Here is a 72,089-nt window from a genome sequence, read left to right as displayed (position 1 = left end):
GGCACATGTGATGCTAGCAAAGGGACCCAGTTTTGGGATTCTGGATGGACATATAGAAGAGAACCTTAAGGGAGGATCCTTCACAGGGTTACAGGTAAAAAGCCTGTGCCTCAGACAAGAATCATGCTGCCACCACCACCTGCCACCTCTTAGCATGTGGAGGGAAAAAAGACACACGCACTCAAGTTGTAATATACCATTGGGTGACCCTGTGTGAGAACACTTATGGTCTGCTGATAAACAATACAGCATAAGCACAGAACACCTACACTAGGCTTGGGTGAAATTGAAATTTTTATTTACGCTGGTGAAATTAGAGAAATGTCCAAAATTCACGTTTCTCAAAATGTCATACTATACAATTCTGTGTTATCTTTGCCCAGAGGAGACCTGTTTGACGTGCTCCTACCACTATACTGCTGATATCTCATGAGACATTTTAAAATGTGTTGAATGCACATATGAAAAAAATCAATGTAATTTCTTTCTGAATGTGTACTTTCATGAAATTTCATGGAATTTAATTAAAACAATTTATGCGGTTGCATACTGGGTTCAGAATGCTGAATTTAATATGGAGTAGGCCATAAAAATGTACATAGCAGAGAGAAACACATTTTCTAAACCTGTCAGATGGAAAGCTCTCGTCAGAATGTATCAACCAAAATTCCTCTACTTGATATAGTAATTCTGAAACTTAAACTTCACTCAGAAGATTGACAAAACAGGATTCGTTGTTACAATCTCCATTTGTATGGTCTCCCTGAAGATCTTGATGAGCCTAATCTCCTCAGATTCTTAAAGAAATTTCTTCCAGAACTGCTTGGACTTCCTACTGAGCCTCCTATCAACTTGCAACAGGCTCATCATCTAAGTAGACTTATTCGTCATACGTCAAAGCATTGAGGCATCATTATGCTGTTCCTTAAATTTACAGACCTTCTTCATATTTTGAAAGCTGCTAAAGATAAGCGGCATCTCGTTTATGGTCTGGTCATAATCTTTTCACATCCCAAGATATTTCTAAAGCAACCAATGTCAGACGTAAGGTTTATCTCACCCTCACACCTCAAATGAAACACTTTAACATACAATATGGAATTCTTCATCTGTGTTTATGCAAGATTATCTACAAAGCGCACTACTAAATCCTTTGATGTTCCCCCAGAGTATCACATCTCATGCAAAGGAGACTGTCGCTCCGAAACCTTAGATGTTTTATGTTTTTGGCTCTACTTACTATGACAAATTTTTCTATTCATTTTATTTGCTTAAGCTTCGCAGTCGATCTTGTTATGATGTGGACACATCTTGTACCCATCTTTACTAGTTGTCTTCTCAGATCAGTATTTCTGTCCTCGTGTATCCACTATGTTTTACTTGGTCTTGTGAAATGTTCGAGGACTTGGACAACAGGTCAAATGACAAAATGTACTATCTCACTTACCTACATTTTATTCTAAAATTGCTTTTTTACACAATACACACTGTAATGATTCTGAATCTGCTAAATTGATGAGACCATCGGTAGGTCAGGTTATTTTCTCTCCGGCAGTTGACCATAAAAGTGGTGTGGCTATTCCTTATCATAAAACAGTGAGATTAAAAGTTGGCTGAATGTGACAGTGATGGAAGATGGGTCTTGGCAAATCTTCTGACCAATAACAAACTTCTCACATTATTTAATGTATATGAACCTGTTAAATCTGACACTGAGTTCTGGAATTCAATTAAGGTGAAGCTAGCTAGCATTTCTAAATTCATTAATCAACGGTTAGACCCTTTTACAGATGGAAAGCCTAAGTGCAAGATCAAACCAGATAACTCACATAAAGCATTTCAATCTGTAATTACATCTAGGCAATTATTTGATGTTTGGAAAACATGTAATCATGCAAATTTGGAATACTGCTTTTTTCCCCAACTTGCATAATACAATATCAAGAACTGACTATATTTTAGTTACTAAAGTGTTACTTCACTCTTTTCAGTCTGCTGAAATTGGTTCCATTTTGATTTCTGATCATGCCCCAATAATGACTCCCTTTGACGTCTCCAATTTTGATTCAAGAACTGGTAGATGGAGATTCAAAAATCTTCTACTGTCAGATGATCAGTTTGTTTCTGAAGCTAATGCTTTTATATAAGAATTCTTTAAATGTAACAACTCTAAAGACACCTCTATTGCTAATAATTAGAATTCATTTAAGGCTTCATTTTGAGCCTTTGCTATTGCTTATTCAGCCAGAAAAAAGGTTTTAATGCTCATTATGTTCTCTTATTATTAAATATCAAGACACTTGAACATGCTTATTTAACTTCTAAATCTTCCACCATGCTCCCTCACTTGAATAAAGCTTAATCAGACCTTAAGAAGCTTGCACTGTGGAAGACTGTAGAATACTGCATAAAATCAAACTAAATGGGCGTGGCCAAGATGGCGGACGAGTAGGAAGTGCCTGCTCGTTGCTTCGTCCTACCGTCTGAGCCCAGCCGCTGTAGCCTTAGGAAGCAAGGCAGGAGGGGTGCCAAAGTTCGGCATCTGGCCCCCTACACCCCGGCGATTAATTGGAGCCCTCGTCGGCAATGACAAACAGTGGAAAGGCCCTGAAATCGGCACCCGTCCGAGTGGTGCGGCTGGCCCGAGTGACGATGTGCCTGGAACCAGCCAGAGGGCGGGGCAGTGCCTGACCAGCTCCCAGGTAGTGAGGGTGATTGCGCCTGATGCCGGCCTCCTGGAATGAGAGGAAACATTTCGGAGAGCTCGTAGAGCTGGGTGGGCACCGTGCGAGCAAGTATCATGACACTTGATTTATTGTCACCAGTACCCGTTGTATCTCTTGATAATGTTTTACACAACCCTATTCCCAAGGCTTCCCTCATTTATAAGACCTTACTGTCTCCAAATTCCACTAGAAATAAAAGTCCTTTGGTACTGTTATGGGGAAATGATTTACATATGTCATTCTCTCTTCAATTGTAGGATAAAATATGGCTTAAACAAATTACAACTTCTAAAGATGCTGGTATTATGCAGTAAACAGGTAGAAAGGTGCCATATGTGATGATTCACTCACACCTTATTCAATCCTGATTCTGACAAACTAAGCTGATTTAAGTATTGAAAAAGTGATAATTAATAAATTTGTAGGTATATAACTGCCCTACCTTTAATTAAGAATCGAAATTATACAAATTATTTACCAAACAAATCCCTTGAAGGCACCTTTCTACCTGTTTATTCATATTTGCCCGAGCCCTCAAGGGTATATTGGGTTGTCCACTGCACTTACCTTGGTATTATGCAGTAACACTTGTTGATCTATTATAGAGCTGCTATAACACTGGAACATGTTGCTAAATTGATCCTTCACTTTCCCCTCAATGCTGGTCATGTTCTTAAAATAATTGCTCTTTAGTTCATATGATGTGCAGTTGTTGCCATGTTAAAGCCTTTAGGACTTTAGCCTGGTCTAAATGTTTAAACCTTTTTTCAATATAATATTCCATTTAAACTACATAATGTTGTCCTAGGTTCCTTATCTCCTAGTTTGGATAACTTGACTACTAGAACTCTTCTGTTAGATCTTTTCACTGCAATTGCTTTTAAAGTTGTGCTTTCATGTTGGAAAGACTTTTCTAAACTATCCATGCTTACAGGGTTCATCGTTATATGCGATGAACATATAGGACATACTATATCTTCTTCTACTTTACATTAAAAGGTTAAATCCAATCTATACTGGCTACCCTTCACTACTTTCTCTCCTTGCACTCATAACTTTCTTAATCTATTTAATTTCTCCTTCTTTCTCTCCTTTTCTTACTTAACGTTTCTATCTATTCTCTTCTTTAATCTTTTTCCTGTCTTTCTTTGTATATAAAACAAAGAATCATTCCCCTAATTATTTATTACGCTCCTTTTTACAATCGTTTTAATATTTATTTACTTCAATGCTTGTCGTTTTGTATTATTATTGCTGTATGAAATTGCAATACAAATCATTTAGCAAAAAAAAATTGCTGTACATATAAAAACATGTGGCAATCTGATGGAGTAGTCACGAAAGGTCTTATGTATAAATTAAACAAACGAGGTGACAAAAGTGAGCCCTAGCCACTGTTACTCAGATTCCTGCTCTCTGAAACAAACAGTGGCTTTGCAATGGTATATATCCTGATAGAAGTAAATTAAGTGATCTGCTGTAGAACTGAAGCAGCCAAACCAAAGATGGAAAGTGATTGTAAATGAATGGTATGATTGATGATAGATTAGAAATCTGCTGATAGATCTAATGCAATCAGCACTCCGACAGCACCTTCTCCTAAAGGTCTCCTTAGATCATGTAGGGCTGAAAGAATGACCGATTCCATACTTCAGCCAAGATGGAAGTCTCTTTGGACTGCATGTGGAATGCCATGTGTCTCAGAATATGTTATAGTATTGAGCAGAAAAATATTGTGCACCAAAAATATTATAGCCAGAAAATTGTCTACAAAAATATCACAAAGGTAAGATTTTTTAGATAAGTATTGATTTACTATTCATAACTCCACATCAGGGCCGGACTGGGAACCAAAAGCAACACTGGGAAAAATGCTAAAACCAGCCCAACTCCCTTCCTCGTCTCTCATCTCTCTCACCTATTTCAATTGCTCTCCTTTTTCTTTCTCTTCTAAAATTCCACTGTGCCACCTGGAGGAGCTTTAGAAAGCAGCAGAGATGCCAGCAGTGGCCTTGGCCTTCGACGGACCACCTCTGCTCCACATCTAACTACCTTATAGATATATCTCATCAAGGAAATGATAGGTGTAATTCAGAATAATGTCTAGATATACTACTCTTCACAAGATTTTGATCATCTTGATATTCTGATAGTACACCACACTAAGGTTGACAGATGTGCAAACAGACCCTGGAAGGGAGGCAGAGAGATGTAGACACTGAAACAGGTGATGGACAAACAGGCACTTTAGGTGGATGAGATTTGTGCAGGGACTCTATTGTAATGCGTGGCAGACAATTGCGCATTGAAACACAAGCAATAAAGCAGGGATTAACAGATGTGTACAGTGGGGGAAGACAATCATATGACCACCCTTTGGCAGAGACTCATTGATAGAGACACTAAGCCAGAGAGAGATAGACACATAGGAGAGGACAAGGCGACACAGAGATTGAGATAAGGTTTCAGGAGCATAGACACTGGGACAGGAATTTATGAAAGTGACCACTGGGTAAGGAGACACTGGGCACGAGATAAAAGCATGGGCAGTTGGGCCAGGAGAACTAAATGTGGGCACTGGGCTTGAAAACCCAAGCTACTGAAAAAACATGCCATTGACCTCAAGTTACCCAGGTGTTGGTGTGTATGCAAGATCACAAGACAGCCTGTGGGGCTCCCACCCAGGGAAAGCCTCAGGCGGCAGACATCACACTGTTAACCTGGCCAGTGGCCACCACAAAAAATGGTGTGCAAAAGAGAGTTGTATTTTTTTTAGCACTTCTATGTTGCTCGAACATGGCCCAGGAGTATTGGAGCGCTGTACATGAACACCTATTACATTTGACGGGTGAGATTATGGGATGTGCCCAGAATCACAGGATGTTGAGACAACCTCAGGGCTCAAACCTAACCTGATTCTCCACTTTCAAAGTTGGCAGCCCTGGCTGTCAGGCCATGTCTTCCTCTCCTTAGTATGAATAAACAATATGACATAAGTAACATAACTGTTAGAACTGGGGGTCTCTAGTTGGTGAGGTAGGTACCTTTGACCAAATAGGGACCCTTGCTTCTTGTCAGGGTAAGGGGGAACACTCCTAAAATAACCCCTGCTCACCCCCTTGGTATCTTGGCACAAGCAGACAGGCTTATCTTAGAGGCAGTGTGTAAAGCATTTGTAAACACATACGGTAATACAGTGACAACACTACAGATGGACACCACACAGGTTGTATTATAAAAATAAGTATTTTTATATAGACTTAACACAAGACCACAAACGACAAAAAAATCCACAATGCTGTACTTTAGAATGGTAAAAATAGCTTAGTTCTCTTTAGATGGTAAATGCGACACTTTACGTTCAATGTACCTTCGGATGCGTAACGCTATACAAACAAAAGAGTTGCAGGGAAGGTGATGCGTCGGTTCCTTACACGCAAGAACGGGGATGCGTCGGTTCCTTACTACGGGGGGGATGATGTGTCGGTTCCCTACTGCTGCGTAGGGGATGGTGATGCATCGGTTCCTTACCGGAGGGGAGGTGATGCGTCGGTTCTTCTCCGCGTGGGGAGGTGATGCGTCGGTTTCTTACTGCGCTTCTGTGGCGATGCGACCAGTAGCGCTGCGATGACGATCCGGTGCAATGAAACAAAATGGCGTCTTCTTGTTGATGCGACAACGATGAGGTGATGCGTGCACGCCCGACGGCCGTGCGGCGACTTGGTGAATCTTCTGAGCCACGACAGGCCCTGCGACACGCTTCTCTGGTGATGCAACGGCTTCTGCTGCGACGGCGACACTCTTCTCCAGTGATGCGAGGCTCTTCGGTGATGCAATGCAACAGGGGCAGCGGCGGCACCCTTACTCAGTGATGCGACGACAGCGGCTGCGGTGGCGACACGCTTCTACGGTGATGCGACGGCGTCTGCTGCGACGGCGACACTCTTCTCCAGTGATGCGAGATGCTTCGGTGATGCGATGCGACAGCGGCGGCACCCTTACTCAGTGATGCGACGACAGCGGATGCGGCGGCGTCACGCTTCTTTTTTTAAAATGTATTTATTTTTATTGATTTTTCGCAACAGTGACATACAATCAAAATCCCAGCGTATACAGCAGATGCTCAATCATATCATAGACAACAAGGCAGGATCGTGAATCAAAAAAGACATCTGGAAAGAGAGGAGAAAAAAGGGACTAGCAACAGCACCCAGTATAGACTAATACACATTGCCAGAGGTCGGTACAGAGGCATATGGAAGAGGAGGGGGAGGGCAGATCGTGGAGTCACCAGGACAGGTGCTATTATACACTATATGCCCGAATAGGAGTAGGTATTGGTCGCCCGGGGGATGGGGGTGGGCAGAGAGGGCACAACCCATATAAATTGCGTAAGCAAGGGCGTCGGCACACGAACATGGGAACAGTCCCAGGGGTCAGTGCGAGTATTTCTCAAGAGTCCTGTACAGTAGTGAGCGGATGTTCTAGTAGGTATGTCTGCAGCGGGCCCCAGATGTCGGGGGGACGTGAAGAGTGAGGGAGCAATTCAGCATATGTACAGAGTTGGTCCTGCGAAAGGATCAGATCCCCCAGCCAGTCCTTAAACTTAGGTGCCCGGCCCCGGCCCCATCTGCAGGCCACTCGGCGCTTGGCCAGCACCAAGCAAAAGGACACGAATTTCCGATGTGGAGCAGGAATGTGTGCAGTGTATCCAAGAAGAGTTATGAGTGGCGATCGGGAGATAGGTGCAGATTTCATAGTATCAAGGGCCGTAAGCACCTGTCTCCAGTAGGTGAGTACTTCAGGGCATCCCCAAGCGAGGTGCAAAAAATCTGCGTGTTCCGCCTTGCATCTGTCACATCTGTGTGTATCCCGAAGGCCTAATTTGTGGAGCCGAACTGGGGTGTAATAACTACGATGTAAGAAGCGATAATGGATAAGACGAAGTCTGCTATTGGAGGAGACCTGCTCCGTCTGCATGCAACAAAATGCCCACTGTTCGTCAGTGAGGTCTTGACCAAGTTCTGACGCCCACTTGGCATGGGCTGCGCATGGGGGGTAGATTGCATCCATGTATAGGGTGTGATAAAGTGTGGACTCTAAGTGCGAGGCGGAGGCTGCGCGCAATGTCTGGTGTAGTGGGGTCAGTGTTGCTGGCTCAGAGGGGTAGACAGGGTAGCTCGCTTGGATGCCATGGCGGAGGCGGGCGTATAAAAAGATTTCCATAGTTGAGGGTGGAGGGTCATGACATAATTGTTGCAGGGTGGAGATTACGGGCACGTGCAACTTTCTTAAAAACTCCCTCTTGTAGCAGCGATATTTCTGGGTGATAAGTGAGTGATAAAAGGGGGGAGTAGAGGCAAAACGCAGGCATGCGGGCCACAATGCGAGACCAAGCCCTAACCGTGCAGTCTACCGAAGTGGGGGACCGTCCGCGGGGCTGAACTTTGGAAAGAAGGACACCATCCAGTGTGATGGGATCTGCAAGCCAGTGTTCCGTGGCGAAATGTGGGGTGTATCGGGGTGGTTTGAACCAAAAATGGGCAAAGTGCGCTTGGGCACTTGAGTAGTATAATTTGAAGTTGGGCACGTCAAAACCTCCGTGCGCATAGGGCCTTACGAGTATGTCCCACTGGATGCGAGGTTGTTTACCGCCCCATACTAGTCTAATCAATTCGGACCGAAGGGTGGTGAAAAAATGCCGCCCGGGGTCATACGGAATATTAAGGAATAGGTATAAGAATTTGGGGAGTATGACCATCTTAATGAGGGAGATCCGACCGGCCATGGTGAGTGGTAGCGTTATCCAACGATTAATGCATCCGGTAACATGTTCCATAGCGCATCCATAATTTAGGCGCATGAGCTCCTCTCTGTCTGCCGTAACTCGGATCCCCAAGTATCGAACCTCGTCATTGCACCACACGATGGGATAGTCCGGCTCAAAGGGAGTGACGGAGCTGGTCAGCAGGAATATTTGGGATTTGGACCAATTGATATGGATGCCTGATTGGCCACCAAATTTAACAAATTCGCGCAGCAATGGATTCAGATTTTGACGGGGTTTTTTATGTAGAGGGTGACGTCATCCGCATATAAGGAAATTAAGACCGGACGCAGAAGACAACGCAGGCCAACATGGGTATAGTGTTGTCGAACATTGGCTGCCAATGGTTCCATAACCAAGGCGAAGAGGATGGGGGAGAGTGGACAGCCCTGGCGGGTGCCGCGAGGGAGAGGGATGGAAGTTGACATATGACCGTTAATCAAAACTTTCGCCACAGGCGAAGTGTAAAGAAGTCGAATCCATTGCAAGAAGCTCGCAGGGAGGCCCATATTTTGTAAGACGGTGAACAGGTAGTCCCACTCCACCGAGTTGAAAGCCTTAGAGGCATCGAGGAATACGGCTACCAGCGCAAGCTCGGTGTCTACCGCCTGTAAGATAGAAAATAACGTCCGGAGGTTATGCGAAGTTGCTCTGCCGGGAATGAACCCTGCTTGGTCTGGAAGGACCAGCTTGTCCATCAGGAGGCTGAGCCGATTCGCGATCAATTTGGCAAGGATTTTGGCGTCCGTGTTTATAAGAGAGAAGGGCCTATAGGATTCACAGCGGTCTGCGGGTTTACCCGGTTTTCATAGGGATGTAATTAGCGCCTCCCTTATTGAGGCAGGTAGGATTTGGGCCTCCCAGGCTTCGAGAAACCCCTCCTGCAGGACGGGGAGTAGCTGATTTATGTAAGTCTTATGGAACTCTATGGGAAGGCCGTCAGGGCCCGGCGCCTTCCTCGACCTCATCTGCATGATTGCCTCTCTCAACTCGTCATTTTCAAATGGCGCGGCCAGGAATTTGCGTTGCGAGTCACCCAGCCACCCTAAAGCTATGTTACCGAAGAATGAGGAGAAATCTGGGGGAGACGTGCGCTGTGTACCGTAGAGGTCCGTGTAGTATGATGTAAAGGTGTTCAGAATATCGCGACTGTCTCTGTGGCGGGCCCCCGCGGCGTCAAGCACCTCCAGCACGTAGTTAGAGAAATGCAGTTGTGTAATAGTACTGGCCGGCGCACGGCCCGGTCTCTCGCCCTCTCCATAGCGCCGAGCGACATAATATTTGCCCCTGAATTTCCACCTTGCGTTCCGTGGTGGTGGTATAGTCCGTGAGCTTTTCACGGAGGGCGGCTCGTTGAGTCCCCGACTCTGCAGACCACATATCCGACTACAATTGTTTAATTTCCACCTCTAGATGGCACAGGGTTCGCCTAATGTCACGGAGTACCTCATAACTTTTGGATATACCCATGCCTCGGACAGTAACCTTGAAGGCCTCCCACAGCGTGCCCACATGGTCCACAGAGCCTTTATTCCGAGCGAAGAAGTCGGCAATCTCCTCCCCAAACTCAGCTTGGAAAACCGCATCTAATAGCGTCTCTGGAACTAGTCGCCAGCAGCATGGGGTGTCAATGGAGTTAGGGGGAAATAGTTCCAGGTAGACCGGGCGTGATCCGAGTATGTGCGGGCTAAATGCTTGACGGAGTGAATCCAGGGGGCCACCCCACACGAGCAGAGCCAATAATCTAATCTAGACCACGTGACGTGGCCTGCAGTGTAAAACGTACCTTCCCTACATGCGGGATAGGCGTATCGCCAGGCATCCACCAGTCCCTGCTCTGTGATCAGGCCGGAAAAGGCCTCTCAAGTGTTAGTGTAATGATGGGGCAGGGGATTGGAGCAGTCGGAGGCAGGGCACAGAGTTGTGTTGAAATCACCCCCCATATGACGTGTGTAGAGCCAATTTTTAGTATTTGTCCCCAGAGTGAGGTGAAGTAGTTGGGATTATCTGTGTTGGGACCATAGCTGCAGACAAGCGAAACAGAGTGAGTGCCCAGCATACCCCAGAGTATGCACCTGCGGCCAGCCATGTCACTGTATGTGCCACCCATCACGAAAGGTGTGTTCTTTTTGATTAGTATGATTGTGCCTCGCGAGTAGAAGGAGAAGGCGCGTGTAGATGCCCATTTACTACCATAGCATGAGGGGCGGCGAGGGTCAATATGAGTTTCCTGTAGAATGGCAATATGGATATTGTGCCTATCTAAATATGCTAGGATTTGCCTCCGTTTTCGCGGGTCCCGGAGACCCCTGATGTTCTACGTCAGCAAGTTGATGCTTGGACGATCAGGTTGTGTGGTCACGTCAGTGGGTAACATCGTAGCTGGCAAAGGTGTCTATTTGAGCAAAGGTCGTGCCTTTTCCCTGACAGTGGGACACGGTGAGCAATAGCTGAATTGATACGTCTGGCTGCAATGAACAAATGTGTAACAGAACATTGTAGAACATCCCCCCCCCCATCTCCTCCCCTCCCAACAAACAAAAAGTAAATGCAACAGTGGTTTAGCATCACAGCATTCATCAAAGACGGATACTACCCCATTCTCCAGTGGCGCCACAAACAGCTGAACAAGCTTGATTGTGGAGAAAAGTGACTTGTGCTGCATAAAAAATGATATAGCAATGCTAAGCAATCTTATAAAAAATGTTTGCTGTCCATGCCATCCGAGCACTCCTAATAGTGCAGGCAAAACATCCCCAACCCACCCCCTCCCACAACAGCACCCCAAACGTGCCGGTATTAGAAAGCCCACCCAGACCCATCAAACAATATCGACAGTCTAACAGAGCCAGTACGGCCAGGTACAGCAGGGCCAATACATGGCCATAGGAAATGAGGAAAACCAAACTATTCGGGGGATCTCCCATATGAGGGGGGGCATCAGTGGGCAGTTAACCTAGAAAGAGAATGCAGTGTAGTTCAGCAGAAGCGTTCAAAGCCCAGCAGGGCACTTAGGTGTCTAGGAGCGTGATGCAGAGGAAGAGTCTCAATGGGGGAGCCAGTCCAAGGTCACAGCATCATAAACGTCCGGGCGATGCCCCGCGCCCCCGCCAGCACTCCCCACAGCAAAGCCCGCGGGGAGAGAAGGGTTCCTAAGGACAGGGCAGGCCAGGTTCACGGGGCCGTCATTTAGTCAGTGGACGGAGAGGGGGGCCGGGAAGCATCTTCACGCCTCGGGATCTTCTCTGGTGGGTCTTCAGAAAATCCTCCGCCTGCTGCAGGTTCGAACAGAAGACATGTTTCCCATTGCTCGAGATCCGTAGACGTGCATGGTACATAAGAGCATATGCTATGTTGGCTTTGTGTAGTTTTTGTTTGCCTGGAAGGAATTTACGGCGTGCCTCTTGCACTGCCACGGTAAAGTCCGGGTAGATACTGAACGTGATGCCGTCAAATTGCAGTGGTTTCTGCTCACGGCCCTTTCATAACGCTGCATCGCGATCACGATAGATCAGTAGTCGGGCCACAATTGGCCTGGGGGTCTCACCTGGCGGCGGTCGAGGGCCAAGGGAGCGATGGACGCGCTCCACCACTAATTGCGGCGAGAAGGATTCAGAACCAAAGGCAGTTGTTAGGAGGCACTCAACATAATCTTCCATACGCCCCGTGTTGGTGCTCTCTGGGATGCTCGTGATGCGGATGTTGTTCCGGCGGCTGCGAGCTTCAATATCTTCAGTTTGTCCATTTGCAACATCTGCTGTTGCATCTGTGAGGTGGTGTCTTCCGTCTCAGAAATACGCCGCTCCGCTTCTTTCAGTTGGCCATCGTTTATCAACCTTTTGGACAAGGAAGTCTAATCGAGTGTTCATTGTGTCCATCTTTCCAGAGAGATCAGAGAGGCTGTGCTGAACAGCCATGATGTGCCTTGACTTCAAAGACTGATCCATACCACCCGAGCCAGAGTCCGCAGAGGTGGATCTGGTGGAGGCTTTTTTATTTTCAAAGGTGAGTCTGGGTTGTCGCCCATCAGGTTTCCCCATCTTGCAGGAGGATGAATGGCTGGCACGACAGTGGAGATGTACAAGTGACTTGAAAACGCTGGCTGATCGGGCAGGGGAAGCGGGGCGCAGACCGAGAACAATCAGGGAGTTCTCCTCGGGAGCGTCGTCAGGTGTTGACAGGCGAGGATGGCAGCGCACCAGGGATCAACACCGTAGGGGCACAGTCGGCTGTTCAGAAAGATTGAGTGAAGTCGTGCAGTCTGCAGGTGCGCGGGGAGAGGCGTGGGGCCGGCAGGAGCCCAAAGCGACCCGGGGCAGCACAGGAAGAGCACCCGATGGGCGTATTAGGACCCTAGCCGAAGTAGACAGACAGCTCCCTTTGGGCGGCGCCACTAGCAGTATGGTGCATCAGGAGGGGGTGTCAGCACAGATCCATCCAGGTGAACTGGGGGGTAGTGGTAGTGCGCTGGCAGCGCTCCGCTGGCCTTGCAGCACCGGTGTCAACAGTTCAGCGGTGTATTGCCCCAAGATGTGAGTGGGTGGGCAAGGCGTCCAACCGGCGAAGGAGGGTTGCACTGGTGTTCTGAATGGAGCAACGATCGGCCTTCAGAGTAGTGTCATCCCACTCCTACCACGCAGTAGGGGCTTTAGTGTCCACGGTGCATGCCAAATCCACCTGCAGGCTTGTCGAGGGTGGGGGGCAGAAAGTCACCCATCAGAGGTTAATCTTAGCGGGGGGAGGGGGAGGAAAAATCTGGACGCAGCCCTTTCAGTCTTAACGGCCCCACCGGCCTGTTGCTTTATCTAAACTCGGGCCCCCGGGCCAAACACAACCAGGGATGCGCGCAGACCGCATCCGCACGGAGCCGGCAGAGGCAATATGGGCAGGCCCACAGATTGCAGACGGCCGACGATGGCAGCGGCAGCGTCCGTGCAGAGACGGCGGCGCACACCTCATGCGACCAGTCTGCAGCCCGGGTGGGTATCGCGGGTGTCCTCAAGTGTGGCGGGGCTCACTCGCATATCAGGTCCGCAGGAGGATCTGTGGGCAGTGGTCCCGCAGCGTCGGCGTCTGGCCCAGCCCCAGGAATGGCAGGCATCAAGTTTCTTCCCGTGAGTCAGGCTTCCAGCTCTCAGTGACACACAGTCTCTCAGAAGGCCCAGCACAACAGCAGGCCCTTCAAATTCACAGCAAGGGAATTCAGGGGAGCTGGTTGGTGAAGTCTGTTATCCCTGAGACTTCAGCAGGAGGCAAGCTCAATCTTCAAACCCTTGGAGATCCTTTACAAGTTGGTGAAAGTAGCACAAAGTTCCTTTCCCCTTTCTTTGGCAGTCAGGCAACCACTGCAGGCCAATACCCCACACCACACTCAGCTTAGGGATAGTATCCTCCTTCAGTTAGTTTCTCTCTGGTTCATCTCCTCAGCAAAGGTTCTTCTTGTTTCCCAAAAGTGATCTAAAGTCCTGGGGTCTGGGCCCCAATATGTATACTACTATTTTCTTTGTTCTCTGAAGGCAGAGAGTGTCTGTACCTAGTCCAAACCAGTTCTGGTCAGTCCTGGAGCACTTTGTTGACAAGACTCCTTCTTTCCTTTGACAGTGTGGGCCAGAGACATCAGACACACCACAGGGGTGGAGCCAGCATTGTGGAAGGCAGGCACAGCCCTATTCAGGTCCCAGGTGCAACTCCTCCCACCACTCTACATGCAGATAGCTCTCTTCATCCCTGTGCTGAATCACCCTGTCTCCTGGAATCCCCCAGCCCCTGTCACTGAAACTCCTGACAAGGAATACACAACCTAGCAGAGGCAGGCTTGTATAGTTAGGCAAGAAAATACCTACTTTCTAAAAGTGGTATTTTCAAACACAGAATGTTAAAAGATGTATTTTATCATTCTGAGTTCAGGCATATTAAACTCGAATTTATACCTAGTTTCCTGAGTCAGTTAGGATTATAAGATGTTATAATCAAACTGCGCATGCTGGCCTATGGGGAACAGGTAGCCTTGCAATAGTGAAAAACGAAAATGGCTGTAATTCACTATGAGGACATGCCACACACATCAGGGCATGTCCTACCTTTTACCTACAATGCACCCTGCCCTTGGGCCTACCATAGGGGTGACTAATATGCAGAAAAGGGAAGGTTTAGGGACTGGCAAGTGAGTGCACTTGCCCAGTCAATATGGCAGTACCAGACTGCACACAGGCTCTGCAATTGCAGGCCTGAGACACATTTTACAGGCTGCTTCTGTGGGTGGCACAACAAGTGCTGCAAGCCCACCAGCAGCATTTGATTTACAAGCTCTGGGCACACACAGTGCACTGTGCTTGGGTCTGACAAGTAAACCAAACCAGCCAATCATGGAGTCACTAATCCATACATCAATTTACCATAGGGAGCACTTGCACTGTGGCACTGAACATCAGTGGCACAGTGCCCAAAGCATCTATAACCAGCAAAAACATGTGAGGCAACAGCAAAAAATGGAAGGGAGACCCACGCCAATGGTGCCAGGTCTAACAATAACTCTCTGCAGCACAGATTCCACCCGTTGCCAGTGTTCTTTATTAGCTGAAAAATATAATCTCCATCTGTGCTCCAAAACAAATCACGTCCATTCTTGTCTCTGTTTGATTGACAGCATTCTTCCAATACTTTTCAAATAACTGCTGTCTGTGCTTTTGTGCTCACAGGCTCAAACATTGAATATAAACAGCAGGAAAGGCACATGTTCAAGATAAATCAATTGAGACAGTATTTCTTTGAATTGTTCTATTTGCACCAGGAAGGTGTTTTGTTTCATTACAAGAGCAGGCCCTGTGGCACACGGCCTCCTGAGAACCGACAAAATCAAATAACTCTTGTGTTCCTGGAGAAATTTCAACTGAACAGTAACAAATGGATTGTCCAGGATCAAGTCCCTGGTAGGTAGGGGTTTGGGCATATCTCCTATTGTTAACATTCAGTATTATTCCAGTATCACCTTGTAAGAGTTTAATGAAATTTTTGATGCCTGTTTGTTTTAGTTGTTATTTCTATTGAGCAGTAGAACTGTACTTTTTTTCCCTGTGTGTTTGGCAAAGGCACCAGAAAACGCAATTGTTTGTCCATGGCATTTTCCACGTAATTCTGATTTTTCACACAATCCATCAACTGCTGCATGATTTACAGAATTTAACAAGAAAACTGTTTGTAGCTCAAACTCATTAAAAGTTATTAATATTGCTGCACATGGGGTGCAATACTATCCCAGACACTTTCACACAAATAAACTGGTCGCCTTCAACTGTTGATTGCTGTAATCACTTTATTAAAGAGGTGACAGTGTTTAACAGTTCAACTGGGTAATGACTTTTTTGTCTGCAGTAGGAAATAACAACTTTCCATACTTAAGTTCAATTCTTAATAACGCTGGGGATTTAGAGGCGATTTAGAGTTTGGTGGAGAGGGTACTTAGTCTCAAAAGCAACAGTATACCCTTTCCAACAAATTAAAGGTCCACCCGCCTGACTTACTGATGGCCAAGCGTTCAGTATGTAGACGACAGAGACTACTCTGTCTCTGCTGACTACATGCCCACCGACAGATGGTCACTGGAGGTTTGCCCATGTGTCCGTCCACCCAATTTAGAGTTGGCGGACACATGGGCAGTTTTAACTTTTACAAACTGCCACCCAAAACGTGGCAGGAAGTTCAAATAAAAACTTTCAGTGATCACCATGAGAGAAAACTCCCATGGTGAGAAGGGTCATTGTTTTGGAATGTGTATTATCTCTTTATTACACATGTATACACTGATTTAGTGCTATTGCATTTTAACCTAATTTCCTATGACATGTCGAAGTGTTTTTTTTCTTAGCTCTTGTTAACTAGGCCTCAATGTTTGCCCAGTCACCATCTCTTTCAGAATGGATGCCTCAGATATCTTCTCCAGCACATTTCACTGTTCTTTATTTCTTAGCGTGGTCACAATATTGTATCTTTCTTCAAGGACCTTCTGCTATCTCTCTGTGCCCTATTCATTCATAATAGTTTGCTGTTGTTCATGTAACTAGTTTGTCCTGCCATCGCTGGATGACATTAGCATAGAGTAGGCAGAATCATTTAGAAAATTTAAGGCTCACGAATGAAGCAACGAAAGCTTCTGCCCAACATGCAATTGCGGTCCAGACCACTCTGCTAATTCAGCCCTACCTGAAACTTGACCTTAAAATTTTTGAGAGACTTCTTCTGACGAGATTCAGGTTAAATCTCTTCCACCGATTAGTCGCTTTTCCTGTAAGAAACAGTTGGGACCCAATTCTTTCGCCATGCCCCTGCGATGAAATATCAGAACAGACGACTATACACACTGTCCTGTTCTGTAAGTTCTATCATGGCCATCGCAAACTCTGGTTATTACCTCTGTTGAAATTCTGGGGCCTTAGGCATTGTCGCCCGGCTATGTTACGACTCCAGTTTCTAGATTCTGAATGTATCTGCTATCATGTCGTTAATTTTTTTAAATGTATTTTTAAAAATAGAACAAATTTGTGAAAAGTCTTTTATTTGTGAATTGGATGACATTCTTTTTTCTATGTACAGATAGTGACGACAAATTACAATAACTCTGTAACATTCCGAGAATATGTTTTTAACTGATATGTTGCTTTTATGGTTTTTTCTATTTTGTAAAACCGAATAAAGAAAGAAATAGTAAGAATAAGAATCAATATTCATGTAGTAGAATATTTCCTAGGTGCTAAGGCAAAACAACACTTAATAAAACGATGCTCAGATTGCTGAAAATCATGCCATGATGAATTAGCAGTTTGAGTGATGTAGTATGTGAAAATAGTGTATATAAGCCCTCGATTTTGGGGTTGAGCCAGAAGACTTTCTGATGCTACTATTGATGTTGTCCATTTGTCTATTAATTTTGTTGCTCATTTGGTACTTAGAATTGTTTTGATTTTGCACTTTATTTTGTTTGCCATATTTGACATACAAAAAAAGCCACGAAGAGCCTTCATGGCAATGACTTCATGCTGACTCTGTATTAGAATTCTTTTCAATTTTTGTAAGAAATCTTTAAATTCATTCCGCTGATCTAGAACTCAATTATTGAATGGGTCTTTTACCTAATTAACTGTGTTTTGTTTGTATTTAGGTGCCTTACCTCAGAGTCACATTGCCTAACGAAATTGTGGTTTAACTGGTCTCTGGTTCATCAACCTCTGGGTGTTCTTTTGAGGTAAACTTTTGGAGTGTAAACTTTTCAGGGTCCCCCCGCCCACAGTAAGACACAAATAAATAAGAAATGTTCAGAGCTGTTTATTGCTGTTCATAAGGGATAAAAGTACTTCAGAGTTCCCATATAATTAAACCTTTCCTTTCCACATAATTTAGTCAACCCTGCCACATAATTTGGTGCTCCATTGCAGCCTAATTTCCGCGACACTGGTGTATTGGACAGTGTCCATGATAGGTATATGGCTTTGGCCTTGAGAGTGAGATATGTGCATACGACAGTGAAGAGGGAGGCTTGAGTACATGGCAATGAAGGGCAGTTACCAGTGTACGACAGCAAAGTGGAGTTATACCCATGGGGAGTGAGAGGAAGGGTATATGTCTGACACAGAGCCAGGGCAAAGTGTGTGGTTTGAGCAATGACATACGGTTGTGTGACTAGTGGGAGTGCGCATGCAAAGTAGTAGGACTTTACAGATGTACATATAGTAAATAGGAGAGAAACTGCACATTTCAAGATGTTTAAAAAAAATGCAAGAAGAACAAGTCTGCCAAAATGTATCGCAGGAAAAAAAAAACAGAACGACTTTTTTGCCAGCTTTTTAACCCAGCTAATTGACTGAATTAGCATTACTTACTTCTCTACTTATTTTACTTAAAAATCATCAAAAAGTAATGGAATAAAGCAATACATCTTCGTAATTCGGCAAATGGCTACACGATGTGCATTGTCAAATTATGTCCGCACTCCCCCAATGAACAGGGGTTACGAATAGTAAGAGATGTAAGAGCGAGGGCATTGAGTGAGTACTTGGTTGAGATTTAAGGGTGTGAAGACAATAAGGGTAGAGCGGATTGTAGGCCCGAAAGCCCCACTCCCTGCCCAGGAATAGTGTGCCCCTGTTCATGACTGGCAGGAAAGAGTCTGTAAGTGAGAAGAATAACAGGGGCTATTGGGCAATAGCAATTCCATTACAAAGAAAGGGGGTATTTCTAAAACCAGAAAACATGCCTTAGTCCTGAATCTGGTGGGCATGCTATGTTTCTGAAACTAGACCCCTTGTTTTGGTACATCGGGGGGCATGCCATGATTCTAAAAGGATGGGGTGGGGTGCTTCAGAGACTTATGGGCACATCCTAATGTGGTAAATGCTGAGAAGTCTGTCAGCCTGGAACTGTGGGGCTCGTCTTGGTTCTGGACTTGTGGGCATTTTATGTTCGGAAACTGGCAGACATGATTCTGTAAGTGATGGTCAGTCTTTGATTGTGAAACGGTGTTGTTGGGGTCATTCGATTATTCTAAGGGGTATAAATAATTTTTCTGAAACTGTTGGGGATGGGTAGAGTGTACAATGATTCTACAACTAGAGAAAACTGTTGAACTCTGACACAAGGGCAGTGCTTAATTTGTAAAAATAAACAAGGTGCTGGAGCCCAAAGTTGTTCCAAAGCCAGTGGCCAGCATCATTAGAATGTCGGGGGCATCAATAGCAAGGACACATAGTCTTGATTCTATCTCATGCCTCTTTAATCCTCCACCAGGCACTCCCTCACTCTTTACCTCACTCTTTCAGGTTCTTTTTCATGCCCATTTTCTCCCTTTGTCAATCATTTCCGATCTTTCGCTTCTTCCTACCTTCTTCCTTTTGTGCTTTTCTGCTCTAGCTCTGGATCAAAGGTTATTTAGGAAAAATCAGTTTTAGTCCCCACAAATGAGTGTGAGTGGGCCCCACAGGCTCAAATTAAGCACTGGAGACATGCCATGTGAATATAAACCTTGTTTTCATGTGCATAATGTCTAACCCTGGTAGACATGACTAGATTCTAAAAAATAGTGAAGATGACACGATTCTCAAATTTGGAGGTGTGCTATGACTTCAACTAACTGGAGGCCTCGCTGTGCCAGTGAATAGTTACTCATATATACAATTAGAATATTGAGAAACACAAAGAAAAACGATGGGTACCCATTTAATTCTAAGAAAAATCGATCAATGTATTCACAAGTATACTTCTTAAATAGGACTGCCGATGTTGTAAAAATTATGGGTAAGCCTAACAAAAACGAATGTGTCCTCATGTAACGCAACTGGTGCTCGTGTAAAGCGCACTGATACCCGATACCATTGGGTCAAGTTCGCGCTATATAAAACTCCAGAAAAAAATGTGTTACAAAGACTCACTTCCTATGACATCACTTCCTCGGACGCAGTAAGGTCAAGGAGCTGTTATGTGTAAAGACAAAACATCCCTTCTATAATTTAGGATTAGGGGCAGACTGGAAATACCACAGGCCCGATTCACTAAGGTGCTTTCGGCCGTAAACGTTTGTTTATGGGCGAAAGTGTGTAATTTGTGCACAAAAAGAATCCTGGCAAAAGAAATGGATTTACTACTGTGGCGTTCTCAGCCACCAGTACAGATAAATCTGTAGCATTAAATGGAACACAAAGGCTGGGAAGTGGGTGTTATAAAACTTGATTTGCCTTGTTAGTGTGGGAATAGCCACACATATGCTCGTTTTTGGGCATTCACAAACTCCAATCTGACCCCTTCACACCCTGGAAACGGTTGAGAGTTACTTACACCAGCCATTAGAAAGTCTAACTCCCTTTTTAGGTCGAGGACGTCCGGTCTGCCGAAAGGCAGAACCGGAAGTCGGAGATTTAATGACTTGGAGAAGAGGGGCTTGAACCAGCCCCTCTTCTGCCCTGTTCTCCATTGGCTGGCCTCGTAAATGCTGGCCAGCCACTGGAGAAGAGGTCAGTCACTCCATTTAGGCCCCGTCCTTTTCGGATCGGGGGGCGTGTTTTTTGCGAGAAGTCTCAAGGAGGAGACAACAGCAAAACACGCCCCCGAATCCGAAAAGGACGCTGCGTTTCTCCGAGGCATTTCTGCCTGCCTCGGAGAAAGGCGGTGGTGTGCTTTTAGTCATGAGCCTTGACTACCATGACTAGTTCGTGCATCAGTCTGTGGGGTTATGGGAGAGGGTGTTCTTTGTTTTGTTTATTTATTTATTTGTGGGTTTCTGTATAGTGCCTACTTTACCCTCAGGTGTAAGCGCGCTTTGTTTCTCTCACTATATAGCACCGCGCTCCTTGTGTGATCGAGATACCCGCAGTGCCTGCCTGTCTCTTCACGGAAGTGTCGGGTGAGCGCTTGGGAGAGGTTTCAAGATGAGCCTTGACTACCATGACTAGTTCGTGCATCAGTCTGTGGGGTTATGGGAGAGGGTGTTCTTTGTTTTGTTTATTTATTTATTTGTGGGTTTCTGTATAGTGCCTACTTTACCCTCAGGTGTAAGCCCGCTTTGTTTCTCTCACTATATAGCTCCCCGCTCCTTGTGTGATCGAGAGACCCGCAGTGCCTGCCTGTCTCTTCACGGAAGTGTCGGGTGAGCGCTTGGGAGAGGTTTCAAGACCCTCATGGCGCTACCTCAATCCCAGCCACCCCCCACCACCCCGGAGTGGCCAGCCCACCCGCCACTTAAAGTGCAATAAACGTGATACAGCGGTGTCTCTGCGTCTCCGGCCTGGTGCAGGGTGACAAGCCCATGATTCATGGGTGGGGCGGGGGTCTGTGCGAGCAGCCAGGACTGCGGGGAATGCGGTGAGGGAGACGCACTAATCTCCCGGGCAGGGACGGAGGCTCCCATCTGACGGCCCCCGTCCTGCCAGGGGCTCTGGCTTCCATTGCCGACTGTCACCCCTATCTCTAGCGGCCTCGCCCGCCCCACCTCGGCCCTTACCGCGGGAGGTGGGGAGCGGCCCTCCCTCAAAATGAGCCCTCGCCCCACTCGAAAGAACACTCACTCCTGGTACTGCACCGCAGTCACTCACTCCACCTCTGGGGCATCAACATAGGGGCAATTCTCACGCACTCACGTCGTTTATTCAGTCTCTGGCGCCTTCCTGACTCGCGATGGTTTGATTGTGTGTGCTTGTGTTTTTGATTGTGTCTGTATGTATGTGTGCTTATGAGCGTGACTTTGTGATTGTGCCCTGTGTGTTTGTGAGTCTGTGTCTTTTTGTGTGGGTTTGAGGGTATTGATGTCTGACTATGTTTGCGTGAGTCTCTGTAGGTAGGTCTGTGAGCGGGAATGCTCACTGTGTCTGTTGTGCGTCTGTCTCTATTTGTGTTCTGTGTATGCGTGCCTGTTTGTGTACCCCATCACCTTGTTTCTGTTTGAAGGGGGCTTAGTTTTACCCTGAACAAAAGAGCTACATGCACCTCTGACACATATACCGTTTTTGCTCCAAAACACAGCACTGCGCGCTAGATTCATATCTTTACCTACAGACGCGGAGTAGACCAGATCAACACCGAGGAAAACAGAATCTATTTTTTTTAACCAACTGCCCCTTGCGCTTAATGTTATCAAGTGTATTTGGTGTAAAACAAAAGTCTTCTACTAGACACGACATTTAATGTAGGGGTGGGCAAAGTTTCACTCCATGGAACTCCATGTAGTTACAGAAAAACCCTGCAAGATGTCGCAGACTTCTGCCAACGGGCGTAAAATATGCAGCTCGCGCTGCAATTCAGTACTGGTTACATGAGCAGTGCTTAATTTGTAAAAGAAAAAGTGCCGGGGCTCTCCACCGGAGATTGTAGAGAATGCTTTCAAGTAAAATGCAAATCTCGGAGTGTCCTGCATGCGGTCTTAAGACTCTCTGAGATTAAAGGGGACGGGAACTCATCAAAGAGTAGTAGGAACTTTTCCACTTACTGGCCTGATGGGAGTAAGCTACTGTTTTCTCCTCCTACATGATTACAGGGACTGAGCTTAAGCCACCAGTGCTCAGTATCTGTCTCCGGATCCGGTGGAATCAGGCCTTCTCTCTAGATCCTGTTGGTCATGGGGCTCCTGAGTAGGTGATACTGCACGTTTCCCTTGGTGGCCTAGAAATCTGAGAAGTCTCAATCAACATACAGTGGTTCAGCTCCTAAATTTACATAGATCGAATAACTTAATATTTAGGTATGAGTTCAGCAAAACACGTCAAGTAAACTTTGTAACAAGCATTTACAATGCAATGGTCTCGGCATTGTTAAAGTTTGAGCTATTGGCATTGCTCATGACATTATTTTTGTTTATGTTTTTGTTTTTAAAACATTTAAAGAAACGGCATTGTCATGAGCAATGCCAATAGCTCAAACTTTAACAATGCCGAGACCGTTGCATTGTAAATGCTTGTTTGGTGAGGATATAGAGGGAAAACCTTCTCCATGGCGTGAAATAGTTTGCCTGCAAAGTAAAAAAAACTAATTTGACCATGTGGGAGATGTCAGTTGACATTCTGATGCAGGTTTTCTAGCGTATGTCTGGGAATATTTGTGAATTTAGAAAACAATGTTTAAGTATGTTCATGCACAGATTTAAATCTTCTTCTGTAAATGTACTTTTTTTCCTCGTAAAACCGACCCTGCACATTTCATCCTAATAATCTGACCTGTATTACTCGCAGACTGCAGCATCCTTCTGACCTTATTTCATTGGTCCTGTCACTTGAGGGTACCAGTGTCTGTATGTAGGAGGCCGTCGGTCTCTCTAACATGCATTGAAAATGCAATAGGTCTCGCCTTTTATTAAGTTAAAGCCATTTGCTTTGTTATACAATACCATTAGCAAAGCAAATGGCTTTAACTTAATCAAAGGCAAGACCTATTGCATTTTCAATGCTGATTTACTATTATTGCTGATGTCTCGGGTCCTGTCCCACTGCTGCCTTGTCTGCAGACTCCTGGCCTGGGACTGCAGGGGCAGGTGACCCTCACTGCTCAGAGCTAGCGCGAGAATTGACCCCATATGACCCTGTTGTGGGAGGAGGTGGATCTCTGGATCTGAGAGAGAGGCCCTTGTCAGGGCGTTGAGAGATACCCCTGACCAACCCAGCCGTGCCAGAGCTTACCTGAAGAAGTGACTGCCTCCTAAGACCGACAGAAAACAGTGTGAGTGGCCGCCGGGTCCTGCCAGGTCTATGACACCCACAGGAACATGGAACAGCAGCAACCTCCTTCCCGGTGCGCTCCTTACGTCGCTACCTCTGCGCCGTCATTCACCCTGCGGCTGCCACAACTTGGAATACAAGCACCACCATTGCCGCTCTGCAGCATGAGCTCAGAACAAGTTCCAACGCCTTTCAAAAGAGGCCTGAAAAGAACTGGTGCCCATACAAAGATGTAGAATGGAGGACAAACTAGTTACCGAAACAAAGATGGCGTGGGCAGCCGCCTTGGGCTGTCCCAAAAGGTGAAAGGGCGGTAACAACAAAGCCTGATATCCAATCACGCGCCAACGTTTACCATAACGGATGACGCTAGCCAATAGGAAAGAGGGTCCGCGATTCAAGTCCCTTTCTAATTCTTGTTTACTATAGCTCTCGCAGGCGAGGAGCGCATGCGCGCTCCAACGCCAGGCGAGACCTAAAAAGGGGTCGTAGATGTTTACATAGATTTGAAACCTAGCAGTCAAGTTGTGTCTCTTCTAAACACTCTAGCACCTTGTTATGTTATGTTATACAATCTTGTATAGCGCACAGCTGCCCCAGCAAAAAGCGTCCCGGCACTGACAGCAGAGAAGAAGGACCACAGATGGAGCTTTGGTGCATGATGTTAATTTGTAAGGTCGATGTCAGGGTTTGTGGCAAGAGGTGATCCCTCCAACTTGAAGGCTAGATGGCCTTGGTAAGACTAGGACAGGCAGGTGGGTTTCGGTCAGGGGAAGAGAAGGACGAGGTGATGAGGTCCACCTTTTACAAGCTTTCCAAACAGTAGGGAGTTCCATAAATCTGGCTTTGACTTGTAAGATATTTTCATTATCCTGGTATATTAACCCCCAAGCCTACCTCAACTGGAAACAAATACCCAGCTCTTCCAAAGGGTTGCTGTTTCCCCAAACCTTTCCTGGCGTGGTTCAGTAATGAGGAAAGAGGCAATGTCTTCTCCTTGTGAGTTAATTTTCTGCCCAGGTACACTCTGGGGTGAATACATTAGGTGATAACGTAGGAATGCTACTATTATATGCTCATGTTTATATGACATGTCCAGGAGTTGGCGGATGAACTTACCCTCACCCTCTTTAACTAACCAATGGTGCATTTCCGCTCCCACCAAGCTGTGTATCATACCCCACCTCCCAGCCTTTTGGGTTTAGTATAGCACAGCATGTACATTTGTAGCATATTACTTATTTCACTGGATTGGGATTTTGGTTGTTTGTGAGAAATATATGAAATTCAAGAATCTCTGAACAGGTTGACGCCACAAAAAATCCATAAGGTGGGTACAATGTCAATTTCATGTCAGGCTTGCGGTTGGCTTTTCACTAACACCAACCATGTGACAGATGTTTCCACAGCTATGTCGGCTTTCCGGCACCATCCTGTTTCTTCCTTGGTACAAACCCTCTCTCTCATCCACAGGCTTCTCATAAACAACAGAAAAGCCAGGACTCTACTACTGTGTGTCCTGGCACTTGGAGCCTAAGTCCTTCTGGCCTTGGCCATGCAGTAAATATGTGGCAAAAAATTCTGGTGTATTGAGTTCTGGCTTGAAGAGCAAGATGTAGCACTTGGGCAGGAAGGCCGCGACCAGGACACCAAGACAGCTGAAAAGTATGATGGCAGCCTGGATCAGGGCCTTATCCTGGCCAGTAACGCTGGCGTAGCATGGGATGAAGACGATCCAGGCAAAGAGGAAGATAAGCATGGCAAAGGTGATGTCACGTGCCAAGTTATATTGGTGGACCGGCTTTGGTGACAGAAAGGAACACATGAAGGACATAAGTACTAGGAAGGCGTTGTAACCGAACATGATGGAAAACTCAATGATTCGATCAATAGAGCAGCTGAGGCTGATGGTCAATGACGTGATGTTCATGGTAGCCAATTTTTGCGATAGCATTGGAGAAGCCCGTATAAACATGGTGCAGAACAACACTTGCACAAGCGCTAGTAGTAGGACCAACAGCCCGCCTCCTTGGGTTATTAACCAATGAGTACAGGATCCAAGTTGCTGGGGAAAGGCTGTGCATGCTACAATGCGGAGTGACTTGACCAGAAAGCTGGACAGGCAGGTGGACAGTGCGCCGGCAAAGAATGGCTGCTGTAACTGACAGATCAGATCACTGGGATGTGCAACAAACAGGAAGACGCTGCAACACATGGTAGCCAGGCCAACCAGGGCCAGGATACTCAGACTAGCCCCGCAGGCCTGCAGCAGGGGTGTCTGTCGCTGAGCCAGGAAGAGTAGGGCCACGAACACCACTATCAATACCAGAAAAGCCTTGACCACCATGAGGGTGATGACGAAGTTGTTGGTCCATGTCAAGGCCAGGTAAGTCGCGGGGCGGCAGACTGTACTTCCAGGTTCGGACCACTGACGCTCAGGGCATGGCGAGCAAGTTCCAGGAAAAACTAGAGGAAAGAAAGACATTTGAGGCTGGGAATCAAGAAAAGGGAAAAGCAAGATCACTACACAGACAAACCCATGAGAAAACAATGGCTGAGGAAGAAAATTAAAAGCCCGAAGGCTAAAAGCATTCACTTCTGTGGGGTTATTTGTACATCTCAAGGTCTTAACCACAGACCTTGAATTCTGCAGTGGCTAATGGGTTTTAACTTTGAAAGTTCTTAAAACTCACTGAGGTTAACTGTGTATCTCAGAAAGAGATTTCTGACCTCAGGAGGGTTAAAATCCCTTTCAGGGTTAGATATATCTCATCTCAGGGTTAATAATGCATTTCAAGCAGAAATGTTTCCTAACGTCAGGGGTTAAATTTCCATCTCAAGGACACCTTTGCTGCATCAGATGGAAAGAATACGTAGCAGGTAATAACCTTCTTCACCCCAGGAACAAGTAATCAGTTTCAGGTACACTCTCTACTAACCTCGGGGTTTGATAATCCGTCTCAGGACTTTGACTACGTTTTTAATTTAAAAAACTCAGCTTCACATTTGCCATAGTGTTACAGTAGTAGGGGCCTGACTGGTGGAAGGATGGAGTAAAGGCAGTCAGGGTAGCAAAAGACCTTACTTCTGCATCCATGACTTTACGCCCACCAAATTTAGAGTTCACCACCTGCTCTGTGGTAAACTCTATGTGTTTGTATAAACCACCACTACGGCATTTCATACAAAGCCATTTTGAAGTTCGGTGTGCGCCCTTCATTGGTGACGGATACGTACACCAAACTCTTTACTTTTCTAAAAACAAACTCCCAGAGTGGGAGTTTTATTTTACTGTCCCTCACTGCAGGATATTCCTGGTGGTGCAGTGGCGTAGCAAGGTCAGGTGGTACACGGTGCAGAAAATTTCTTGTCACCCCCGGCTTGACAATATCGCAAAATATGCGTTTAAAACACATATTTTTGCCATTTTGTCACCCCCCTCAGGGATGACACCTGGGGCGGCCTGCACCCACTGCCCCCCCCGTACCCCCCACCCCCCTCTTCCTACGCCAGTGTGGTGGCGATGAACAGCAAAGAATAAAAGCCTTCCAACTGCCTACTCTTAACAGGGGAAACTGTCAGATGGCTTATCTCCGACAACCCGTACTCCCTTAGGCCATGTGTCGGAGATTTACGCTGACAGAATAAGTTTCACTCTGTCTTCAAAAACCTTGTGGTCCGCCCAAGTCTAAATTGGGTGGGTGGACAGGGATTGTGGTGGACAGGGTGCACTGTCTCAAATCGGGCTCTATATAGCATTTCATCTTGTATTTTGTAATTATTTGTTTTTCCCAGTACATTGCACATAGTTTTTCAGCTTCTTTACACCAATGGTACAGAGATTAATTGCTATGGTTTCTTGCCTTTAAAGTGATAATCCTTTCTGCTGCCTTCGCAAGTTCTGAACTTGATATGTTTCCCTATGCCATGTGGTTCTTTGCATGTGTTGAGGGAGCATTAATGTAAACTTTATAAATCTTTTTACCCAACTGTAGATGCATCATGTCTGTCTGAGTTACATCATTCTTATAATGATCTCATTGAAATTATAACATTGGAATGTTGGGAGCTCCATTAAAGGCAATGGAGGGGCCGGTAGAAACCCGGAGCTCCATTATTCTAATGTTTGTTCACAGTTATTGCTGTGAACAAAAGGTCTCAAGGAACCAGAGGGGATTTCAATCCTCTCGGGCTACGTGAAGCCTTTGTTTTACAAATTAGAACATTTTGCCCTCTAGGGCCAGAATGTTCTAATAGCCTTAGAGAACTCCGTAGCTGGCTCTACCGGCCATTAAAGGCCCAGTCCCTTGTTAAAGGCACTCACCTTTGGCTCAGGCCTTTAACGCTGGAGCGGGCCTTTAATGGCTAGGAGAGCCAGCTACGATGGGCCCTAAGGCGATAGTGGTCCCCAGACTTTACCACCTTTCAGGAGAATTGGCTCACTGATGGGTCAATTGTTGTATAAACTATAGTCTTACCAATGGGTTCATATTGAACCATTAGAGGATTTTATAGCATAAAATGCCTGCCACCATCCCAGGCGGAGACCGTCAGGTGTTTAAAATCCATCCCAGGCACAGCTCTTCCTTGTCTTAGGGTTTAATAGTCTATCACAGACACAAATTCTCCTCGCCTCAGATATTAACATTTCATTGAGACTCAGACGATCCTAGACCAAGGGACAAGTCATTCACCTTAGAATCTCAAATACAGTCATGTTTACCCCTTCCCGTTGTGAAGACATCATCATCTGGGAGTCAGGAACATATTTTTCTGAGCTAACTGCAGATTCTTTAGTACATGAGACTGATTCACAAAGCATTTTCTGTGAGTTGTGTCTTACTTCAGACTTAGGGCTTGATTTAGAGTTTAGTAGAGAAGGTACTTCATTGCAAGAGTGATGGAGTACCCTTTCCGCCAAACTCTCGGGCCACCCACCCAATTTTGAGTCGGGCAGATTGCCCGGTTTACATCCTCTGATGGCCCAAGGGATTGCAGGTCATCAGAGCTAAGCCCTCTGGCCGTCTGCCCTACTTAGAGTGGACAATCGGAGGTTTTGTTTTACTGTCACTGCAAGAAATATCCTGGAAGTGAGAGAGAATAAAAATCGAAAAATTGTGAATCAGGCCTGGCAATTCAAGTGTAGTACACACCTAGTAAAGTGTTTTCAATATAGTGCTCAAGAAACAAAAATAGAAGTAGAAAGTCTGGTTGTCAGTGCTCATTATATCATCAGACCATGACAGGCCCTCTTTGTTTATGTCAGGACCAAATGTTTTCAACCTTGAACTGAATAGAATATTGTTGCAAAACAAGGGTGTTAAAAAGAATGGTTATGATAAAACTAGGTAAAATCTGACATGTTCTCCACTCTTTGCTGAGATTTCTTTTTCTTGCAGCTTCAATGTTTTCTGAACTATAGTTTTTCACTTGGTGCAGGATTTTAGCATATCGTTTTTGTTATTAGTACACCCTGTCCATTTCTTGAAAGCAACTTCCTTCATCATCAGAGCAGGAGCCATAATACCACCTTCAATCCTTCAATCCTCATCTCCATATTGAACCTGCTTTTATTGGCCCTGATTACAAGTATAGGTGCTATTCAGTGCACCTGATAAATAACGATACCACAGGTTACATAGTATGAGTTTGTGGGGAATAACATGCAGAGTTTGGTGTTTAACACACCAGAATCCGCATGGTGCGGTAAATAATGTACACATTTCCCCTGTTAAATTTCAACAGAATAGATCTGAGGTATTTAACGCATTTGATGTGTTAAAATATGCACATTTTTAATACCGACCGTCAAATTAACCGACCAACTCGTAATCAGGCCCTTAGTCTTTATTGCTGCAGTTTGCCTTTATCAAACATGTTAAATACTCTGATGCTCAAATTAAAAAAAACAGCACATACCTCTCTTGCTCCACTTTGGCAAGTAGGTCGCCTTGCATTCTTGGAAACATAAAGAATTTTAAGCAGGGCCTTATTGGCTTTAAAAAAGGGTAGTATTTAATCTATGGAGTGGGCTCATTATGAGTCCTGTGTGAAAACCAATGCAGTAGCACTGGACCAGGAATTACCAATACCATGGGGGAACGGTACATACTGAGTGTGCTATTATGTACCATGAGCAGTTCAACACTCAGACTGGGGGTGTTTTCTACTTATGTTTTTAACATAACTGTGTGCTTTATTTTGTTTACTTCTCTTTTCTCCTGTATGCTTATATGGTTGTTTTCTACATACCGAATACATTTTCTAATCAAATCGATGCATATTAACTCTGGAACTCAGTGTTTGTGCACTCGGTTCTGAATTTTTCCCTTCATTTTAAGGGGCCTATTAGGATGGTGGCCACCCTAGCGATCCTGGGACCGGCCGCTAGTGGTGCGGTGGTCCCGCGCCGGCAATTAGGATGCCACCGCCACCGTGGCGGTGGCATCCCCCATCCACATCATTGTGGCGAGCGGTGCACACAGCACCGCCCGCCACAATGCTGTGGCTGCACCTTGTGCATTTGCCTGCACAACGTGGCAGGCACCGCGCGGTGCCTGCCACGAAGTTCTTGCAAATGCAGAGGGGTACCATGGTACCCCCCATGTGCACCCCCTACACCCTGGGGGCCCGCAACGGGCCCCCACGATCATGCACTGCATGCCTTTCCATGGCGGCAACATGGAAAGGCACTAATCCGCCTGTATGCTAATGTGGATGGCGGTGTCTTCCAGACACCACCACCATATCCAGCCCCTTCTCTGTCCGGTTGACTGGTCTACCGGCGGACGGTCTTTCCGTCCGCTGGGGTCCCCTCGCCATAGTAATATGGCAGGGGGAAATGGGTGGCGGACGGTGTATAATGTCGGGCAGATCAACATTATAATAGACCCCTAAGCCTTTTACTCCAGATAATTTCCACCTGCTTTTCACAAGTGTTTATGTCCAGGGATAAACCCAGACCCTGATTCACGAAGGGCCGCCGTACTCGTGGCGGAGACCTCTCAGTCTTGGGGGAGTTTCCGTACCCGAGGGGGGAATCTCCACAATGGAATGTATTACGGACATTCCGCCCGAGTGCGGAGACTCACCATGACTGCGGGGCCTCCGCCACAAGTGCAGAGGCCCTTTGTGAATCAGGCCCACAGATTTTACCACAACAGCTGTAATCCTGATTTTAGGGAGGCACAACGAGAATTTATTTTTCAATTTCTCCTCATTTTTCCTCTTTCTCTGCTTGCTATAATATGCAGTACACTTAGAAAGAGGAAAACACCTCTCGTGATTGTTTTTGTGCAGGAAGGTGTCCCTTCCTGCACACAGACAATCTCCCTGCTACAAATGCACCCTTGCACGATGGTGCCTGCGTCGGCGCATGGCAGTCAATTGTGCGTCAGCGCAGGGGGGAGCACAGGGATCCATCATACTGTCGTAGGTATGACGCATCCCTGTGCTTTGAAAGCGACTCAGTGCGACACAGCAAAATAGCTTGCAGCACTGCGCTTAGTCACTTTCTCGTAAATAAGGTCCTCTGTTCTTTTGGCATGTCTACTTGCTGAACAACCAACCAGCTTGCCTCTGGTGATGCTATAAACTGCAAGAGTTGAATCTGTACATTCTGTATATACATCTTGTTTATTACCATTTTTACAAAATTGACCGCTCCCTCCTCCAATTACCATTGGAGAACAGTCCCTTCAAGCGCAATTCCTCCATAGCAGTACAAACCTGTATAGTTGGCATAGGTGCCTTTTGGGCACGCGATGCAGTCAAAGCAGCAGGATTGGGATCCTTTTGCTATTGCCATCGAACCTTCATTACATTGCTTAAGGCAGGTGGATTCAGGCTTCTGTGAAGGAAAGACATCAACAGCTTATGAATTATAAGTCGGTGCTGGGGCTGCTCAACCTGCAGCCCTGGTCCATGCAATTAACACAAAGTACTTAGAAATGCATATCATATAAAAAGCATTATATACATATTTCCTGTGAAAGAATTCAAATTTAGAACAGAGAATCCAGTTTGTGGAAATTGCATTTCATAACTTTACAGCCTTGTCTATACTGAAGACTAGGGAAGGGAAGAACGGTCTGCTTGCCTCCCAGATGATGCATACCCCGTGCTTCAAAGCACAATTATGTTCATACTGTGCACTGAAGGAGAATGTGAAGACATGATTTCCTCTTTGGCCCAAAAATGTTTAGTAACCTCGCAGATTAGCCGTAGTACCCATAAACGACACCTTTAAGACTGTCATAATTAAATTATTGAAAACTATTTACAACTAGCAGCATATTTCATAATGCATAGCATATGCTATTGCAGTAGTTGATTGATTAGAAATATTAAAAAAATAAAATTTGAACATTATGTCATCGAATAGATATTTTGTTTTTTAATTTGTAAATTATGCCGAACAGTAGTATAATAACGATATATTGAACAAATCAGTCCTTTGCGGAGTAATCTGTTTTTAAAATGATCGATTAGCATTCTGTTTTCATGCAGTAGACCTCATTGCATTATACCAAAGTCACAGCAGTATTGTTGATCTGGCTCAGGCTTCGAGGCTGCGCAGTTGAAACTGGATGGAGCCTCCGTGATGAGTTGTGCTGCTGTGTGAACTAGTTGTAGGGGCAATGCCTGGCTGAATCAGTTAGAGTCCAGGAGAGATGGGGAGAGACAGTGACCTTGATAGGTCCAGATTATGGGCACTCTCCTCAACTAGTTTGATTTCAATTAAGATGAAAGGTTTTAGTTGCAGGCTCAGGGGTCTTCTCAGCCATGATCCACCCGCAGTCCCTTCATGTATGGTTGGTCCGCTCCTACTGGTAGATTACACCCTGTTTGGACAGAAGCTCATTTCTCTTTGCCTCAGTGGAATGATGCTGCATCCTTCTTTGCCTCACAGCATTCGTCTAGTTTAGTGTCCACTACAGTACGTAGCACTCTCAGTATCTTGGGTTATTGCAGTTATTTGAAGTCTTTACTCAGAAACTCTAAGCCCTCAACTGTTTTCTGATTTATTTTTTCTTCCCGTTGCTGTTTTAGCCATCTTTTCCATGCCCAGTAGTTTCTGTGTCCACATGACCTCAGTGTAGATTACCAGTGAACCTCATTGAACCAGGATGATCTGTTTCTCTGCTGGTAGCATGTGATACTGCTTTCCCTTTTCAGTTATGGAAGGATAAGTTCTTTCAGTTGGGCCTCCCAAAAGTATAAGTGAACATTTCACTAAATAGGACTCTGCAACTTCCTTGAATACCTTTTTACCCTCTTTCTACAAGGATCAGAGGGTGGGTTCCTTGAATGTGTGTTAATGTGCCTTCGTCTCAGCATCCCCTCTAGCATGAACCAGGTGTCCCGCATCTCCTAGTGCCAATGGCGTGTGATGTCAATGGTGTAGGTTCTTTAGAAGACCTCACCCCACACTGATCCTACAAAGATGTTGGCACTGGGAGAATATCTTTCTGTTGTTCTCTGTCTAAGGTTATCTATGATTCTCCCTCCCATGCCTTCTGAAGTAGGAACTTCTCCAAAGCCTATGAGGTGCTCAGGATTCAGCAGATGCATGATATGCCATGACCCTCATTATCATATTTGTTATCTGGGGACATTGAATCCAGCTGGATTTGAATATATCTAAGCAGTTCAACATCAGACAGATTGAAGTCCTCTCTGTTTTTTTCAAATAACTTGAGCTCCCCCCTCTGAACACGTCTCTCCCTATTTTGCACCCCCATCTCTCCAAGTCCAGATGATTTACCTTTCTGACTGGTATTAAGCTCCTGCTCCCCCATAAGGGTGTCAATGGGAAAGGTTATATTATCAACCCCCCGCTTATGCCAATGCTGCCCTGGATTCTCAGTGTGTTCCCTGGAATTGGAGAAATAAATAGCTCAGCATTCATGTGTGCCTGCGGTGCCCAAGAGACCTCCCGAAGCGGTTTCCCCATATTGATGCAGTTTCCTCTTTGTATTTCCATTCATCACCATATTCAAGCTCTATATTTATGTGCATTAGTTTGGACAAACAGCATATTTTACAATCATGTTTATTAAATGTTTTGTTTGATTTAAAATATGCATGTGAGTTTGCCCCTGCAGTATTTGAGTTTATTGTTATTTATTCTTACTGTAGTACTTTATTGATATTTGATAAATATTGCATATGTAAGTAGTTCCATCCTACTTCCCTAACTATGTAAAGCTATACATTTCTATGAAAGGAGTCACATACATACGCTATTGTTCTACAAGCACCCATCATATGAGTATACATATGGTCAGTGCATGAAGATCGCAGATCAAGTTAACCACAGACTAACTGAGAAAGTTCCTGTTCCTGTTTAAACCCACAGCTTCAAGACTCATGTTAAAGGGGAAAGGTCTCAGATTGAGTTCTGAAGTAAACAGCTTCATTGAAGTCAGATCCCCAAAGAGATTAGATACCTCTTCTAAAATTAAGAGTTGTGTAGCCTGAGAGCTGCATCTAGCTGCATCAATACTGCTTTCAACTTTCATGCTAAAGTGCAAGCAAGGTTTTCTTAAATCATGTTTTTTCTTTTCATAAGTTACATGCATTTGCATAGTGCCATTCTATTATTTTTGCGGTCATGAATCCTATTGGATAGTGGCCAACAAGAACAGTGTATTCTTACGTATTATTAGGTGATGGAATGGATTGTGTAGAAATAGTGCTTAATTTGAGCCAGTGGTTTCTGTTGCTTAACATGGCACTTAATTTTCAACATTGATCCTAATGACACTCTACCACATGGTGGCGTTGTTTGTCTAATTTTGAGATGCGCACAAGAACAATGCATAATACTTCAATATATATTAAAAAAGAAAAATACCTGCTATTCATGACATTCTTGGCCTGAGATAGTCTGAAATGTCACAGGGCAATGGGTGGCACACACCGCAGTGGCCTCTTGAGAAGGGCCCTGGTACTTACTTTTGTTTTTACAAGTTAAGCACTGAGTGGAAGGCTAGATCCTGTTATGGGTCAGTGTAAAGCAATACATGCATGGATGTGTGTAGCAAAGGAATTTGCCTTATGTTTCCTTCTGGTGTAGTGCATGGTTACCTGTTGCTGGTCTTATGATGCCTTAATGCAATGTTGTGTGCATGTGATTGTGGTAGATACACTTTGACTTGTGGGTGGTTTATATAGAGGATCGTGAGAGAATATGGATGTGCTTTTGAGCTGGCAAACTCTTAGCCAGCTATTGGCTTGCAATTCTTTTGTGTCTAATGTGTACTATTGATGTATGGCAAAGTATAACTATGACTTTAATAGATATTCTGTTGAGGCGGCAACAATTAGCCACTGTGTGGCTTCCAGCTCCCTTGTGTCCGTACTGGTGTCAGGGGTTGTGTCCAATGCATTTATGTATATGATAGTGATGGAACAGGTAGTGCAAAATTTTGTATACCTCCTTATTCTTGCATGAAAATACTAATTATATAACCTATTAACTATAATATTATTAAACGAGTGTTGCATGTTTACTAATCAACATTATTAATACTTAAAGTACATGTGGGATTTGCATTTTGCATGGCTAAATAACCTTTATAACTAAAATCTGTACGCATATTAATAATAGTATATGTGGTAATAGAATACTGGTTGATATATGTTGCTTTGTGATGTTGCATCCTCGAGGAGGATCGAAAAAGGTGAATATAATGGCTTTAAATGTCGCTATATGCTAGATAAATACAAACACATAGAGGGATTAGTAAGGGGTTAACATTAGAATCACCATTTCTATGTATTAATTATTCTTTTGTGTTTGTTTCGCTTAAGTTGACATCAGGGGCCTAAATTCAATATGGCCGCTAACATCGCACGCAGAAGTGGCCACTGTCTCGTGAGGCGCGGAATCAATTGCGCATGTGCGAGTATGTATCCTGAACCTCTTGGCGACCTTTGCACAACGTGTCCCTGGTCAAGGATATGGAACGGGACATTCGCCAAGATAGGGGAACAATCAACCTTACAGTAAACCGGAACAAGCTGACACTTCGCTGACAAATGACCTCACCCCTCGAACTGTACTGAAAATCTGGGAATATGAATCATACGATCCCAACCAGCCAATCACGACTGTCCTAGAGCTTAAAATTGTATCTTCTTCAACTTGATTTTTTTAATAAAAAAGAGTAGTAGAATAGGGAGAAAAGAGCTCGCTATTCATCATTTTCCCACCTTCGTTCTGACGCCTTTCCTGATGATCCAGATGCTGCCCGACCGCTTGATGACAGCAAACTTTTTCTAAATCTGCGGACTATGATAGATGCTTGCACGATTTCTGGTCCTTTGAGAAATTGGGGACTGTAACGTGCTGAGCAGAGAACTTTGAGCTTTGGCCTGCTTTTCGGACAATTTACGACAAAATTTGGTTATGCAGAGCCAATGAATTAGAGGACTCCAAATAGCCAGATTAGGTAAATATGATGTCCTGCGATTTACTTGAATTGATCTAGAAGTTCTAAACTTTGACGAGACAAATGCAAATATAAGTCATTATGAAAATTTAGATAAACAAATATTGATTAACGAGAAATAATGAGTTTGTGGTTTTTCATTAAGAAAGTTAAGGATTCTGAGTCATAAAATGTGTTTTAGCTGGTTCTAAATCACCATCAACCAATCCAACTAAATTGGTCCATTGACCAAGTGGGTGGAGTGCCTTGATGTTTAGGATTAAGGATCTATTGGCGAAGGATGTTAATGTATATTTTGTAAAATAACTTTTGTCTCCCTATAGGTTATAAGGTGTTCCCCCCACATGTCCAGCGCTTGAATTACTGATCCCTCCTGTGTACAGACTCGTGAAAGAGACGTATGAGTGTTGGTGTTATGGGCCCCACCAATGACTGCATGTGTGAATGAGCTAGTGTGACATTGGGTCTGCGACGCAGGGAGGGTATCGGTAAATGTTATTCCCCATTTTCCCAGTCAGGCCCTGGATCAATAGCACCAGAGTGAAGTTGAGTGTAACGGATGTGCTGGTGTGGTAGCAATGCTTGGCCAGCTCTATTGCACGTGATAGTTAGGTTACTATTAAGGTTACAGTAAGGAGAAGGGTGAGGCATGGGGTTAGAATCAAGGCTGAACTGGCCGTAGCAGGCACCAGGCAATTCCCCGGTGGACTGCCAGGGTGGGGGACGATTTTAGACCTCTGGGGGGCCTTTTTTATTACCAGGGGCTGATTTTGCAGCATAACTGCAATATCGGTCCCCAGCAACAAAAGGGGCACACAGCTTTGTACTAGCCAATCCCCTTTTCCCCCCTGCCCCTCCCGAGGCCGGTCAAGCTTTTTGCTAGGGCCGGTTTCGGTTCCCATTCCGGCCCTGGTTAGAATGATGGTGCTAGGGTTAGGCTCACATGAGGGTTTGGTGTTAGGGTCCAGCTAGGGTAAGAGGTAGTTGTGGGTTAATATAGGTGTACTATATACTGTTGTCAGTATTGTTTCTAATCACATTATTGACTGGTCAGTGTAGTTGCAGTCCAGTGTAGTGGCTTCTATGCAGTAGTAGGCCAATAGAGTTATATATAGCCTTTATTAGTCTCTAACACAATGGTGTTTAGTCTATTGACCTTGGAAGGATGAAAGGTTTAACTCATTCTGATGGGTTTTGAACCCGTGGGTATCTGGGCAGCTGCTCAGCCCACTGATCTTTTATAATGGCCGTTTCATAGCCTCTTTTGACGCTCACCCACACATTAACTATGGTGTTGTCCTGTGTGAGGAGTGAATGTATCGAATGGAATGTATGAAATGATAACTGCATATGTAGGATGTGAGAGGGAGTAGTGCGCCAATGTAAGGTACAATGAGTCACGGTGGTAGATGGTTAGAGCAACTGGAGCTCGGCGCTTGATATGGTCAGGTGTCTAATAGAGTGTACTACCACCCGGGAGGGCATACTAGCCCTGAGCAGGTGTGAGTATAGCCATACCTAGCACCTAGTGGGACTACTGGCTAAACCAGGTCTTCAGCTTCTTGTGAAGTTCAAGAAATGAGGAAGAGTCTCTTATGTGTAGTGGCAGGTCATTCCGCACTTTAGGGGCGATGTAGGAGGTGTGACAGCCTGATTTGGTTTTCCATTTTTGTATGCAAGTAGGAGTCTGGACGAGCAGATGTGTCTTGAAGGTTTTTGAAAGCAGATGCGATTTTTGAGTTATGCTTACTAGTGTTATGTAGTGCCTTTAAAGTGTGGGTGAGAAGTTGTAATTGTGCTCATTTGTGTATTGGGAGCCAGTGGAGCTCCTTCAGGTGTGTTGTAATGTGAGTGTGGTGTGGGAGGTTTGAGTGAGTCTGACTGCCGAGGTCTGCAGCCTTATGGTGAGTTTTTGTTGATCCCGGCATAAAGGGGGTTCCCATAGGCCAGCTTGCTTATGACAAGGGCGTGCGTGACAGTTTTCTGGGTGCTGACTGGGAGTCCCTTTAAAAACTTGCTCAGCATTTTCAGGGTATAGAAGCATGAGGCAGTGATGGCATTGACCTGGGCAGTCATATAGAATTTGCTGTCGATGATGATTCTTGGCATGCGCTGTAGCTGTCAGTCATCATGTGTTAGCTAATGTTTTGTGTTGCCGGGAAGGGGCCTTATAAGGAACAAACTGCTAATTAGTAGATTCTCAGAGCCACTGTAGAGTAAGGTGTCCCCGCTGAGCATCGCGGCAGAGATGAGCACCTGTTCATCCACATAGATGCCCATGGCATTTGAGCATCATCTAACAAAGGCCGTGCCAATGAGCCTTCTGGGAAGCCACATGTAGGAGCAAAGAACAAGAAAGTAGTGTGTGCACACACAAAGACACACTGTGCTGAGCACAAAGAAGATTCAATCATGAAATGAGCTAGAAAGCACAGGAACCATGATACCCTTGCTGCAAAATGATCACTGTTCATTGACCAGCTGTCCGTAAGGTCAAAAGGCCATTGTGTTGTGGTATATGAGACAACCAAGATAAAAATTGTAATTGCCCAGAATGTTTATTATGGAATACATTGTGTGTGCGGAATGCCCAAGCAGCATCTGACATGGAGTTTATTAACACTACATTGGAAATATCATAAGAATCAGCACTCTTCACAGTTGTAGATAGTAACTTGAGCAAGCAGCATTAACAGCTGACAGTAGATTCCTGTGCTGAGTTCTGTAAAAAACAAAAGTGGACTTCCATGAGTATAATCACCTGCATCCCTGGTTTAATTATGCACAGGAGACAAACCTATTATTTAGCCGCCATGCAAGGCATAGTATGAGATCTCTGAGAAGGTTAAAGAGACTACAAATTTCACCCAGGGGAGAAAGTAGCCTAATTGCTGCACAATGTAGTCACAGATGGATCGCGGATTTACTAAATCCTTAGCACCAGAAGGCTTATGCAATAGCCCAACTATATCTAATAGCTTTAGGTGATTCCGTTGGAAGTTGTGAGTTTAATGAATGCATGCACCAAATGGAACATGATTGTTGGGACTGGTTCAGGAACCACAGGGCACGCATGGATTTCTGAGCACTAATTATGGGAATTGGGTTGTCTGATGACCTGGGGCTGACGTAGTATGCAAACCAAAACCAAAGCACCAAGTACACTTTAACTTTTAACTCTAGGTTAGCAAGACGAGCAGTCCAAGGTTTACTCAGGGGGTTGATGTGGGGGTCAAAGAGTCAAATGTCAGGCACTCACAAAGTAATTCTTGATAAATTGATTGTCTAGCCATTGCTTTACGCTGATTACGAAAAAGCACTTTCTTTTACTCTCGTTCTAATACCACACAAATAAATCAGCTACCACATCAGGAATGTGCTAACAACTTTTGGAAACAGACAGGCAATGCTTCACAGTGTTTCGACTGATTTGGCTTCTGTTTGTGGCCACTTGGATCTCTTCTTGAGTTCTCTTATGACAATTGTGCATTTAACAGTAATTGGGAAAGCTAAACGGTCGAAGAGTGTGCATATGAAAAGTCTCGGGCCACTATAGACCTCAGCGAGACCATTTATCTTGGTCATTGGACGAAGGGCTCCGGGGCTTATTTATGAAAACTGTTGCATCACTGCGTGAAAACAGCAATGCAACAGTTTTCAATGCGCCCTCCTTCGGTCACATTGGATGCGCCGTATTTACTGTATGGCGCTGCATGTCGCAAGGAGTGACAGATGCATCAGGAATCCTGACGTGTCTGTCGGCGCAAAAGTCACGCTTTGCTGGAGTTGTGTCGCAAGCATGATGCAACTCCAGCAATTCATGAGGCAGGCCCACACACAGAGCACTTAATCACTCTTTCACCTGCTATGAGGCAGGCATAAGGTTTTGACGCCTTGGTGTCCTAGAAGTGGCGCAGTCCAATTTGATATTTCACTGTGCCACTCCTACGAGGCTTTGTACGCCCACCCTGCATACATTATACCTGACGCAGGTTTAATGTGGCCCACGGCTTTACAGGTGATGCCTCTGCCTAGATGTGTCACCTTGTAAATATGACGCAATGTGGCGCTTTGTTTACACCGCTGCTGCGTCGTGAAAAGTGACGAAACGGCGGCGCAAAAGTGTTGCAATTGAGGGGAGCCTTGCTGCTGCAAAAGCCCAGTCAGTACTTCTTTACTCACGCAGTCTCCCTCCTTCTAGATGCCTGTGCATTCCACAGAGCAGAAGTGGTCAGGCCGGTAGTGGTGACAGTCCCACTCGTGAAGGAAAATCAAATTATATGGCAGTATTGACTAAAATATACTGCAAGAAAAGTCAAATTATGTGACCTAATACAATACATTTTGTGATAGTATTACTTCATAATTTTGTTATTTTTTCTCACGTTAGCACTGCTTGGGCAAAGGTTTCACTTGATTAGTTCAAGTAATGCATCCAAATACTAATCCACTGAAAGATGACACTCAACATTTGCATAGGGCCTTCTACTGCATAGCAACAAAACCATTTTTTATTGTTGAAATTTGCATATTATGCATCAGATGATAGATTATGTGGCAAATGCGGAAAATCCATAGCTATGCAGAAAACACTGTAGAATTGCATAATTCCAGTTACCCTGCTTAGATTGTAACCTAGCATTGTAGTCTACTGTGAAGTCCAATCCCTGTGAAGAGATTGCCCACCAGAGCAATTTAAGAATTCTCTCATAGCAATAATTCATGAAGGTGCATTTCACCCTCACCCTTCCTAGCCTTCAGTCAGTAGTGGTGTTTGTGACACATCTGGACCAAAAACTTGGTGCAACCAAAGTAAGGCCTGAATCTTACAATAGGCCCACCGTATTGAAAGACAGCACTTTCCAATAGCGCCTGCTCTATTCACCGGAATCAGTGTCTGACTAATAAAGGCATCCAAGTGCTCCCTGCCCTTGTCATAGAGCTGTGTGAGAACTGTATCAACTATTTTGTCTGCACAATGAGGGGTTGACAGTAGTCAGGAACCTTCCAGACATGAGCGTTTCACAGTGTAGCGATTAGAACAGTGATGGGCTTCTGACACTTCGTGGTCCAGATCCCCTTCCAGGGCTGCTTCTTGGAGGTCTTTAATGGGACAACTGTAGTCACATATTTGGGCTCTGATGAGCTTTACATTTGATGGACTTGATGGTTAAATTACCCCCGTATCAGCATCAACGTCTACAGTCACTCTAGATGGTCCTTCCAAAACTGTAAACAGCAATCTTGTCAAGGTAAGTCTCAGAGGATTCTGTGGGTGGGAAATGTGACCTTCTCCTTGATATCACATCTCCTTGCAATCTGCCAGTAGCTGTCAGACCTGCAAGGGGTTCTTGCCATTCTTGTTGGATATTATTACCACAGTAAGCACTTGATGTCCTCCAAGAATAGTGCAGGAAGGAAACTCACCAGGAGGACATGGATACCATGGAAACCGATGGCAACTGACAACACAATTCGCAAACAGACTAGCCACAAGGCAACATTTGATTCTCTTCCCTTGAATGTCAAAAAACATGTTTGTCTTACATAAATAGTGCAATAAACAAACAGAGAAACCTGGGCAAATGTGCTTCTTGATGGATAAAAAGATATTGAGGATGGTTTCAGAGAAGATGGTGCTGACCAGTTATCTCCACTTGGCCCGTATGATCGACTTAGTACCAGGTGGTACCTCATGGTCTTATTTCAAAGAAATGATGCTGAAGTTCAAAATTACTCTTAAGAAAACCTAGCTATGGATTGTATTCGGCATTCAACATTTCTAGAAGGGTGCACAAGCCCCATGGTGAGCTAATACCCTGCATTGACTAATGAAAACCCAATGCAATTGCTATGAAATACCAAGATTATTTACTACTCATCTCTGTTCTCTTACACCAACTATGTACTGAGCAATGGTTCAGCTATCCTGATCTCTGTGGTCCATAGAATCTGGTGCACATTTATCACAGAGATGAGTGGAAAACATCTCTTTAACAGTACTTTGTGATGCCGTTCAGCCTGTGCAGTGCCCCACTTGCATTTCAACATTTTATCAATGATGTATTGTGAGAATTTTTAAATCCATATGTGGTGGTCTACAAGGTCAAAATGTTCATCTTGTCTAGCACCTTAAAATAACACAAACAACACGTCAGAGAAATCTTGCAATGGCTATGCCATACTCCGTAATGTAAATTCAACGTCACTTCAATAATTGTTCTGGGAAACATTTTTACCCTACCTGGAATAAGTATGCGTCAATCAAAGGTATAAGCCTTTATCCTGTTTTTTATTTTTTTTATTTTTTTTTTACGGAGTTTTATATAGCGCGAACTTGACCCAATGGTATCGGGTATCAGAGCGCTTTACACGAGCACCAGTTGCGTTACATAAGGACACATTCATTTTTGTTAGGCACAGGGAGATTAAGTGATTTGCCCAGGATCACAGGTTGTTCAGCGTCATTGCCTAGACTCAAATCTGGTTCCCCAGATTAGAGGTCGACCACCTTGACATTAGGCCAAGTCTCCCCTGTGGCTGCCACGAAAATCTGTTAAAGCTATCCAAAGAATTGTAGGTTTTAGTGACATTTATGACTGTTCATTCCATTGTTCTCTACTCTTCTCATTTATTATTTCACACACACAGAAAGGAGTACTCTTCAGAAGGGACACAGAATAAGAACAAGCTTTTCCCTCCTCTGATATCTACCTTCACACCTGCCCCCATTCTGAGACTTCCTAAAGTCAACCTTCCATTCATAGCTGAAACAACCATACCAGCCACATCTATGGGAGACATCTTGTCCCAATGAGATGAGGCATTACATCTGTCCGCCTATTACTCCAGAATGTTAACAGACATTAAGAGCTTGCACAGTCCCTCTCTCTTTCACACACACTGAAATATAGGGCTGTCAAAGATTGTTACCTGGCTCTTCGTGTGCCACTGAATCTGATCTGTATTAAGGGTCAGATTTCCCGTGTACTCGCCAACAGTGTGGAAAGGCGTCGCATTGTTGTCCACCGTCCAGGTCAGAATGTCATATCCAATATTCATGTTCCCATTTTCATCATAGTGGAAGGTGCTGTTTCTTATGGTGAAGTTTATAGTCTTTAATTCTTTCAGCAGCTGGAAGACAAAAAGTCTGTCAATAAGATCCAGTTCATGACAATGTGTGATTAATTATACTCCGTTCCTTACTCATGACAAGTGCCCTCTCCTGGGTCATAACATGTTCTCTTGCATAGGTCGTGAAACTTACTTTCAACGTGGCCCACAAGCACAGACTCTTCAATAGAACCATGAAAGGCTCTTTTCCTCGCCCAGAAATCATGCTCTCCTCATGGGCTTTTGAAAGTACTCTGCTCCAAGACCATAAAAATGATTCTTCTTCCCCCCCCTGTAGACCATTCTGCCCTCATAAGCCTTAAGGTGCCCTCTCCTCATAGATCAAAGCATGTAGCCTATCAATGCACCATAAAAAGCATGCACGTTTGCACCATGAAATATACTCTTTGTTCAGGCAAAAACCATACTTTATGCATGCAGTGGCAGGTTTTCTATTTCTGGTGCTGGATCATATATGAGTCTTTCTCTGGACTTCGAAAAGTACTCTTCTGCAAGGCCTTCAAAGGACTCTACTAGAGTCTTAAAAAATACTCCTAACCCAACAATTAAAAGGGATATCAACCTATTCCACCAAAGTTCCCTTCACAAGACCATGATCCTGCCCTTCTGGTTTTCACAACAGAGATCTACTCCTGAGGAAGTGCGCGCTCATCATACCAATGTGAGAAACACGGGTTGTTCTGTACAACAGTCTCAAACTGTAACATGGTTGTTATCTCTTCCACAATTAAGTTGGCTTTTCTCGATATTAAAAGCAAGTGTGTTGTGCACAACTTATGAAACTTTTAAAACAGTTGTGGGTATTACACAAGTGCTCTTCACAGGAGATGGTAAGGTACTGTGGATGGGGGGTACTCAAGTACTCATTATGGCTGGTACAAATGGTTAGGGGTACTCCATTACTTATTATGGCCAGTGCTAATGGTCAGGGGTACAGTACTCATTATGGCCGGTACAAGGGGTCAGGGGTACTCCAGTCCTCATTATGGCTGGTACTAATGGTCAGGGGTGGTACCGTAGTTTGCATTTTTGGTCATAAATAAACTTGGTATTTTGTTAGTGAGTGGTGCCCAGTACTCAAGTACTCTTCATGAGAAGTAAGCAAGAATTTTTTATAGGTTGTACTAAGTAATAGTCACGGATGGTGCACAAAAGGTTTTTATGGGCGGCGTTCAGTTTGCCTCCAGCAGTGGTATCGACTACTCTTTAGGACATATTCTAGTACTAATCCTAGTGGTACCGAGGCACTCTGCATGGTAGTAGTTTTAATTGGCGGCAGCCAGTAATTTATTTTAGGCAAATGTAATTATTTTTGTGGTTTGTTTTCAAGTAATATGTATGGATAGTACCCAAATACTTTTCTCAAATGTTACTCAAGTCGCCTTTGCTGCTGCTGTACGGGTACGCCTCGCGTCACTAGTGGTACTCAAAGAGCTGCAGGCCGTACGCTTCTCAGAACCCTTTATCAACTATCTGTGTTTTAGGAATACACCAGATAAACAGAATTATATCTCCCACAATACACTGCTTTAGTCTATTGGATGACCTGCACCCGGAATCTAGACTTGTATAACCTTTCTGATGCTTCAGTGTGAGAGAAAGGGCACAAAGAAGCAAAAAGTGCAAGAGAAATGCAACAGAAAGGTCGCAGTGAGAGGAAAAGGCACATAGCGAGAAAAGCACAAAGAGTGAGAGAGAAGTCACAAAGAGCAGGTAAAAAAGGCACAAATGGTTGCAGTAAAAGTGAGAGAAAAGGCAGAAAGAGTGCGAGAAATGGCACAAAAGTCACAGGCAGAGAGTGAAAGAGAGAGAGACCAAAGTAAGTCAGAGAGAGTGAGAGCAAGAGGAAGAGAGGCAGTGGCACGAGGTGCTGGTGCCTGGTCCATAAAACCCATGACTGGTCAGAGGACAGGTCGCCAATAAGTTAATGGGTGGCTGGGGCAATCTCAGGCTCCCTGCGTGTGGACCCTCCTCCCAGCATAAACCTTATAGATGTTATGGAAAAACAAAAACCCCACCCTTCATCCCACCCAGTCCAGAGCTGAAACATGCCCTCCAGGGCAACCACCAGGAAAAAAGATGTGAGAAATGAGAAATATGGAGTGATAAATAGAGAGGTTAGATAATGAAAGATGAGGTTGAGAGAGAGGCGTGGTAGATGGAGGCGAGATATGGGCAGGGGCAAGGGAAACAGTGGCGGTTCCTGCGAATGGGCGTCAGGGAGTTGACCCACTGCTTTGAACCGCAACCCAACTTCAAAATGATGCACTTTTAATTTCTGCTGCATATAAATACTTATACCGCAGTGGGTGCATTTATTCTTATTATTAATTGCCATCACGAAGGGAGGGGGCATGGCTGTTGCCATTGATAGCTTCAGTGCTGTCTAGTTAAATTGTAAAAATTAAATTGCGCATGACAGACTGACCGGTCTCTGGACTCGCTCTGCTTGACATGCCCTCTTCAAGGTTCACAGTACAAATCCACTCTGAGTTGAGGCCAGGGGCTGGGCAGAGAACGCAGCCCTCTGTGTCTTCACTGGGACGCTGTGCTGCCTTACCTCTCCGATCCCGGCCCAGCTCTTATGCTATTTAATATGATAAAAAATGGTTCTGTGGCATATAGCAACCTCCAAGCTTACAGTAGAGCCAGACTGCGAGGAATGGGAAGACGACTGAAGACGGGCAATTATAGCGCTACTTTATTTTAAAGCACTCAATGGTTGGACATGGTCTTTTTTTAACATTTTCTTCTGCTGGAGCTTCCTTCTCTCAGGGAGCGTGTATGAAGATATGAAGTGGAGCGGTCCACGCTGACAGCAGAGCTGTGTGTGTGCAGTTCGTCCCCAAGAATGTGTGTAGGTTTTGCTTGGCTTCTTTCTAAAGCTTCTTTAAGGTGACACACATTGCAGACAAGTAATAAAATACTTTTTGCCACATAACATAACATAAATGGAAGACTCTAGTACTGAATCTGTTGTGAGGCTCAATCTAACTGTGATCGCCTATTTAACACCCTCATGGCCTTCCTTTTGTCTTCAGGTGCACCCGACGCTGGGAGCACTGCTTCTGGTGACCCTCCATCGGCCCTGGACCTGGCAACATCTTTGCCTGGATCCTGCGCTCTGCCTCCTGCGGGCCGACCCATCCTGGCCTCCTGCCCCCCACATCAACCCCCCCCCCCCCTTCCCCTATGGTCTGGGGTGCCCAACCAGCGGGACTGTGGCTCTGTGACTGCTGGGGGCACAGACATCCTCATGAGGTCAGGTGCCTGGGGCTCGTTGGGCCAGCTCTGCCAGGCCGCGCCATTCTAAGGCCATGCCGGCAGATGCCAGGGACTGTCCAGTTGCCAGCACTTGCCAGAGGGTACCCTGTGGGGCCTACTGGTGCTAGCTGTAGCGGTCTAGTTGCACACCGCAAGCCACCTCCGAGACCCCTACCCGGAAGCACACCCATACATTGTAGCACCTTCTGGCCAGGTGTGGCCAGAAGGCTTAAATAAATGGGCCGGGGTCGCTCAGGACTTCCGGCCCACACGAGTACCCAACTTACGTGTGTGTGTCTGTCATAGCGGCGCGCAGGCCTACAGCATGGCGCGACCCCAGGCGCTATAACCTGACATCACGATACTGGCGACGAGGATGGGATGCGAAGAACCTGCCATCCCCGAGTTGGCGTGAACTGTCCGGCCCGGCCCGTCCGCCTGTCGGAGCGGCGCCGAAACGCAACTGGCAGCTGACACGTCAGCACCTGAGACCCCGAGAGCATCTGCTCAGCGGAGCAGGATCAAGAAGTCACCGGCCGGTGGCTTAAGGTACAGCTAGATACCCCGCGTCCTACTCGGAAGTGATGTCCCAGCGTGAGGCGGCAGTGCGCTGGTGCTCCCGATGAGGCCCCGGTAAGGCCTGCGCAGAAGCCTGAGGTGGACACATGCGCAGCAGCGCTCGGCCATGCTCAGCCCAGAACTCTCAAGCCCTGAACCGCGCTATCAACACGCCGTGGATACGCTGCAGCGCACGGGTGACTCCCAGCCTCAGAGACCACCAGCAGCTACCACGCTAGCCAAAGGAATAAACAAGCATTGGCAAGGCTCACAACTCTGACAAGCATAGAGCTGGAAAAAAAAAACAGAGAGCCCTAAGCCACGAGGACCATCGTGCCACGATCAACGATGACTGAACCAGCTACAGCCGCAGCAGCTCCACAGCCAACTACTTTACCACCACGAGAGAGACAGATGGCGCCGTGAAGAGGCCGTTGCTGTTGCATTTCGCAGGGGACGAAATCTACAAACTATTTGCGCATCTGCCGAACACAGGAGCCTCCACGGACTACGAAGCTGCAGTCAGGACGCTCAACGCTAACTTTGACCTCCAACTCAATCCTGACTATGAACGTTTTAAGTTGCGACAAGCCCGGCAAAGGGAAGGCGAATCAATGGACGCTTTCCACGCACGTCTTAGAACGCTGACCAGCACGTGCACTGAGGATGACCAAACCAAAGAATTACGGGCGCAGGTCATTCAAGGATGCCGCAATAAGACCCTGCGGACCATCATCCTCAGGCAACCACGCATCACCCTAGAAGACATACTCGTCCTGGCACGCTCCCACGAACTATCGGAAGTCAGGTCTACAGCCATGGAAGCAGCTCTTACCCACCCAGCCGAACAGACGGTGACAGTCAAGACAGAGCGAGTGGACGCAGCTCGCACTCCAGTTTGCGGAAACCGGGGACGATGGCCCACCAGAAGACCGCGAAAATCACAGTGTGGATACTGTGGTAGAGAGGAGCACTCTCAAGACGACTGCCCAGCAAAAGGCAAGATATGCTCAAAGTGCGGAATCCCCAATCATTTTTCGAGTGTATGCTGAGGTGGAATGCGAAACAAAGGGATTCCCGGACAAAGACCGTCGGCTAGATCAGTGAGGCAACTCTCACTAGATGAGTCTGAAGCATTGAGGATGCAGAAGACACCGACACAACGTAGGCCATACATCGAAGACTCATCCACAGATGAAGAGGAAAAATGCTACCTCATATCCTTCGCAAGTGACCTCAAGCGGAGGTGGCGTCCTCAACCCACATGTGCCATCGAAATCACAGGGTCCCCCGTCACAGCCCTCATCGACACCGGAGAGTCGGTGAACGTCATGGGGAGTCAACATTACAAAAAGCTGAACCCAAAGCCAGCACTCACACCTTCCAAGGTGAGAATCCTCACGTATGGCAGCCAAACGCCATTCCCCCTTAAGGGGAAAATGACCGTCCAAGTGAAGTCGGAAGACCACGAAGTCACGACGACATTCCATGTGGTCGACAGGGAAGCAGACATACTGGTAGGAAGTCATGCCGCAGAAGACTTAAGCCTGGTAACATTCGCAAATGCCGTAAAGACACTACAGACAGAAGCCATTCTAGAGCTATTCCCACAGCTGTTCAAAGGCTTGGGGAGCATGAAGCGACCACCAGTAAAGCTACACATCGACACGTCGGTAAAGCCGGTTGCCCTGCGACACCGGCACATCCCATTTCACCTACAACCGCTGGTAGAACAAGAGCTGCAAAAGCTTGAGCAACAAGGGGTAATAGAAAAAGTCACTGGACCAACCCCCTGGGTGTCACCCATGGTTATAGCAGAAAAACCGAAGCAAGACTCTGCATAGACATGCGAATGCCCAACCAGGCAATACGGAGAGAGAGACACCTGACACCGACGGTTGATGTCATCCTGGCCGACCTCAATGGGTCCCGGCGGTTCTCAAAACTGGACCTCAACGCCGGATATCACCAGTTAAGGTTATCCGAAGAAAGCAGGTACATCACCACATTTTTAATGCACCTGGGGCTCAGGCGTTACAAAAGACTGAACTTTGGAATATCGTCGGCCGTGGAGATATTTCAGAACGCCGTGAGGGAAGTTCTGTCCGGTCTTCAAGGAGTGGTCAATGTCAGCGATGACATTCTAATACACTCAGCAACACTCGAGGACCAACACCGTCAGCTCCGAGCCACCCTCCAATGCCTTGCAGATCATGGGGTGACCCTCCACAAGGAGAAGTGTCAGTTCTTCAAAAAGTCCATTGAATTCTTCGGATACGTGTTCAGCCAAGAGGGGGTGAAGATAGACCCCAGGAAGTCTCAAGCCATCCAGCTTGCCCCTGCTCCCACAACAACATCGGAAGTTCGGAGTTTCTTCTTAGGCATGGCGGCATCCTGCGGGAGATTCGTACCCAACCTCGCCACCATCGCGGAGCCTCTGCGAAACTTGACGAAGAAAGTCGCTGGATGGAGATGGGGCCAGGAAGAGGAAGAATCATTCCGCAAGGTGAAGTCGGCCCTGCTAGAGAAGACGACCATGGCCTACTTCAACACCACGCGGCCAACAGAACTGATAGTGGATGCCAGTCCGGTGGGGCTGGGAGCCCTGCTGACGCAGGAAACTGAACCAGGGACGTGGGTCCCACTGGCATTCGCGAGCAAAGCATTGACTGCAACGGAGACCCGGTACTCGCAGATTGAACGAGAGGTGCTTGCCATCAAGTGGGTGTGCAACCATTTTCATCTATATATCAGCAGGCACCCATTCCGCATGGTAACTGACCATCAGCCGCTGCTCCCGCTGTTCAAAGGTACCGCTCCTCATCCGCCACCCAGAATCGAGAGATGGGCGATCCAGCTTCAGCACTGTCAACTAGAATTGGTTTACCGACCTGGCGCAAAGAACCCAGCTGACTTCTTGTCGCGCCATCCGGCCGATCCCGCAGAAGGAAACTCAGATCAAGAGAGGTAGACCGAAGATTTTGTCAACATGATCACTCAGTGGGCATGCCCAAAAGCCCTCACCATCTCAGAAATCGAAGCCCACATGCGAACTGACATGGTCATCACAAAAGTATTGGACGTGTGCAGAAAGGTTCCTGGGCAGGTTTCCTCCACGATGTCAATGGGTGGAACGAGGCAGACAGAACCCGCCTAGGGAAAGTCTGGAGAGTCCACGAAGAGCTAAGCACCGCAGCAAGTGGCATAGTGTTGAGGGGGTCACGCATCGTCATACCCCTAAGCCTCCAAGAGCGAGCTACTGCTCTAGCACATGAAGGACACCAAGGCACAAGAAGAATGAAATCCAGGGTGAGGGAAAAAGTGTGGTTCCCTGGTCTGGAAGAAGCAGTGGACGACCTTGTGCGTAGGTGTGGAGCATGCTAACTCACTGGAAACCCGGAGTCGCCGGCCCCTGTGATAACTGAGGACCCAGCTCCTTCACCCTGGTCAGGGGTGAGTCTTGACTTCGGGAGTTTTCCGGACGGGCAGACCACTGCTGTTCTGATCGATGGCTACACGAAATACCCAGTCATGGAAGAACTTCCCTCCACCGCGTTCGACCACCTACTACTGATGCTAGAGAAAACTTTTGCACTATTTGGGCTGCCACACGTAGTTAAAAAAGACAACAGGCCCCCATTCCAAGGAGGTGGGTTCAAGGAATTCCTAACCCGGATAGGAGTAGGACATCACCGCATCACTCTGCAATGGCCCCAGGCCAACGGAGAGGCCGAACGATTTATGCGGACCTTAAACAAAGTCTTACGCATCACAGTGGAATCAGACCTGGAAATCGCCCTCCAGAAGTTTCTGCGGGAGTACCGGAGCACCCCTCACTGCACAACCCAGAGGTCCCCATGGTCGCTGATGCTATCCGGACACAGACGTGACACCATCCCGGTGGCTGAAAACTGGGAGCCAGAGCCTTACGATCCCGCAGACACTCAAGCCCGAAGGTCAGCGACCAACGAGAAAGCCAGTCGGCGGCGAAGAGCACAACCTATGGCTATTAGTGCCTGGATGTGCAGTCCTGGTGAGGAACCGTCGTAGCGGAGGGAAGTTCCGCACACCCTATGAGCCAGGGCTGTGGATTGTCAGGACAGTCAGGGGAACTGCTGTTATGGCTGCAAGGAATGGAGAAGTCATTACCCGAAATGTCTCATGGTTTAAAAGAGTGCCCACTCCGGAAGGTGGAAGGCCAAGGTCCGGGTCGTCCTGCAGCAGAGAGGCGGTGTGGGAAAACGCTGGCCCGAGCCCCGCTGATGACCAAGTGCCGAATCCAGCAGCGCCAGCGTTACCTCTCGACATGGGATTGGGAGACTTACCCAGCGAAATAGAAGCAGCCAGGCAGAGGACGAGTCTAACCACCCGTCAACAACGGTAAGACTTGCTGACTTTGTGTGCTAACTACTCTTTCATGTTTGTTTTGTCTTGAACTGATTTGGGATGGGATGTAGCAGTCTAGTTGCTCACCGCTAGTCACCTCCGAGACCCCTACCTGGAAACACACCCATACATTGTAGCACCTTCTGGCCAGGCGTGTCCAGAAGGCTTAAATAAATGGGCCGGGGTCGCTTGGGACTTCCGGCCCACACAAGTACCTAACTTATGTGTGTGTGTCTGTCATTGCGGCGCGCAGACCTACAGCATGGCGCGACCCCAGGCGTGATAACCTGACATCGCGACACTAGCCACCTCACCCCTCCCTCCCCCTCCCTTTTCTCGGACTATCTCCCCTTTCAGCGTCTTTTGTCTGTTGCCTGCTGCCCTTGGCCTGGCCGGATTGGGCGCACCCTCTTCTGGTGCAGGGTGGACTCTTGGCCAAGGCCTGGCATATACCTATGCCCCCGCCTGGGACCCACAGGTGCAGCATTCTCCGGGAAGGGCCCCCCTTCCATCTCTTCTGGACCTTGCAGCCTCTCTACGCTGAATAGTCCCATTGTCCCTCTCTCTATGCCTGGCAGACCTACTGAGGGTCCCTGCTCTCCCTTCTACGCTTGCACCTGGCCTGCTGCGGGGTCAATAATGGGGGGCCCTCATTTTTTTTTTTTTGTCAAACCATTTTTTATTGCAGGACCAAGTACAACGTACAGTAATCAGGATGCATGTGAGTAATGCAGGTTTCCCGTCCTCCCCTTAACCGTTAATCCGTGCAGCATACACAGCCGTACTGCCCACATCCCGGAGGCCGGGCGGCGTCACATAGACATATGGCACATTGATACAACACTGTCAGGAACCAACTTCCGGTGGGGAGACCCGCTGCCTGCTTTTGATCACTGTCCCCCTGCTCCCCCAGATACGCACAGAACTATGGGGGGCCCTCATGACCCCCTCCACCCCTCCATGTCACACCCGGCCCCTGCTGCCTATAGCTTCTGGGAAGGCATCCCACCAGTTGCTTTTTACTGAGGCCGTGGCCTAACACTGATGCCAGTGTGGGGTATAATGAACAATGCACACAGAGGGAATTTAGAGATGCCCCCTGAAAAACGACCTAACACTAGTGTCCAGGCTGAGTGGCTGCTTGCCAGCTGCCACCACCAGACAAGTTTCTGAACCCCTGGGTCGAGAGCCTGTTGCTCTCAGGGGTCTGAAACAATGCACATCCTGGGATGAGGGGCCAAGCCTCCTTCCCCAGGATGGGCTGGGTCCACGAAGGGGAAGCTTCAAAGGCTTGCCGCCTTTGTGAGCTTCCCCAGGCCTTTTGCTGTATCCAGAAACTGGCCCCTACCGGTCCTGACCCCCCACTTTGGGCAGGGGAATCGGATGGAAAACCAAGTGAGGAAAGGAGGTGTGCCAACCTTTGCCAACCCCACCCCTCAGGTGGGGAAGGCGAAGTGAAGCACAACTCTCAGTCCCTGCCATCCAGAGCGAGGCATATGCCACCCTCCCACTGGAGGGTGGCATAATAGGGGTTGTACCCACCCCAAGGAAGGGACCCAACCTTTCCCTTCCTTTAACGCACCTACATCTAGTATTTAGGGACAACCCTGAACCTTACCTCCTCAGACAAGAACCGAATAAGAAGACAAAAAGAAGAAGGACAGACGAAGCCGTGCTAAAGCTAAGAACAGGAGGACGCTCACTGACTTGGCCCCAGCCCTACTGGCCTGTCCCCACCTCAAACCTGCCGAAGCGAAATCCTGGTGTGTACTGCAGCCAGCAACCTCAAGAACCCAGAGGACCTGCCCTGCCTTCCACAGAAAAGACTCTGTCTCCCGTGAGTACCGGTTTTGCTCACCCACAGACTCTGGCTTCGGCCAAATCCATGAGTCTGCACCACTCTGCAACCGACGCCCACGGCCTGAGTTCGATTGGCCCAACACCACAAGGAGGTCTCCCCGGCAATCCTGACCTGAGATCTGGTGATCTCTGACCTGCCTCGAATCTCCCTGCGAAGCCTGCAGCCTCTTTCTGGAGGATCCCCCACGACCGCGACCGGAGCTGGTGAGGAAAACCCGATGCCTAAAGACACCCCTGCACCCGAAGTCCCATGGCCTTGGGTGGCCCAACCGACGGTGTCCCAGCAACCCCAGGCATCCCAACTTACCTCTCCAACTGGTGGTCACCTCCAGAAGATCTCCTTCCCCGAGCCTGCAGTCTTTGTTGAAACTCGAGAATCCCCATTGAAATGAACAGGGCACCCGACACCAAACCAGCACCCTGCACCCAGCTCCCAGCACCGCTGCAGGTGTACTTTGGGTGCTAAAGCGGATCCCCCTTTGCCCTGAGTTAAACCCCAGGAGCTTTGCTCCCACAATCTTGTGGCCTGCTTGTGAGCAGTCACCAACCAGAGGCCCCATATCCCTCATTGGATAACATTGGGCCTCAGCACTCTGCACCCGGTCGTCCTGCTTTGAGAGTGCATCCTCGACCTTGGGGGAACCCTGGTTCTAACCCCAGAATACTAACTCCCACAAACTTGCACTTACCTGCAAACCGTTAACTTAATTTTTCTCCATAGGAATACATTGATTGTTTTTCCTAAAAATTGTGTGTGGAGTTGGTTTTGTATGGAACTTTGAAAAACTGCAAACAACTAAAAACTGCTCACTTACCTTTTCTCTAGGAAATGTCCCAGTGTGATATCTAGGTATATCACACTGAGTAGGAAAAGTAATCCAGAAAGTAATCTGTAAAGCAATCCAAAGTAATTTAACAGTAATTTCCACTGTATGGAAAGCATTTACAAACCTGTAACAAAGTCATTTGCATTCAGCTTGCTAGTATTGTTCAACCTGCCTTGAACATTATCATAGACACTTACCTGTGCCAGGCTTGCTTGGTTCTAGGAAATAAATACAACGAAATAATATTTTTATACAAATCACATTGGTCAGAGTTCAGTCTTTGAGTGTGTGCCATCATTTGCTGATTGAGTGTGTACAACAAATGCTTAACACTACCCCCTGATAAAGCCTTAGAGCAGTAAGGCCCACACTACCACAAATAGAGAGTAAGGTGCTATCTACCTTTACCTCTGCCTACCTTTGGGGATCCACTGGACTTTGTGCACGCTATACCTCATTTTGGTAAAGTATATACAGAGCCAGCTTCCTACAGCCCCCCCCCCCCCACCTGGCTGTGTGCTCATAGTGCCCGCTGTGCCACTACTCCCACTACCCCTCATCTTCCTTCTCCAGCTGGCCGTGGCCTGAGGGGTGTCTCCATGTCGCCACATTATAGCACTCCTGTTGACCCCTAAACATAAAACCCATCCTGTTCTTGTCTCCAGCCCTGGTCAAGTGCTCAGGACCCGGTGGATACGTAGGTTCTCAACTCCCTCGATTTACAGGGCTATATCTCCCGCTGGCCTGCAGGGTGCCTCCATGTCACCATGTTATAGCGCTTCTGTTAGCTCCACTGACATAGCACCCATCCAGTTCTTTGTCTCCTGCCCTGGTCAAGCGCTAGGGACCCAGTGGATACATAGGTTCTCAACATCCCAACTACAGTGTTATCGGCTTCCCTCCTTGATCCTCCTTTTCTTTTTTTGTGAGGGAAGTCTGTACCCCCCTCTTCGTCTTAGCACCCCTCCACTCTTTTACTCTTCCCCGCCTCCCTCCTCACTTCCCATCTCTCCCCCCTACTCTTCCCTTCCTTCTTCCCCCTCCCCTTCCTGGCTGCCCTCCCTCCTTCTCTCCTCGCCTCTACTGCATGCCCCGTTGCCCTCTCACCATTCTGGTTCACTTATTCTTCTTTCTGCTTATTCCAGATGCCCACGACATTGGCCCCCCTGACGGTCCTGTCCTGGGATGTCCATTACCTCACCCATTATATCAAGCTGAAGAAGGTCCTGGTGTATCTGTACACACAGCGGGCCGATATTGCCTTGTTAGAGGAGACTCATCTCAGTGGCGCAAGTCTAATAAACTCAGGCACAAATGAGTTGCATGATTATTCACAGCAGCTGCACCCCACGACCAGTCTGTGGTGATGCCCCCACACTGCGCAAACGTAGGGTGCCCATCTTTCAGCGCTGCTCACGTCCCTGCACCTTTTTGAAGATGTGCATGGATCCAGAAAGGAGGTATGTTTTAGTTCACCTCAGGACTTTGGACAGAGTTGTTTGTGTGGGCTCAATATATGCGCCTGTTTCCTCCTCAGCGTTAACCATATCCTTGCCTAATTTAGCTCCGTGCCTGTCCTATTGGGCAGTAACTTGAACTTGGCTGTGGACGCGGTTCTTGACCACATTGGCCCAATTGATCGGGCGGCTAACGGAGCTAGGGCCACCTTGCGTGACATCCATGAAGACAATGACCTACTCGACATCTAGTATCTGCTGCACCCAACCAATAAGTCGTACACCTTACTGTCCCCTGTCCATGGCACCCAGTCAGGCTGGATGTCTTCCTAGTATTGCACTCCCTCACCCCACTGATATTGGACGCCCATATCCTGGTGGGCTCTCTCTGTGATCATTCCGCAGTCATCCTTTAGCTGGATTGGGGTCTGCCTGGCTAGTCCAGAAGCCCTGGCTGTTTAATGCTTCTCACTGTTGGTAGCCAGAGCAGAAATAGCACCTCTGCTCTCATGTCCAGACAGATTTCGATAACAATCAAGGCTCGGTGGAATACGCTTAGATGATCTGGGCAGTGGCAAGGGCCATGAATAGGGGGCAACTCTTGTGTGAAGCCACTCTCCATTATAAGCAGAGGATGGTACAGCAGGTTGTCTTGAAAGTGGACAACCGGGCTCTGACAAGGCTGTACACTACCCATCCTCTTAATTCCACCCGATGTATTGGTCGCTCTTGTGTTTTTGAAATATTATACAAACTGGAGCGGGCTGGCCTCCTACTCCACCACCGCTGCTGGCGGTGTGGTCAGCCGGGCTGTGACACTCCGCACATTTTGTTTGACTGACCCGCCATCAGGGGGCTATTGGCGGAGGCGGCAACCACACTGAGCCGGACTTTGCCTCTTCTCTCCCCACTTTCTCCCCAGACAGTGCTACTGCATGACTTTGCTTGCACCGCCACTGCCTGATGACTCACAATGAGGGCCAGTTCTTAGCCACAGCTCTAACCTCGGTGAATCTCTGTCTCCTGCAACATTCAAGTCCCCCCATGTCTCGTCTCACACGGAATGGCTTGTGACAATGTTCCAGGCAGCGTCTTTTGAGAAGATCATTTACGCACTTGTCGACAAGCTTGATGTTTATCATAGTACGCGCACAATGTGACACTTGCACCTCCCATAACATACCCTCCCCTGGCCGTGCCGCCTTTCTCAAGAAAGATTAGATTCATGTTATGATTGTCCAAGGCGTAGCCTTTATTTACATCACACAAGGTTATTCAAACCAAGCCAAGACGAGAAAGAGAAGTATTCTGATACTTGCATATAATTTTACAAAAACATACGTGCAGCGGCATCAACAAATAAAGAAAGCAATAAGGAAGATAAGCACATCATTAAACTTGACCTTCACCTTCTAGGCACATCCAGTACCTGTTGTGTAACATCCGCTGTGCGCATTGTGTCAGAAGGCCCCAACGGGCAACAGCCCTCTCCCGGTTCTATCCAGGACACCCCTGCAGAACCATGTTGCACCCTTCGATGAGGCCTTGCCAGGAAGATTGCACCACTTGAAATCCAAGGCGCTGTATTGCGCACCGGCCCCCTGGGTTACCTGAACACAGGCAACCTCCCCAAAGTTCTAGTCAGTTCATATGTCACGGGTTAGGGCAGGAGAGTCCAGGACCACCAGAAGGGTGGTCCATCCCCCGCCTGCCTGGTGTACACACCAATCCTATCCCCTCCTGGGGTAAGTCCAGTCTCTAAATCTCATTCTCGTACATCCGCATTTATTCTTATCTGCCAGAGCCTCGCCTTTCTGCCTTTCTCGCCTGATTGACACCGCGTTGATGTTGACTTCGAGCAGGATCCAAAAGGGACAAAGAGGCCTTAAATGGCCCCCCAGGTTCTCGCTGCACCTCCAGATGACTTCACTGCCCCGTCCCCCATACCTGCCCTTCCTGTGCCCGGCAGGGCTCCGACACTTGGTAGACTAAGGATGCCCGACTCCTAGCCACGGGGTTGCCTATTCAGGAGGTGTGGACCCCATTCTTAACGGACAAATCTTGATGAGACCGGGCTTTGTCTAGCCCGCCCTGCCCCAGAACTCATGGGTGTCATACTTCGGGGCATCCCTTCCCTTCTTGGCTCCTCACTTCCCCAACTCCACTTCCTCCACCCTCCACCCCTTTTTTCTTCCAACCCCTTTTATCCTGTCTCTCTCCCCCTGTGGTTCGGTGGTGCCCCCTTCTCTGTGTGTCACTACATATGCACTCCCTACCCCGCCCACCACCTCTTTCTTTCTTCGGTGACCCTGGCCGTCGTCCTCCATCTCCCTCTAGTTTCTTTTTCTGTTATTGAGCAGTTGACGAGGTTAAAGCCCCCACCCCGCCTCATCCTGGGTTTTTGCCTCTTTTGTTGTTTATGCTGTTTATCTTCTCTCATGACATTGCACGGTAGAGCCTGTGTTTTGTATCTTATGTTTTCTTTTGTACTCACTCTGAAAACGTATATAAAGATTTTTTTTAAATCTAACTGTGATTTGTTCTTGACAGAAAATTAGAGTGAGATAAGATGTGCTTTTTAGGTCTTGTGCCTAGCGTTGCAGTTCGTAGAGCTGCTCGCGCATCGAGAGACCTCTTGTAGGGGGTTTCAAAACTAACCTAGGAATTGCACACGCTCGTGCTTGTGCTTTTCCTTTTGGGCCACGCTATTGGCCTTTGCGTGCGTCTTTTTAACAAAGACAGCACGCAATTGGCCAAAGGCGGGCGCATTGCTCCGCCCATGGCCTATTGGTGTTGGTTACCCACACCGCCGCCGCCATGTAGTTTCAATTATTGTGCCCAGACACAGGCACGATAATTGAAACCACATGGCTCGCTGTGGCGTGCGCGCGCTCTCGAGCCTAGTTAGCTTTGCAAACGGATGACACATGCTCTATGGAATTAAAATGAAGATAGGTTTATAGCTGCAGAGGCAGTGGTCAACACTTACACTTCTGATGTGTTATCACTTCTGTCATCGTCGCGAGATGGTAAGACCTTCTAAATAGGGCGGGCCGCTTGGTGCATTATAGGGCAGGCTTTCAGGTGCATTACATCACGCGTTCACACACCCTGCCAATTTATGCCGAGGGCTCCCATTCCAGCAAAGTCTAAATGAGGCTGTGTACGGTTTCATGATTTCCAGTCTCCAGAACTGCACGCTAATAACTCACTTTGTTCTGTTTTTATTGTTGTTTTTTTATTATATATATATATTTCTTTTTCCTCATTCTTCGGACGAAAAAACACGTGGTGCGCCTTTAGTGCGTTTTTCCCCAAAGCACACTGGAGCCGAAGGGAAGGGCAGGCGAGAGGCCCCATGTGAACCATAACACACCCAGAAGACCGGAAGATGCCACTGCCCATGCGTCAGCTTGTTCCCGCTGCTCTTTGCTTGTTTACTAAAGATGGCGACTCTTGATGGCGAACAGGCAAGCAAAACAGGCAGTGCGCGCTTTGTGCCCCATCACCGGGGATGCTGCATTTTTTTTTTATATATCGCGAACCGGTGCTTTAAATGGCCCGGTACTGTCCGGTACTGAGTGCCGGCACTGGTTTATTTCGATAGGGAGAGTCCCAACACTCCTCTAGAGTGACGTAATACGCTTAATTGGAGAGTAGGCACTTCTCAGACACAAGCAGGTACCTTGGTACAGGGTACCTGCACTTCTATTTATCCATTTCAAGCACTGGTGCGAACTCGAAGGTATTGGATGGCTTTAGATAAGCAACAGTTACATCACTCAAGGACACATTCATGTGTTTGCAGGCACGGGGAGATTTGCCCAGAAACAACGGAGATTGAGCCGACGCAGAAATTCGAACCTGACTACCTAGATCAAAAGTCGATAGTACTGCCCGTGACGCCATATCACCTCCACTGAGCATTAGCAGGTACAGTGCATGCAGGAATCTGCACTACACACCCATAGTGATCAAACTGCGCCAGTCAGCTGTCTGAGAGGGTGGAGGAGCCACGTTGCTCGTCACCCACACTTTGCAGCCTCCACATCTCCGCTGCGAACACCCGACAAGTTACCTGTCACCAGCAGAGATATTTTTATTGCTGTTTGAATTCAGTTGAATTCCGATGGCACCGCTTTGGCGTTCCACACCATATTTCAAAGCCGGGCTGACAGTCATAATATCGATGACATATATATTCATGATCTCTTTTGGCTCTTGCAGGGGAAGGGACGGATATGTAATTTCTGAACTGCATTCAGGGCCTTAACTTGGGGAATGCTATCTGTCATAGGCTGTGACAAATATGTGTGCGTGCGAGGAGTGTGTGCGAGCGCGCATGTGCGGGAGGGGGGGACGGAGATGGAAATTCCGGCCACTGATTGAAACACACAATTGCATTTTGAGTTTCTTTTTTCATATTGCAAGTAGAGACCCAAACATGCCAGCACGTGAAGTGTAGGTGAAGGTAAAAGCATAAGTCAAGATAGAAAGAAGCTCTTTAGAAGTCAGTGAGGGTACATGGGAGAAGGGTGGAAGGGGTGGAATGCTCCTTGTCCCTTGTGTGTTCGAGTTGGAGATTTCTTCTGTGTCGAGATCTGTTTGTAGGGAAGGAGCGCGCTCTTAAAGAAATACAAGCAATTGCAATGCAATAGGTCTCGCATTTAGGCGAGTTTAAGCTATTGGCATTGTAAATGACAATGCCTTTTATTTATGTTGTAAAAATGAAAACAAAAATAAAAGGCAATGCCATTTGCACCGTCCATAGCTCAAACTCGCGTAAATGCGAGACATATTGCATTGCAAATGCTTGTTACTATTTATTATGGCAAAGTCTAGCAGGAAACAATGTGCAATGACAGAAGAATAAAAATAATGCATGGTTTCCACCAAGGCTGCAGTGGAAGGGTGCCATCCGCTGTCCGAGGAACGGTTCTAAAGTTTTACAAGTTAGGCTGTGGAAGAAGCTCTCTTCATGGCCAAGTTACATTAGGTTTTCTAGAAGCGCTCATTGGTGAATCCTAATCAAGTGCTAGAAACATCTGAAAGGGCTGGCTCATATAAATAGAGCGGATTATACTATTTGGGGACAGAAATTAAAATGGTTCTAGTTTCTTCCTACTTTGGATCAAAGATGGGACAGTTGCAATGTGTTTTTGAGTTAGGTTTTACATATTTTGTGGAGCACCATTGAATTACTGATGCGATGTTGGCTACTAGAAGTCTGAACAGCGCGGGCAATTTATATTTCTTTTTTTACATTGCATTGCATCTAGTATGCTCCATGAAATTTTAACTTTGTATTGTTTCGATATTGCAATGATTTTTGGTAATATGCAAATAAAGATTTACTTACTTACTTATATATTTAAATAAAGGTCTTTAAAATGCTTTATTTTTATTTTTTTCAGTTCCGTTTATTTACATTTTCAACTTTTCAAAACCACTGTGAAGCATAAACCCATTTATATTTCTTGAGTAGAACATCACAGAGATGTACAAATAGCCTACAATGGCCCAGAGAACCTTTATTTCTTCACCTTTATAACATAAAGTATTAGATGTTTGTATAAGTGTCGCTTCACTCCCTCTACCCTGTATGTCTGGGCCTACTCTTTGGTTAAAGGACTTGTGAGAATTTCCCAGGAGGTTGTATAAAAGAATACCTTGTTGAAAAAAAGTATCAAAGCCAAAATGTCGACTACTACAATATTGTGATGGTAAGTATGGGATACATAGGTAAGTATATATCTACTATTCTTAACTCCACAGCTATGAAGCTAAGAATGTGCAGGTAAATGTAAATTTACTATTTTTACCTACATGCATATGTACCTTGCTGAGATAGAATAAGGTACATATTAGTGGAGGTAAAAAATAGTAAAGCTACAATTACCAGCATATTCTTACCTTTTATGACATTGTGGTAGGGCTATATTGGCTACAATATTTTTGCAGCATATTTAAAATAGGATATTCTGGTAATGTACCCCACCAGTGAGACAGCAATATAACTCAGGTGGAAAAGAGAAGCAAAAAGTGAAACATACTTGCCATGCGTATGGGTACGAGTCGAGCTGGCACTGGGTACTGTTGCAGAGGAGCATCTTATGTAGGGCATGCGCCACGCTATACACAGCAGTGTAGACACCGTACATCATCCTCTGTGTCATAGGGTCATGGATCATGGAGGCGTTGGCAGGAGTGAGATAGCTGCACTCCATGCATGAATTCTGGAATGCTTGGCGCTCATACTCCGCCTCTGCACTGTCATTGCAAGTGCTTGCAGAGTGGTCTGTGGAGGGCTGCTTTGCTTGTACTGCCAGGAGTCCAAGGACATTCCTCACGTAGCCCTCCAGTCCTGCTATTGGTTGACTTTTGACTGTGAAGCCAATGATGGTGCCAATATTTTCTATACCCGGCATCTGGCGAATTGTGCTGGAGAGTGACCAGCCGCTGCTGGCGACCCAAACCATTTTCAGTTTGGCCATCAGAGCCACGCCCAAGAAAGCTTGAGCCTGTTCTTCCGATGAAAAGAGGACAACCACGTTGACATTAGCTTCACGGATCTTTCCAATTATCTTCTGAGATTTGTTCACAGAGTCTGCAGAAGCATCACTGGGGAGGTAATCTTCATATGCAATGCAGATCCCAATCTCATTGGCTATGAGGGAGAAATGGTAGAGTCCATCCTCGCCATATTCATTGCTGCTGCCCAAGACTGCGATCCAGTCCCACCCCAGTCTTTTGAGGAGCCACATCATTCCCCGGGCCTGGACCGTGTCACTCGGCACCGTCCTTAGAAAAGATGTGAAGACCTCGTTGTCACTCAGCCTTTCGCAAGAAGCCGCAAAGCTTATCTGAAACAACAAAAGAGTTACTATAACTGCCTGGCCACATAAGGATGTGGTAATTTTTTTCATTCATTAGGTTTACATCCAACACAACTATCAACAAATGATGTCTGATTTCCTTTGTTCTCTGTGTATTACTTTGTACACAATTGAGTTACGCTACACAGAAATGTTTTACCAGACAAACATTCCTGTGTGTTACCATTCAGGCTTTTTTGTGACTGTACACACAATTGTGTCATCATACACACACTTTTACTTTTCTACAGAATAGTTTTCTGTATAAAATTGCAGAACAACACTGTTTTCCAATGCAAACTGATTGGAGTAAAATTGCATATGTTGGCGTTAAGTAATATTTACGTTTACTTACACAAAACCCTTATGCTCAGCAGTATTTCGGGGGCTCATTCATGATAGATTAATTAGATCTATGACAGGAGAGCCAGTCTGGGGTGTAGATGAAAAGGCTCTTTCATCATGGGTATAGATTGTCGGAAATATGTTGTGACAAGAGTATCAAAGAAAACAAACAAAGCCAACCAGAATAATGAAAGGAAAAGCAGGATGGCCAAAGGCAGTGACACAAGGAAATTTCAACCCTACACAACCTATTCATTTGTATGGTCCCCTCTGTCTGCCACACTTTCCGCCAGTTATCACAACACCAGAGTTGGACTGGCCTATAGGGCAGTCTGGAAGTGCCATTGGGGCAACTCTGAATGAAGTTATGAAGGAATGAAGTTAGATTTATCAAAGCGCACAAATAACCAGATGCGTCAAGGCGCTAAAGACTTGTTAGTTCAAATGAAAAATGTACTAGGGAAAAACTCTCAGTTCTATGCCTGAGGAGTTACAGACTGAAGAGCTAAGTTTTCAGTGCTTTTCTAAAGAAGTAATGTGTCTTCAAAATAGTGACCTGTCAAGGCTCTACCTCCCCATCTTGCCTTCTGAAATATGGGGACAACAACCAGATTTTGATTTGCCGAATGAAGTTGTCTGATAGGGACGTACCACTGGGACATAGATATCATTGCTCCGGGTTCTGATCCATATATAGCCCTGTGAGCAAGGCACAGGGCCTTATACATAATGCACTTTCTCACAGGTAACCAGAGTCACTTGATTAGTTCAGCTGAGACTGACTGGTACATAGGAATGTCTAGTATCAATCTGGCTGCTGCATTTTGTACTGGTTGCAGCTTGATTAAAGCCAATGTGTTAATGCCCAGACAGAACGCATTACAAGAGTCAAGCTTGGACAATATGAGAGCCAGAACCACTTGTTTATGGGATGATATTGGATTGATGGAAAAACTTTACGAAGGAACCTAATGATGCAGAAGCATGTGGAGACTGGCGGTCAAAGGCCAGATTTGTGTCCACGATCACCCCTAGAAATGTTCAGAGTCAGAAGAGATCGACGGTGATCCCAGTCTCTCTGGCCACCAGTTGGTATTCCATATGGATGACTGATTGCCAAAATGAGGACCTCTGTCTTGTCTCCATTTAGTTTTAAACAGTTATGTTTCACCCAGTTGGCTACCGTCTTCATACAGTGGCTGAAATTGGCTGAGACGAACTCATTGTCTTTAGAAATGGAAACAATTACTTGGGTGTCATCGGCGTATGAAAGTGCCTGGTTTGTGTGTGTGTGCTTGGTTTGTGGCTGTATGTGGGCTAGTATTGTGGTGTGAGCTGGTTTGTACGTTTGTGGGCTGGTGTTGATAACACCTTTTTATAATCACTAAGATGCAGCAGTAGGCAGCACTGTGCTGGTGATGGTAGGTTGCACTGGTGCACAGAGCAGCACTAGCTGGGTGTCCTACATGGTATGGAAGGAGTGACACCATGGTGTCATTTTAGGTGTGCCGCAGCAGGTAGTGCAGTTCTAATTTGAAAATAAAACCACTGTGTAAAATCCCTCAATAAGGCATCAGGAAGCAGGTATGAAGTTGTAGAAGTAGGTTTATTCCATAAAGAGATCCCATCCATCCAACTCTTGTCATCAGTCTCCCAGTTTCCTTCACGAATCCCCAATCTAGAATCCAGTGACATCGCAGATGACACTATGGTATTCTACAGCTTCCAACCAATCCCAGACAAGACATTGTAAGTGTATGCCAAGCTTATGACATACTACACACCTCCCTTCGTCACACAAAATTCAGAACATACTCCCCACAATATAACCATATAAACATAAAGAACAAGATCCTAAGATACGGTCCAACTAAACTCGCTTTAAACATAGTTCAACAGATAAGAAGGCTTCTTACAAATCCTATTAGAAGCTCGAATTTTTCCACCTTCAGATAAGCTCGGATTCGCCACATCAGGATGATCACCATCTACTTTTTTTTTTAACACCGCAACCCTGTTTAAATTCCAAATCCTGTGATCTTGTGTCTTCACAGCATTCTTAAAAATCTTAATAACCTTCATTGGTTCCATAAACTTAGAAACAGCACCACCCACCAACCCTGGGCGTTTGATCATCACCAAATCGCCAACTCTGACTTTGGTTACCTTTACAGCATTCTTCTTGTCAAAGTAACACTTCCTCAATCTACATTGTTCTTCCTCTCTCTTTTGAATCACTTCACCATCACACTTCTTTTCTTTTCCCTTTTCCACTTCATATCTATTAACCCATGCAGGTTCCACTTTAGTGTTTGGAACTCTCCCACGGAATAATAGAAAAGGTGTTTTCCCAGTAGTAGAATGCGGAGATAGCCTATACTCCTCAACTTTCTTCAACACTTCATTTTTCCAATTTAAGGACATAGATTTAGATAGAGCAATCGTCTCTTTGATCACTCTATTAAATCTCTCCACCATCCCATTTGCCTCGGGATGGTAGAGAGAGCACTTTTTATGCGAAATCCCCTTGGATGCTAGAAAATCCTTCATCTCATTGGATACTAATTGCACCCCATTGTCTGTTAAAATGGAATCAGGGATACCCTCTTCAGAGAAAATATTATTCAAACATTTAATAATGTGAGATGAGCTGACGCTTGTCAAAAAAAAACAATGGGCCAACGTGAAAACATGTCAATTATCACTAAAACAAATGTCTGAGAACCATTCAAATGGATAGGACCAAGGATGTCTAAAGCAATGTCCTGCCAAAGATACAAAGGACGCCTCCTTATTATCATAGGTTGGACACGCGTGTTTTTAGACTTATCACTCAAGGTGCATGGCACACAATCACGAATAACACGTTCCACCTCTATGTCCATGCCCGGCCACCAATACAACATTCTCAAGCGTTCCTTAGACTTGGTAATGCCTGCATGAGAGGAATGAACCAGATCTATTAGTTCTTTCCTAAGGGAACAGGGAGGAATCTGTCTCGATCCCCGAAATAGAAGATTATTCTCCACAGACAATTCGTTACGAACCGCCCAAAATTTTTTAGTCTCCAACGATCCTTGTTTGTTGCTGTTCCAACCTCTCGTGAGAAAATCCATAGCTTCATTTAGAACAACATCCATGACCATCTCATTGCCCCATCTCTCTTCACTAATCATATTTTGATCAATGACACAAACTAATTCCTCTGAATCTTCCCAATCATCCCCCACAGATGATTTCATAGGCGTGAGACGTGACAGTACATCCGCCACATTATTTTCTACACCTGGTATGTACTTCATTTCAAAATGTAATTCTTGCAAACCTATTATCCACTTGGTAATTCTACTAGATATTGAATCCAAGCCCTTCTTGCTAAAAATTTCAACCAACGGTTTATGATCCGTCCTTACCTCGAAATCTACACCCCAAAGAAACTTCTTCAACTTCTTTATGGCCCAATACACTGCCAGAGATTCCCGTTCTACAACCGAATACCTGGTCTCTGGATCCTTAAGGCTACGTGACAAACACATAATGGTACGAATGCCATCTTTACCATGTTGTTGTAAGACAGCCCCCAAACCCTTTTCACTGGCATCAGTGATGAGAATCGGTTTGATCATAGGATCAAAGCTAGCAAGAGAAGGAGCAGCTTTAAGTTTATTCTTGATATTTCTAAATTCTTGCTCACAACTTTCTGTCCACTGAAAGTCCACTCCTTTCCTCAGTAAACCTCTCATGCTTGCCGCACAATCTGCAAAATTCCTCACAAATTTGGAGTAATACTCGACTACCCCTAAAAATTTCATGAGTTCGCTTTTGTTAGAAGGTGAGCTCATTTCTTGGATAGTGTCAATTAAATCTTTCTTAGGCTTTACCCCATCACTAGTTATATTATGTCCCAAATAATCAATTGAGTTGGTTCCAAATCTACACTTTTCCGCCTTTATAGTTAAGTTATGTTCGGAAAGTCTTCCCAAGGCTGACCTCAAACGAATGTTATGCTGCTTAGTATTCTGCCCAAAAATCAAAATATCATCTTGATAAACATAGGTCCCTGGTAAACCCTGAAGCATGTTCTCCATAACCCTTTGAAAGACTGAAGATGCCGACACTAACCCAAAAGGCATACGTATAAACCTAAACGTACCGAATGGTGTTATAAAAGAAGTGTAGTCTCTACACGACTCTTCTAACTCTATTTGGTGGTACGCCGAAGTTAAGTCAATCGTACTGAAGACTTTAGCTCCACCCAACAGAGATAGCAATTCGTTTATGTTAGGCAGAGGGTATTTGTCAATCACTACACACTTGTTCAACTGTCTCAAGTCAATGCAGAGCCTCATGTCCCCATTCGGTTTGCGTGCAGCTACGACCGGTGCCAACCACTCAGTTCCCTCAACTTCTTCTATGATGCCCCCCTTTTTCAACTTTTCAATTTCATTCTGCATGTCATCCCTCACAGAAATCGGAACATTTCTCACTTTGCAACATACTGGAGTAGAACCCTTCTTTAGTAAAATTTTATGCTTGTAACCTTTGAGACACCCTAGCTCCTTCCTGAACACATTTGGATAATCACTTTTGAGACGATCAATTAAATTCACATCATCAGCCTTCTCAACGGAGTTCACCACACTCCTCAATTGAATAGGGGGGTCAGCATTCGGATCAAGAAATACACCAAGTTCTCCTTGATGAATCCAACTAATGATACTATCCCCCTTTCTTGAAACATAAATTTTCCCTGAGATCAATCTCCCTTTATACTCAATTATTCCAGTGAAGAACCCATGCAATTTGATTGGCTCCCCACCATACGCCAATGGCTTTATGTCTGGTTTTAAAAGTTGAACTTTGCTTTTTAAATTAGTCATGAAGAATTCACTTGAGATAATTGTGATTTTAGCCCCAGAATCAAACAGAACCCTGGTTTTAGCTCCTTCAACTAAAATCTCATCTAACGGAGAATTTATTTTTTTCTCCCCAGTCACAACCTGCACAACAATTTGGCCACATTCATAATCATCCGAGTTTATCACATCATCACTGTCCTCGTCAACTTGAACTTCTTTTACTTTAGTAACATTTTTACTATTACACATGTGAGCAAAGTGACCTTTCTTTTTGCACTTGGGACACAAAGAACCAAGAGCTGGACACTTTGGATTATTAGCTAAATGTCCTACCTTACCACATCTGAAACATTTACCATTAAACGATTTCTCACTTAACTTTCCTTTTGATGACATAGATTCTTTTTTAATCGTCTCCTTATACTTCAAGTCTCCTTTATTCTTACTCCTCACCTCTTGAACCTTGCATTCATTTGACGTATCTTTCTTCAAAACAGCCACACATTTGATAGAATGCTCTATCCTTTTCGCTACGACCAGAACCTCATCTAGAGTGGGTTCATCGCGTTACCACAATTCCTCTCTAACTTTTTCTATATTGCACCCAAACATGAACTGATCACGAATACGTTCATCAGTTTTCGCTTCAAATTTACACGAAGATGCAAGCTTTCTCAAAACAGTTATGTAACCTTCCACTGTTTCTTCACTTGCTTGGATTCTCCTGGCAAAGGTGTACCTCTCTAGAATGGTGCTGACTTTTGGTAAGTAATGCTTATCCAGTCTCTTGATGCATATTTCATAGTCATTGAGCCCATTTGCTTCTTCAAGAGATAAATCTGGCAAGTGGTCAAATACGTCTTGTCCTTCTGACCCCAAACAGTGTAATAACAAAGCAGTTCTCCTTTCTGCACTGAGCGAAGGGCCACATACTCTAGCATACCGCTCGAAGACAACTTTCCATTTTTTCCATTTAATGTTTGGCTCATCTGGCTCTGATAAGAAAAACGGCGCTGCAGTGACATTTTGCATTTCCACAGAACTAGTATATAAATATCAAATATATATTGCTCAGTTGTATGTATACCAATAAAAAGAAACGACAAGTCAAACTCTTATGCCAATTACCTATACCCTCATGAAGATAAGCATCTCAGTAGGATAGATAATTGAAAACAAATACATATGCTGTGGGAACGCTGACCTTAAACAGTGATACAATTATTGCATTAATCAACAGACAGAGCGCGATGCAAACCAGAAGCCGTGTGCATCAGCGATAAATTTTACTGTCAGTGCGATGCAAACCAGAAGCCGTGTGCATCGGCGATAAATCTTACTGTCAGAGCCGTGCGTATCGGCGAATGTATTCCGATTGCCAGGATACACAAGATTCAGCAAGGCCACCTTTTCTAGCTAGAATAAGAGAGCCGTGCGTGCCGGCGAAAGTATTTCGTTGAAACGTAGAGACTTTACTGGCACGCAATGATAAAAGGCTGTGAGAGTCAGCGAGCGTATACTGTTGCTAGGATATGCTACGACGCCTCAGCACAATTGGGTAGATTACCAATCACGTTCTGACGTCATGCGCACAGTAGAGAAGAACGGGATTCCGTGAGAGTCAGCGAGCGTATTCTGTTGCTAGGATACGCGACGCCTCAGCACAATTGGGTGGATTATCAATCACGTTCTGACGTCATGCGCACAGTAGAGAAGAACGGGATTCTTGTTCTACGTAGATGGCCGCTCCGTGAAGGGAGAAGAAGACGAGGATTCCTCACCAGGCAACGCAGCAAACCACTCCTCGAGGCATCGCTGACGAAACACCGCTGACACGATGACCGGTAAAGTTCGTTGAACCGTAACCTTGTTGTTCTTTGAAAGACTTGAAGGTTATCGTAAGATTGAAAGCCTTCAAGTTATACGATTAACAATCGAAACAAACCACACAAAACTGGCTTTGTATGATTCTAGCTCCCCTCCTCTCCTTAAAATTAATAATTTTCTCAAAACGATATCCACGTAGGAAAGGGTCTTTTTAGTCTTCAACAAATGTGAACCACGCAGACGGCTACATAAGAAATTCGCAAATAAAGGCTTCAGGTATCCAACACGTTTTCCTCACAGCAGATAAAATCCAATTAGGCACAACGGGATGATATCCAAGAGTTCATTCAAATAAGGTCAAATCTCGCCAAAATTCCTAACACTTGTTGGGATCTCAAATGGGAATATCCTGCCGACTACGCCAGTGTAAAATCCCTCAATAAGGCATCAGGAAGCAGGTATGAAGTTGTAGAAGTAGGTTTATTCCATAAAGAGATCCCATCCATCCAACTCTTGTCATCAGTCTCCCAGTTTCCTTCACGAATCCCCAATCTAGAATCCAGTGACATCGCAGATGACACTATGGTATTCTACAGCTTCCAACCAATCCCAGACAAGACATTGTAAGTGTATGCCAAGCTTATGACATACTACACACTGTCACACAATCAACCATTGTTGCTTCCCCAAGTTCCCTGCCCATAGACCCGTTGGCGCTGAATGCCCATTGACCATTCCCAGCTGATGTGGCAGCTCGCGGGTTGAATGTTGATGTGGGTTAGTGATCAAATGGGCTATAGTCGCTTGCCTGTGCAGTGTAAACTATATAGAAGTATGAAGGGAAGAGGACTGCCTGTCTCTCAGGTATAGGGATGGAGGAGGTGCTGAGCAAGATGTTATTTGATATGCTTTCTGCCTTTTACAGCAAAAGTGCTTAAATATTTTAAAAAAATATACTCTCTAGCATTTAGTAAAAGAGAAACGTTCCCCAGATTTTTCAATAATTGTATCACCTTCATTATAATAGCCTCTACATCAGTGCTTAATTTGAGCCAGTGGTTTCTGGTGCTCGGCAGCAGGACTTAATTGTCAACATCAACTCTTGTAGCAGTCTGCCACAAGGTGGTGCTGTCTGGAGATGACCAGAAAACCAGGTAATTATTAATTCAATATATAATAAAAATGACTATTACCTGCCACCCACACCATTCTTACTGCTTTGGGGGCCTCAAATAGACAGAATAGTCACACTTGTAGGAGTGTGATGGTCAATAGTTGTATTGTTACTACCTTTGGCAACCTAGTAGGTGCAATGGGTGGTGCAGGCTGCAGTGGCCTCTGGACAAGAGCCCTGGCACTTATTTTTTTTACAAATTAAGCACTGCGTCTACAGTGGACTCCCTAACAAATCAATAACCAAACTCCAAAGAGTCCATCCTGCTCATCTACCGTCAGTCTGAAACAACATGGCCTGTCTCCCCTTCGCTGAAGGCCCTTAACTGGCTCCCTGCAAATTCATCTGCCTCATTTACAACGTCTTACAAGGCCAAGTTCTGAATGACAAAGTTGACCACTATCTTCCAACCAGGAGTCTAATGCCTTCCATTCTTTTTTTTTTTTTTTTTTTTTTTTTGAAACCGTTTATTGCAGTTTATAGAAGTTACAGGTATGGGCCTACAACCACCCGGCCGGCCGCTAGAGCATCAAAAGCATATTACATACATACAGCAACAAATTTTCTCAGCGGTGCACAGTAGGAAAACAGGAGCGATCAATGGTGCAGGTCTCCTAGCTCCATGCCCACAGTACGGTTCCGTTTTCTTAATACAAAACAACATAAACAAACCACAACCGCAAGGCAACCCTCGATCCAAGTGACAACTCGTGCTCCATAAGTGGGGGATCCACACCAGCAGCAAAATTCTGAAGAGGGGGACGGGAGTAGATCAGGGACTGGGGGACCGCGCGCCCGCGGCCGAGGGAGGGGCGCCATCTAGGGAGACGGAGCCGGCGAGGCCGCCGGTAGCAGCGGCGGCTCACAAATACCCCCGCGGTAGGCGTTCCAGGGGCCCCAGAGTTTCATCCACGCCCCAGGCTTACCCCTCGCCACATACACCACCTTTTCACGAAACATACACCAATCCATATGCTCTTTCCAGGCCGACACCGCAGGGGGCCTCTGGGATCCCCACAACTGGGCAATATCACGCTTGGCTATCATGTATCCCAGAGTCACCCACCGCGCCTGCGGGACCGAGTAGTCATTTGGTTCCCAAACATTCAGCAAGCATCTCCTCGCTTCAGGCAGCAGCGTGACACGCGTAACCATTCGTAGAACCTCATGCACACCACGCCAGAATCGCTCCACCTTCGGGCACTCCCACAGTATATGCATGAAAGTCGCCAACGCACCACAGCCACGCTTACACATTCCATCACCGGCAAAACCCATACGTAAAAGCCTTGGCCCCGTCACGTAGACCCGGTGAAGGATCTTGAGC

General features: G+C 46.0%; 1 protein-coding gene across 1 annotated transcript; it reads right to left on the bottom strand.

Moving 5' to 3' along the window:
• Positions 1 to 25,245: 25,245 nt before the first annotated feature.
• On the bottom strand, positions 25,246 to 62,179 carry LOC146868224 (taste receptor type 1 member 3-like). The gene is made up of 4 exons (XM_085624095.1): positions 61,736 to 62,179; positions 43,130 to 43,330; positions 31,467 to 31,587; positions 25,246 to 26,204 (listed from the first exon to the last, which is right to left on the bottom strand). The coding sequence occupies exons 1-4, from the start codon at positions 62,174 to 62,176 to the stop codon at positions 25,246 to 25,248; spliced, it is 1,722 nt and encodes a 573-aa protein (XP_085480221.1). The 5' UTR covers positions 62,177 to 62,179.
• Positions 62,180 to 72,089: the final 9,910 nt, after the last annotated feature.

This window comes from Triturus cristatus, chromosome 1_2 (assembly GCF_964204655.1).
Source record: "Triturus cristatus chromosome 1_2, aTriCri1.1, whole genome shotgun sequence".
Lineage (NCBI taxonomy): Eukaryota > Metazoa > Chordata > Amphibia > Caudata > Salamandridae > Triturus > Triturus cristatus.
The sequence above is the reverse complement of the archived record's forward strand: the minus strand, read 5'-3'. Positions and strand labels throughout refer to the sequence as shown.

Coding starts and splice junctions, on each gene's coding strand:
- LOC146868224 (XM_085624095.1), bottom strand. CDS start 62,176: ATGGCCAAACTGAAAATGGTTTGGGTCGCCAGCAGCGGCTGGTCACTC. Junction 43,331..61,735: donor CGTACCCATACGCATGGCAA/GTATGTTTCACT, acceptor TTTGTCTTCCAG/CTGCTGAAAGAATTAAAGAC. Junction 26,205..31,466: donor CACCTATGCCAACTATACAG/GTTTGTACTGCT, acceptor TCTTTCCTCTAG/TTTTTCCTGGAACTTGCTCG.